The following is a 60,948-nucleotide window of genomic DNA, read 5'->3' on the forward strand; positions in this document are numbered from 1 at the left end:
AAATATATCAGTAGATTTTTTAAGGTATTTTTAGTCTTAAAATACCTTAAATAATGCTATTCAAAAAAATAAAAAAAGATTATTTGCTGCATTTTTTTGTTATTTGAGGCATTTTTGGTTATTTAGGATATTTTTTGATAAAAACACCTTAAATAATGCTTTTCAATTTTGAAAGAGCTTATTTAAGGTGTTTTTGAACAAAAAAAATCTTAAATAATTTTTTTTATTACTTATAAAATTTAAGAGATAAAATAAAAAAAATTAAAGTAGCTTAATCGGTTAGAACATATAATTATTAATCAAAAGGTTATATATTTAGTCCCTTTTTTTAGCGTTTTAAGCTTTTTTCAATGGATATTTAAATGAAAGGATTATTTAATGGTTAACAACTATAAGTTTTAACAAACTGAACTATTCCAATATTTTTATATTTTATCTCTTAAATCTTATAAGTAATAAAATGAATCATTTAAGATATTTTTGATAAAAAATGCTTTAAAAAATTCATTGATACATTTTAAAAGGAATTATTTAAGGCGTTTTTGTCCAAAAACACCTTAAATAAGTCAAATAAAAAAATTAAAGTGTATTATTTATGGTGTTTTTAAACATTATTTACAGCATTTTTTGTTTAAAAATACCATAAAAAATTTACTGATATATTTTTTAAAAAATTGTTTAAGATATTTTTTAACCAAAAATACTTTAAATATGGGATTAAATAATCTTATTAAAAAAATCAAAATGTATTGTTTAAAGTATTTTTTATCGAAAAACGTTTTAAATAATTTTTTTAAAAAAATCAAAACGATAACAACTATTTCACAATTTTTATTCAGATCAAATTTGAAAATAACACTACTTTCTCTTTCGAAATTCTAGAATATCATAAAAAAATATGAGTTTTTTATTCTAAAACTTTAGATACTATTAAAAATCTATCAATTTTTTTAAAAAAATTAAATTACCTTAAACCAAACATTAGAATCAAATGCCTAACAGTAAAATTATGAAACAAAAAAAAAAAATGTATAGATTTTCCAAACCAAATGCTCTCTAACTCTCTCATTCTTAAACAAGCAAGCTTTACCTTCTTTTGATGCATTGACATCAAAACAAGAGATTATTATAAACATGATAAAATTATGGAGTAAATTATTATTTGGATTTCATAATTTTTATTATCAAATAAAAAATTTTTAACCTTACAATTGATATTAAGAGGATGATGTCAAATATCTTAATTTTGTAATTATTTTATTTATTTTTTATTATATTTTAAATATATATATATCATTCTATTAATTTTGTTTATAAAATCTAAAAATTTTACTATCATTTTTTATGATAATTTATGTTTTATTATATATAATTTTTTTTTATTTAGATTGTTAAAATTGAAGTATCTATTCGTAATTACAATATCTTATTGTGACACATGATAATAAATGAAACATAGAGTTATGATCCCATATGAACTTGATTCTATCGGAATTATGACAAAATTTTGATTATAATTGCAAAAATTAAATTGAAATCAAATTTATTATAAGGGAATATTTGGGATTAATTACAAGAAAGAGACATTGTGGGAGATAAATTTATGTAAGAACTTAATTAGCGTGGTAAATAAAGACTAGTAGCACAAATTACAAGCACTTTGATTTTGTTTGTTTTTGTCCTTAATAAAGAAGTAAAATAGTAAAAAATGGGTAGGATGAAAGAGATGGTCTTCGGATTTGAGTTAGAAAATTTTGGCATACTTATTAAAGAGACCACTTACTTAAGGTTGAGATTTGACAAAAATTTACGAAAGCAATTGGCAGACTAATCATCCCTTTACTAATCATCCCTTTACTGAGTCTTACCCAAAAGTATTATTAGCAGTGAATTTTCTTAGGATGTGATAATTCCAGCATTCGAATTTTGGGTATTAAATTTAAAAAAAAAAAATGAAGAACATCTTACATAATTTGTAGTTCCACAATATCTATAGCTCTATAAAATTGCTATAATTTTCTTGAAAAATAATTACATTAAAAATATTTAAAGAATAAATAATTAGTGAGCAAAAGGATAAAGAAAATTTAAGAGCAATCAAAGAGTAGTAGAGATTACAAATTTACAATCTAATGGAAAAGCAAACTTAGGTTGGGCAAGAATTTGATGTTCTGGGCCCATAACTTGGAGAGTGTGGTCAAGACGATGTAGGAGTAGGACACCGGCGGCTTGACTTGAAACATAGCTAACCGTGCAGGAAAATCTATATGGCAATACATGTTGCAGGTTTCACTAGATAATTTTTTTAAGCGTAATTTTCATAGATGTTATAACGATTAAACACAAATCTTTATTTGAAAAAAAATTATGATATTACAAAATAAACCTATTATTTCTACCAGAACAGTAGAAATATTTCTTTCAGGCTGCCTGCCTAGAACAGCAGTGAAGAGATATTCTTCCTATATCTACTGGTCCACATAATATAAACTGCAGTAAAAGCTGTCAGATATACAAGGAAAGCAAAATGAGCAATGGAAATGGAGTATGAAAACACAAGGAACAACAAGAACGCTCCATATTTAAGACTTCCTATTGTTTTTCCTTTGGGTGCCTAATTCTCCGTATTGGAACTGTTAGAACTAATTCAAGCTCACGAAGTCACTGATTTACGCTTAAAACTAAAATTAAATGCTAAACTCTAAATGGATTAAAGCTGAAACCCATTGAACCCAAATTGTTGGAGTTATTACCGATAATGGAGCCTCGCCAAAGCTGTCATTGGTGGTGGTTGAAGCTGGTCCGGTTCTGCTGGCCATGCGTGGAGAGGAGGCTGCACTATTTGAGAGAGAAACTACACTCTTCCCTCACAAACTAAAGTTGTAATGCTCAATGTAGTAGTATTACATACTTGGAGAGGAAGAGTGTAGAGACCCTATCATTTACTTGCAATGTCCCATCCCATTATGGGATCTATACAAGAATAACAACATATCACATTTAATTAATATAACACCACTATAATTATTTATAATTTAACGTTAATTAACTTCTTAATTAATTGACTTTATTTCTCTATGATATATGATAAATGCAACAATCTCTCAGAATACAAGCCAAATTTGAATAGTTTGAAAATATAGCATAACTTATATATACAAAGTTGTACATTTAAAATCCAAATTTGGATTAACAAAATGATTGTGACTAGAATTGTCAAATACCAATAAATACTTGAATCATCATATAACAAAATGAACATTTATAAATACCATAATACATTATACCAATATGATTCAAATGTATGAACTTATATGCTCACTACAGTCAGCAAGTATTTATAAGTCTTAAAATGTGCTATATTAATAGGATACATGTATATAGATTTGTCAATACTTTTGCATCAGAAGTAAGTATTTATAAGCCCTTAAAATACCAGGGATTCAACTATGGTTACTAGTTGAACTTTCATCTTGAGTGTTAGGATAATAAACATATCATGAACTTATTTAATAAAAACAATAATAAAGAGAACAAAAGATGTACATGCCAGAGACTTATGATGATTTATTATTAATTTATTGATGATTTAATAAAAATTATCAATGATTAACTAATTCATTACTAAATTATCACTTATTTACAACTAATGTATTAATAATTATTATTATGTTATTACTAATTTATCTATTATTTAGTATTAAGTTATCACCGATTAACATCAAGTTGTCGATAATTACTAATAAGTTATACTGATTACTTTTAAGTTTTTAATCATTAATTACTAAGTTATTCGCTATCTACTACTATGTTATCATTGATTTGCATATATCAAGAAAGAAAATAATCACAATGTGTGTTAGATGATATAATTTGTAAGATACAAAGAGAAATAAAGAAAATGTTTTAAGTATAGATGCCTTAAAAAGTAATGAGTAAATGTTCTTAATTTGTTATTTATAGTTTAACATATAATAATAAGTTAAAATTATAACTTTTTATACTAATGAAAATATCAAAACTTAAATTAATTAAATATATACAATATATATTAAATCAATATTTTAAATATATTTTTAAAATTGTTTAGTTCATGATAAAATAGTGTATATTAAAATAAGCTTTAATGAATATTTGATTGAATCATTAATGTATGTATTTTCATAACTATTAGCGAAGTATAATTACATATAAAATATTAAAAAATTTGAAGTGTTATGCAACAGAAAAAAAAAAGTAATAAACTTTATCATATATTTTTATATTTAAGTGTATAATTTTGGATACAAATTTTATTATATATATAAGAGAAAAGTAATGAGAAAAAATTACTAAATAAAATTTATAAAAAAATAGACAATAAATTTTTAAAAATTAAATTCATAATAATTACTTTTGTATTTTCCTTCACAAGTTTCTTCTACTAAATGAAAAAAAATGATATATTTCTAATTGTTATGTCATTTTTTAAGCCATCATTTAGAATGATTTTTTTGATATTTTGATACCAACAAACTTTTTAATTTGAAAATGTAAAAAATATTGTAAGGGATCAGAATAATCAAAAAAGTATTTAACTATATATTGTATTCTTAAATAAGTATGAACAATGATATCTATTTTAAATGAAATATTTGAGTTGTTTTCTTTAACTCATCTAGTAATAACTTAATCAACAAATAAACGATTATAAATTTACTGATTTAAATTAAAATTTATGCAATATGAATTTCAAAATCTTTAAAAAAGGTATATCTTTTAATCTTTACAAGACTTGAGTATAAAGATTTTCTTTTAAAATTATCATAATTACCACTATAACTTTTGTGCTTAAATTTTCATTATGTTACGTTCTTATTTTACTTTAAAATTTATTATCAATGTCAGAAAGCATACATCAAAATAACATGATTAATAAACTCAAACTTAAACAGTTCAAAACTCAAATTGAGTATATAATTTTTTTACATATTTTAAATTTTAATATAATTAAACATTAATATAATACACATAATTATAAAAATAAACTAACTTAATTCTATTTCAATTAATTTTAAAAAGTCAACAATTTAAAAGTTATTTAAAACCCAAAATGATTTAATATAATTAGAAAATGAATCGAATAATAAGTCATTCAGGGTTCAATATTTCTAATTAATTTTTTGTAATAATTTAAAAGTTTTATATTTAAGTTTATTTTTTTCTTTCATTTGCAATGTTTTATTTTAATTATTTTTGTGGTTGAATTAGTTAATTAATTTTTAAGAATATTTCTAAACTGAAATTGCAATTATAGGTAACTAATTATATTTTTTATTTAGATTTAATATGATTTTGAATCCAATTTTTAAAACAAAAGAAAATATGCACCGATTATTTAGTTAAATTTGTTGATATGCATATGTAAATAATTGAGTATACAATAATATAAGTAGATGATAAAATTTAATTCAACCTAATTTATCGTTGATCTTAAGTTTAAAATTCTACTCAAGATTATGAAAAGTCAAAATTTAAAATAATTTAAATACTAGATACACAATTAAATAACAATTTATCAAATGAATTTCTTTAATGAAAACTTTTAACTTTTAAGTTTAGTTAAATTATAATTTATAATAATAATTTTATATTAAATGCAATAGTGATAATTAATTTAATGAATTTTAATTCTTTTAAACAAATATCATCTAATATGGTAACCTTAATTTTTCAACTGATATAATGAAGAAAATAAATGAGTATACAATATCTTTTTCAATAAAAAAGTTTCAAATTAATCCTAAAAAAAAATTTGAAATCAATATATTTGTATATTCTTAATTGAAATATCATATAACACTAACTTTGCTTGTCATGTGGAGAAAATAGAACTATTCATAGTCAATTAATTTTTTGTCTCATTTTTTTTCCTTAAGATAAATTTCCGTTGGTAGTTATATCCATTGAATGTAATTGTACATTCTACCACTTTAAAATTTAAAATACATAATTTTAAAAAATAGAATGAAATAAATTCCTAACCTTGATACTTGTTATGTTTTTTTCTTAAGAAATTTTTAATTCTTATAATAACAAACTTGTTATGTAGCATCTATACAATTTATAATGATTCTATTTTTAGCATTGACAACATAAATTTTCATAAATAAATGTAACTTTGGCATGAATACATTTAAAAATGGTTCTAATGAATTTTGTCACACTTTGAAAGAATTTTACAAAAAATAATTAAACTTACTTCACTTGATAATTTTTTACAAAATAATTCATATTAGGTCATTCAATACCAAAAAAGCAAATAGTTAAATACAATTGACAAAGATTAAATCATCTTGAAATAGAAATTAATGAAAGTGAATAATTTTTATGGCGGTTTTGTCTTGAGCAAGTAATAGCTCCACCACTTCCTTAATCATTTAATTTTACATGTGAGATGTCCGGTTGAAGTGTTTCAAAAATCACATAGTGCTAATTGTTGGTAAAGAGTGTGCAATTAATTTATATTTGATTTGATATTTGTTTTTGTTCATAATAATAAGAATTATAAATTCTAGAGAAAAAAATACAAAAGAGAATTTAATTATAAAGGTTAGACTAAATTATAAGAATGATATAATTAAAAAATTATTTTAAATGAACAAAAAGGATTTAATTATATTATGGTGATCAACTCATACAACATACAAATAATAAAATCATTAATATGCATATATGATTCAATGAATTATGATTATTTTTAATAATGATTATTAAGGGTATTTTAGTTAAGTACTTTTAGCACTTTTTGAGTTTAATTATAAAAAAAGAGTTTAATAATAAAAAAGAAAATTCATTTAATGTAAAATTTATAAAAATTTACTAAAGGCGTTTAAAATTTAAATAAAAATTTTATGTAATTTAATATCACATAAACTCTATTTTAAATTTTAATTAATTAAATTAAACTTAAATAAATTAATAAAAACTGTATGTTTAAAGATAAATTTGTTAATTTAAAAATTCAAAAAATACTTAGATCAATGACTTTTAACAGTTTTAAAATTTACATTTTTACATACAAAAAGATAGATAAATCATCATCTTGATATATAATTATTATCTAAAAATAATAAATTTTATATCAATCTAATATATTTTTCACTGAAACAAAGTTTAAATGTTATAAAGTTTAAATATTTTTTTGGCCACTCAGTTAATTTTAAAAATTTGTACAACATACAAATACATATTCAATATAATTATTTTCTATAAATAAATGTTCAAGTGCGACTTATGTGACTACAACAATCCCCGCTTACAGATTAAAAAAAAAAAATGAAGAGGCTTTTTTCCCTCACCACGGGCCTTTTCGTAAAGGTTGACTCTTGTTCTTTTTGAAAGTAAGCTGTAAGTCAGGAAATGGTCGAAAATAGTTTACTGTAGTATATAAATTACAAAAACAGGATAAATGGGGCCAAAAAAGAAACCAAAATGAAAAACTACATGCGCAAATGTGAACAATGCGAATCTAAAATACAAAACCAACCCTGCCTGAAGACCTATTTGCAGAAGTGGTCATCTAGGAGGGATGTGAGATGTTGAGTCTGAAATTATCCAATTAGTATTCAGGCGGTTGGGTACTCATGGCTGAACATTTCTTCCTCCTCCCACTCTTCCCATCTTTCAGCCAAGCCGTTATGGTTAAGCTCTTGGCCAAACATTTCTTCTTTCTGCCACTCTTCCCATCTTTCAACCAAGCCATCAACCTCCAGCATCATGATGACTTCAGACATCTTAGGTCGTTTCATTGGGGAGCCCTGAGTGCACAAAAGAGCCACCTGGATTAGCTGTTCCACTTCTTCGACTATGTAATTACCCTCAAGATCCAAATCAACCAGCCTTTCCAACCTCCTGTCTTTCACATGCCCTTTTACCTGATATTTCAGCATCGCTGTCAAGTTGAAGGGGAAAAAAAAGAAACAGAAACCATTTGTACCATTGATAAGCTTCACTTGAATTTGACATAATTGCGGTTGACAAAGATGTGAATCTTAATGGCATAAAAAAAAAAATGCAGCAAAGATCAATGTCAAGATTGTAGTAGTTAATTACATAGGCATCCAAAAACCATTTGTTTTAAACCAACTTCATTTAAAAACAAGCATACCCAAAATTAGTGAACAGAAAGGATCTTAGGAACCCCCACGTATCTTGACTGCTAGCAACTTCAAGAAGAGAAAAGATAGCATCACCCAACAACTATTTTATATTTTCTTTTTCCCTCTTCACCTTGTAGAGAAAACAATTTCAAGTTTCAACTATTTCTACTTTTCTGCTTTTGCATTTTCACCTTGCAAGGAAAATAAAATAGAGCTTCACTGTGTTATAAGGGTAGTTCTGCTATACTGTACTTTTATCTGTTGCTTTTGGCCAACCAAGTGAAACAAGAATTGAATAATTCCAACACTAGACAAGAATGACAAAAGTCAAACTGTGAAATGCACCACGATTGAGACACATGTAATAGGAAAAACAGTATATACCCAGTCAAGCAACATGACATCTTCATCATTTGCAAGCCGAGCAAGATTGAAAGCCTTCTGTCCTGTAAGGAGTTCAAGAAGCATAACACCATACCCAAAAACATCAGTTTTCTCTGATGACTTTCCAGTTGATAGGTATTCAGGAGCTATATGACCAATTGTGCCACGAACAGCAGTTGTCACATGAGTATCTTTATAGTCCATCAGTTTGGCCAGCCCAAAGTCTCGAACTACTGCTTCAAATTCCTCATCCAACAATATTTTTGCAGCCTTCACATCACAGTGTATAATCTTAGGATCACAATGATCATGCAAATATGCAAGCCCCCTTGCAGCTCCCACTGCAATCCGTTTCCTTATAGCCCAATCAAGTGGTGATTGAGACTCCGGACGCCCTAGAGAATGTAAAAATCAGATGAGCAGATGGTCCATTGTAACAAGAAGAGATCACAAAGTATTTGGATTCCATGAATTTCTCAAAATTCCACTTGAATTCAAAGACAATCCACATTTACCAAATGTATGAAATTATCAGAAGAAAGTCAAAATGTTTTAGAACGAGACTATGATATGTGATCGGTGGTTCAAAATTTCTTATCAAACTACAGAAACAATAGAGCAGATATTGATATATGAAGCTCACACAAGAATAAATAGTTTACATCTGAAATGAATTGGTAACCAGAAGAAAACATATAAAATAAATAACACATAATATAAATGCAATGCATAAACAGGAAACATGACAAATGAAATAAATAAGGAAACAAGAGCCGCTACCTCTTAAACAGGTTTCAACACTACCATTAACCATAAAGGGATAGACTAGCAGCCATTCTGTAGGGGTCATGCAAAAGCCACGGAGACGTAGCAAATTCCGATGCACAGCCATACTTATCATTTCTACCTCTTTTTGGAACAGCAACTCTCCACCTGGAGTACGGTCATCTTTAAATCTTTTTACTGCCACTACAGAACCATCAGCTAAGCGACCTTTGTAAACTTCACCAAAACCACCTCTACCCAGAATGTTTTTGTTGCTAAAGTTATCTGTTGCCACTTGTAGTTCACGCAAAGAAAACCTTTGAAGTTTTCCCAAATGAACTTCTAGGACCTCCTCAGCTATAAAGAAAATTAGAAAAATGAAGACATGCATACAACGGCATAGTATCAATTAAAACTATCTTTTGAAAAATCACTAACCAGGTACATTAAAGAAATGATCCTGTGGTTTCCTTCTATGCCTCCAAGCAAGTAAAATTGCAGAAGCAGAAAAAAGCAGGCTAGCTCCAGCAGCAACTCCACCAATAGCACCATTGGCACTATTACCTGCCAGTATAAGTTAGATAAATATAGATACTGCCAAGACACCTGTAACACCAATGCTCATAACTATTACTAACATTTTCAGCTGGTAATAACACCAATGCAGGAGGCAACATTTCAACTGAGAGAACTTCTGGACTGGGGGTATTAGAGGTGGAGCTCATGTTCTAGCCCACTAAGGAACCTAAAGCCGTTCCTAGGAACATCATCAGATTTTAGATCTGAACTCAAAGGTAAATTCTTAAAAAACAGACCCAGATATAAGGAAGTTCAGGATGTAATATACTCAACCTACAGCAATTCTTAGTATGTTACAGAAACATGGTAATACCAAAACAGTTGTTAATGCAAAGGAGAATTCCATGGAATACCTCAAGAAAAAGAAGAAATACTAATAAAAGAGAAGCAGGCCCCAAAGTTAGGCACAGTTTAGAGTTATTAGCAGTGATAATAATAATAAAATCAATAAAAAACCTGATGGAGTTGGAGCTGTAGGTGAGATAGGAGGTGGTGGAGCAGGTAGAAGATTATTCAGTCGATTATTAACAAAACTGAGAAAAAAAGATGCAGCAATTTAAGACACAGGCCTGAGAGTATTAAAGATAAAAAAATGGGAAAAAGCAGTGGTGGTGAGCGTCAGGAGTCGGGTGATAGGGTGAGAGCAAAATGAGATAGAATAGGCAAAAAACCTGATAGGTGTAAGTACTGAAAAGGAACCATTAACTGGAATATCACCTACTAGCTGATTGTCTGAAAGATCCCTGTGTCACATAATATAACATCTCACACAATTAATATGTTGTTCTAGAAGTTAAGGTTGAACTGGCTAATGCAAAAAAAAATCTGACAGCACCACTCACAGCACTTGCAGTGACTTAAGAGTAGTTAAGGACCTAGGAATTTGTCCAGACAATTTGTTGTTGTTGAGACGCCTATTCCACAGAAAGAAAGCATTAATTATATTGCATATTGATGAGATGATCAGATACGTAACAGATAAAAACTCATGCTTAGTGAATAATATTAGCACAGATATAATTAAAAGAAAAAGTCTATGGCACTTAAGAAACCATTTCTATATCTATATAGCCCATATCACCTAAGAATAACTGGCCCAACAACCTTTTAACCTAAACCATGTGGCCCCCCAAAGCTTAAGCTCCAGTAGCTAATAATAATTGACTTGGATCCCTATATGGGTTTTAATAATGACACTCACATCAGATGTAGTAAGGGTATCACAGCCCAACCACTAAAATTCTTGATGTCCACGTCAAGGCAACACATCATGATCACAATTAACACCCACTCCACAATACCAAGATCTCACTAGTGCAAAATGAGAGCCCACAACGGGCTAGTTTTTGTGAGTTATGATCCACTGTGAGCCAGAATGCCAAAAAGCATCTTACAAGCGTAGGTATAAACATATACCCAACGAGGTATTTGGGGGATTACAATGTCATCACCTAGAATTCACTCAGTTTAATGTTTTCCTCCTGTTGGTTGTTACACTTGATGTCCAAACAAGATCGTGAATAAAGAAGAGAAGAAAAGAATACAGTACAGAACTTCGGAGTTAACACCAACAACCACAGTGGAAGGGATTTGGTATTTTGGACCTTAGCTAGTCTTTGGTACCATGATGGTCCATTTGTAAGTTCGTTAGATAAAAGTTATCCTTTCTGGAAGCTCACAACTAAACAATGGGTTTTTCAGCAATCAAAATGTCCTCTCAGTTCAGTGTCATTGGTAGTTTTAGGTTTTTATTCCTAATCTAATAATTTTAGCTGTCCTAATCCAATTATGATTAGCTAAGTCCATGCAAATACATATTTTTATCCCCTTTTTTTTAGATTTAGTAGACTTCTATAATGATGCATACTGATAAATTCTTGGAGGGCTCTAAAGTTGTGAAATTAAGATTCCATTTGATTGATATTTTTGCTATTCGCTTTTTATTTTTTAAAAATTTCTAACCAAATGCAAACGATAAAACGCAATATTATAATAGATTTTAAATGGACAAAATAGCTTAAAATGTGAAACCAATTATAATATTATCGGTCTATATAGAAGTAGGATCATGCATTTTGTCATCTACAAGATCTATATACTTTGTCTACAATCCTTCAAATTTTTAATCGCTTTTGCATCTAAATGAGCTTTTGGATTTTTTAAAGCAAATAGCAAAAAAGCTAACTGAACGAAGCCTAAATAATTCCTTGTTCTTCTCTGTATTGCTAAAATGTTCTGAGTTGGGGGAAGGGTTGAAAGACATGCACTAAATTACAGTATCCCAATAGGTTTACCTCTTATCCACTCTGTCCTATAAAAACCTACTAAAAGAACATTCTGCATGTGTAGGAAGAGAAGAGGAAATACATAACATATTATAAAGCACATACATTTCTACTAATAAAACCATTTACCAATCCAATTCAGCAAGCAATATATCAACATGTAAAAGCTGTCTAGATATACTAAAACAGATATAACTAGAAAGCAAGAGAACAAAGAAATTAGATAAATTAACCACATAAAAATGTAAAATGTGTTCGTACAGGGTATGTAGTTTTGGAAGCTTGCCCAGAGTAGTTGGAATGTTCCCGGTTAAAGCATTCCAGGAAAGATCCAAGCTCACCAAGTTTATCAAATTTCCAAGCTCCTCTGGGGTTATTCCAGATATGTTATTGTTATAAAGCCTCCTGTCATGAAAAATTGACTTAATAATTCTTGGACAAAGTCACAAAGCTAGTTCAATAGAAGCACATAATTCAAGTATCTTTGTATGAAATGTGCAACCAAATCAAATGGAATGCAACCATCTTCATGATTAAGCATAAGCAATAAAAACCAGTGCATAGCAAAAAAAGCACACAAAATCTGTGCTCTCAAATATTTTTACTTTTTCTAAGGTTGAGTGCCAGAATTTCACCATGAGTTTAAACTCAGGTATTTTTCTAGCAAGTTATGATTATTCGATATTACACAGTTACAAATTTAAGAAAAATGATTCCCAATGAAACTTATCTACTACAACCAAGTATTGGGAAAGAATCTAAAGGAATCCCTAAACAATAAAAAAAGTCAATTAATTATTTGGCAAAGCATCATTTTGTCATCTAAAAGAACTATATATTTTGTCTACAATCCTTCAAATTTTTATTTGCTTTTGCATCTAAATGCTCTTTTTGCTTTTTTAAAGCAAATAGCCAAAAAGACAACTAAACGGAGCCTAAATAATTCCTTCTTCTTCTCTGTATTGCTAAAATGTTCTGAGTTGGGGGAAGGGTTGTAAGACATGAACTAAATTTCAGTATCCCAATAGATTTACCTACCATCCATTCTTGTCCTGTAAAAACCTACTAAAAGAACATTCTGCATGCGTAGGAAGAGAAGAGGAAATACATAACATAACATATTATAAAGCACATACATTTCTAATAATAAAACCATTTACCAATCCAATTCAGCAAGCAATATATCAACACGTAAAAGCTGTCTAGATATACTAAAACACATACGACTAGAAAGCAAGAGAACAAAGAAATTAGATAAATTAACCACATAAAAATGTAAAATGTGTTCATACAGGATACGTAGTTTTGGAAGCTTGCCCAGAGTAGTTGGAATGTTCCCGGTTAAAGCATTCAAGGAAAGATCCAAGCTCACCAAGTTTATCAAATTTCCAAGCTCCTCTGGGATTATTCCAGATATGTTATTGCCATAAAGCCCCCTGTCATAAAAAATTGACTTAGTAATTCTTGGACAAAGTCACAAAGGTAGTTCAATAGAAGCACATAATTCAAGTATTTGTATGAAATGTGCAACCAAATCCAATGGAATGCAACCATCTTCATGATTAAGCATAACCAATAAAAACCAGTGCATAGCGAAAAAAGCACACAAAATTTGTGCTCTAAAATATTTTTATTTTTTCTAAGGTTGAGTGCTGGAGTTTCACCCGGAGTTTAAACTCAGGTATTTTTCTAACAAGATATGATTATTCGATTTTATACAGTTACAAATTTAAGAAAAATGATTTCCAATGAAACTTATCTACTACAACCAAATCTTGGAAAAGAATCTAAAGGAAGCCCTAAATAATAAAAAAAGTCATTAATTATTTGGCAAAGCATGCTGCTGTTCTGTTTTTCCTTTATTTATTTATTTATCTTTTGCTGCTTAAAAGAATTCTAACAATGTGGAGCAGCATGTAATCACCAGGGCAAAAGCTATCCACTTACAGATACTGCAAATTCATAAGCTGCCCGATCTGTGGAACCAATTGACCAGATAGACCCGCATTCCCAAGATCACTAAATTGACAAAGGAAAAGCATTTATTAAGCCAAACTAGAAACTCGAAAGTAACATCAACTGCAGTAGCAAAAAGGTATATTATAAGAAAACTTACACTCTTGTTACACTTTTTTCACTATTACACGTGACATGAAACCATGTGCAAGGATTAACAAGGGTTGAGTCCCAACTTTGCAACACATTATTTGGGTCAATCAAATTGGCCTTCAAAGCATTCAAAGCATCACCTGTTTCATTACATAAACCGAAAACTCCAATGGAGATCAAATCATATTATGAAACTATTTAAACAGTTGGGATGGGCCAAAACTCAACCATAAGTTGGAAGGTTCATCACAATAAACATAATACTATCCAGACGTCAGACATTGATGAAGAAAAAGCATTGGTTAATTTCACCTAACTGAATATGGAGAATTAGAACGTAAATCATATCCAAAATTTTTGCAGAAATTAATCATTACGAAGCGTGCAACTATCCCTTCAGTCATGTCACTTAGTGCACTGAGGCTAATTGAAATTTAAAACAAGCAGTCAAGCCTCATGCCACTTCTAAACCAATCCAAAATTGCTACTAATTTCTTCTAATTTGAATCTCATAAAAAAATCAGAATACAAAAATAAAAAAATAAAAAATGAAAAAATTGTATAAAATAATTTCATCATTCCAAGATATATAATTTTTATTTAAATTATATCACATAATCATATTATTAAAAAAATTATAATAAATTATAATTTTTTTAATAATATGATTATATAAACTCAATTGTTTCATTCAATCTTTTACCCAAAAAAAAAAAATATAACGAACCTTCCGCATTTCCCGCAACTCTGAAAACCAAATACAACACCAAAATCAACCATGAACAAACGGAGATGAATCGCTCCATCAATTTTTTTCCACTTTTGATTTGAAGAGTTAAATCCCCAAAATCGTCATCAATCTTCCACTTTGACGAATCGTTGACCCATCAATTCGGTCTAAAACGGGCATCCGAAATCACACACATATTGGTCGTTGACCGAGTCAAGGAGCAAAAAAACAAAACGAAAACAAACAATAAACTTCGAAAAGACTCTTCTCTGAACAAAAAAGCCAAGTGTAAAAGGAAAAAAAAGATCGTTCCATCAAAGATTCCAGAAAATTCTTGGCTGTCTTTTTTTCTCTCTCTTTGTCTGACATAACAAAATTATCTTCTTCTTTTTTTTATTTTCTCTCTGAATTTTGGAGGAAATTGGAGAGAGAGATTGTGTTTGGTAAGGGGCAAAGAAGGAAAAAGAAGGGAAGGGAGGAATGTGAGGGGTTTTCTGTTTTTGGGGTAGAGTTTTTTCAACTACGAAAATGCTAGATTAGAACAGAGTTTTTTTTTTTTTTTTTTTTTTTTTCTCTTTCTTTCTGGAATTTTATTTTTATTTATCAATTTTATTGTTAAATTTACATAATTAAAAAAATAACAAATGAGAGATAAAAAAAATAAATGAAGGTAATACGTGAATATTTTAATTGATTTTATTTTTTTATAAAATTTATTTAATTAAAAAAAAGTACAAAAACAAAAAAAAATAAAAAATAATAAAAGTTTATAAATGGTGCCAGAACATTCTAATTTAAAATATATATAATAATAATATACATATATATATATATATACACATAAAAATAATTGAGAAAAAGTATCCTAACACGTTTCCATGATCTCGTTTTTTTTCAAAAAAAGAAAAACCTAAATTTCGTCTCAACTCGGTTTTTGATTAAAAAGATTATTCTTTTATCGGGTTAAAATAAATCAAAATTTATTGAATTAGAATTATTTTAGTGTATTCTTCGAAGAACATATTTTTTTAAAAATTTATTTAATTAAAAATTGAATGTCCCACATAACCATTTCTATTGCCCTCTTTTTTTTTTCATAAAATTAATTTAACTTAAAAAATCATAAAAACAAAAGAAAAACGTAAAAGAAAAAATAAAAATAAAGTAAAAAATAAAAATAAAAAATGAAAATAAAATAAAACTCACTGGGTTAGAACATGACATTTTATTTAAGTTTAAAATGTTAATATATTAAATTAAGATATTAAAAATTAATCCAATTAATTAAAAATAAAAAAATTTAGGAAAAAAGAAACAAACAAATAAAAGAGAAAAAATCAAAAGAAATAAAAAAAATAGAGATTATCATACTGTTGTATAAACATCCAAATCGAGCTAAAAATATTAATATCTTAAAGTAAGATATAAAATAATAACTTAATTAATAAAATACATACATATAAATATAAAATTAAATAGATAATGAAATATAGATAAAAAATATTTTTTTAATCAATAATATCAAATGAAAATCACTAAAAAATTTCATAATATTAAAAAATATTTATCAAATATTAAAAAAATAAATAAATGACTTAACACATGATATATTTTAAGAATCAAGTGAGTCATACAAAAAATTTTAAAATCATTAAAATATTTATTAAATATATAAAAATAATAAAAAAATGTAAAAAAGTAAAAAAAAAAAAACAAATACATGATATAACTTTCATATCATGTGAGTTCATAAAAAAATTTAAAATCTAAAAAAATATTTATAAAAATGTAAAAAAAAAAAAAAAAACAAAAGAAAAAAAGGTAAAAAAGAAAAATTAGGATAAAGCAAGTCCCACTTTTAAAACTTTAAACGTAATTTTCATAGATGTTATAACGATTAAACACAAGTCTTTAATTGAAAAAAAAAAAATAAAGATATTACAAAATAAACCTATCATTTATACTGTTCTATTATTTCTACCAGAACAGTAGAAACATTTCTTCCTGGCAGCCTGACTAGAACAGTAGTGAAGAGATATTCTTCCCATATCTACTGATCCATATAATATAAACTGCAGTAAAAGGTGTTAGATATACAAGGAAAGCAAAATGAGCAATGGAAATGCAGTATAAAAACACAATGAACAACAAGAACGCTCCATATTTAAGACTTCTTATTGTTTTTCCTTTGGGTGCCTAATTCTCTGTATCGGAACTGTTAGAACTAATTCAAGCTCACGAAGTCACTGATTACTTTTAAAACTAAAATTAAAGCTGAAACCCATTGAACCCAAATTGTCGGGGTTATTACCGATAATAGAGCCTCGTCAGAGTTGACTTTGGTGGTCGCCGAAGCTGGTCTGGTTCTGGTTGGCCATGCGTGGAGAGGAGGCTGCACTGTTTGAGAGAGGAACTACACTCTTCCCTCACAAACTGAAGTTGTAATGTTCAATGTACTAGCATTACATACATGGAGAGGATGAGTGTAGGGACCCTCTCATTTACTTGCAATGTCCCATCCCATTATGGGATCTATACAAGAACAACAACATATCACATTTAATTAATATAACACCACTATAATTATTCATAATTTAACGTTAATTAACCTCTGAATTAATTGACTTTATTTGTCTATAATATAAAATAAAATAAATGCAACAATCTCTCACAACACAAGCCAAATTTGAATATTTTGAAAATATAGCATAACTTATATATACAAAGTTGTACATTTAAAATCCAAATTCGGATACACAAAATGATTGTAATCAAAATTGTCAAATACCAATAAATAGTTGAATCATCATATAACAAAATGAACATTTATAAATATCAAAATACATTATACCAATATAGTTCAAATGTATGGACTTATATGCTCATTACAATCACAAGTATTTATAAGTCTCAAAATGTATTATGTTAATAGGAAACATATATAGATTTGTCTATACTTTACCAACAGTAGTAAGTATTTATGAGCCCTTAAAATACTGAGGATTCAACTATGATTACTGGTAGAAACAAACCTTGAATTTTCATCTTGAGTGTTAGGATAATAAAAATACCATGAACTTAATAAAACCAATGATAGGGAGATCAAAAGTTGTACATACCACACTTATGATGATTTATTATTAATTTATTGATGATTTAATAAAAAATTATCAATGATTAATTAATTTATTATTAAATTATCACTTATTTACAATTAACTTATTAGTAATTATTACTATGTTATTAGTGAGTTATTATTAAGTTATCAATTTATTATTAAATTATTAATAATTTACTATTATATTATTATGTATTTACTACTATATTATCATTGATTTACTGCTTGCTTTTCTATTATTTATCACAAAATTATTATAGATTTTATTACTAAATTATTTATGATTCACTATCAAGTTATTACTGAATTATATTAAATTATCTATGATTTAATATTAAGTTATAACTGATTAACTATTAAGTTATCGATAATTTACTATTAAGTTATATTAATTTACTTTTATATTTTTAATAATTAAGTATTAAATTATCAATTATTTATTACTATGTTATCATTGATTTACCCATAAATTATTTATGTTTTACTATGTACTATCAATTAATTAGTATTAAACATAAACATATTTACTATTAAATTATCAGTAATTTATTATTAAATTATCATTAATTTATCACTAAGTTATCAATAATAAACTACCAAGTTATCATATATTTTATAATAGGTTATCATTGATTTATTGCTATATTGTTTTACAGTTACAACTATATTATAATTGATTTGCTACTAAATTATTATTCATTTATTATTACGTTATTACCGATTTACTACTAAATTATCAATTATTAACTTCTAAATTATCATGTATTTACTATTAAGCTATCACTAATCTACTATTTAGTTATTTTTTATTTAGTATTAAATTATTACCTATTAACATTAAGTTATTGATAATTATTACTAAGTTATATTTGTTACTTTTAAATTTTTAATGATTAATTACTAAATTATCAATTATTTACTACTATATTATCATTGATTTGCGTATATCAAGAAAGAAAATAATCATAATATATGTTAGATGATATAATTTATAAGATACAGAAAAAAATAAAGAAAAAGTTTTAAGTATGGATGCCTCGAAAAGTAACGAGTAAATGCTCTTAATTTGTTATCCGTAGTTTAACACGTAATAATAAGTTAAAATCATAACTTTTTATGCTAATAAAAATATCAAAACTTAAATTAATTAAATATATACAATATATATTAAATCAATATTTTAAAGATATATTAAAAAATTTTTAGTTCATGATAAAATAGTATATATTAAAATAAGCTTTAATGAATATTTAATTGAATTATTAATGTATGTATTTTCATAACTGTTAGTGAAGTATAATTGCATATAAAATATTAAAAAAATTGAAGTGTTATACAACAAAAAAAGTAATAAACTTTATTTTATATTCCTATATTTAAGTATATAATATTGAATAAAAATATAATTATTTATAAGATCAAAGTAATGGAAAATTTTACTAAATAAAATTTATTAAAAATAGACAATGAAATTTAAAAAATTAAATTCACAATAATTACTTTTGTATTTTCCTTCACAAGTTTCTTCTACTAAATGAAAAAAATGATATATTTCTAATTGAATGATATATTTCTTCTACCAAATGAAAAAAATGATATATTTCTTCACAAGTTTGTTTATTATTCATGAATGTATTCATTTATATATATTCATAAATATATTTATTTAATATTTATGAATGAGTTCGTTTAACTTAATTAAACGAGTACGAATAATCTATTATTTAAATGAATGAATATAAACAAACAGAATAATTTTTTTTAACAAACACGAATCGAATATAAATATCTTTAAAAATAAACGAATAAATATAAATATATGTTTATTTATTAATGTCCAGTTCGTTTACAACCTTAGAAGTGTCAAGTGAATATTTTTATCAGTCTCATTTTTTCACAAAATTAATTTAATTGAAAAAATCATTGAGCACTATTATGTAACATTCGAGTTAAATTTCATGCTGATGTAAAATTGATCTAACGATGAATTTTAAAAAAAGAAAAAAAATTATAAAAAGAAAAAAATTGGTAAAATGGGTCCCGTCTAAAAATTTGAAAATTTGAAAAATATATTTATAAAATTTAAAAAAAATCTGAATAAATAAATAGAAAAAGGAAAAAACGGCAAGAAGATAAGTTGTGCCACGTGGGAAGAAAAGGGAAACATTTGAAAATTTGAAAAATATATTTATAAAATTTTTAAAAAATCTGAATAAAAAAATAGAAAAAGGAAAAAACGGCAAGAAGATAAGTTGTGCCACGTGGGAAGAAAAGGGAAACAATGTGGCTGGTAAATTGGCAAATTAAGTGATCCAAGAAAATGAATGACTATTATGATCCAGTTCTAACTAAAAGGGCTTTACAGGTGAGATGGTTTCATCTAACCGCAGTTAGGCTTTTCTTCATCACTTAAAAGAAATTCGGACCGTTCCAGCTCCAAGCCTAAGACTTTTAGGAGCCTTTGCTTACTTAGACCATATAAAAAAAAGACTATCAGCTGGGGAATTTAGAGCTGCAGAGGCCCATTGGGCAGTGGTCAGCCTTGGGTCCTTAGAACTTTCTCAACTCTCTTTCGTTCACGGGGAATCAGGGGAATGTACCTGCAGTGGTCTCTGATAAATGTAGTTTTATCTGTTCACACTTCATATACGGGAAGATTCTCTTTTCTTGATTAGGGTTAGACCTCACTCCTATATCTACTCCACCATCCCCCAAAAGATAATGGGAAGGGTCTTGAAGGGCTATACCACCAATGAATCCACCATAATCCCACCGGATTTTATAATTTGTACTACTACTAGAATATAAATGTTTCTCCAGGGTTTTGTCATGATGTTTACATCATAAATAGAGCAGATAAACTCCCATGATGTATCAGTCACAGGTTCATTAGAAGCAACTAGGAATGATAGGAAAAATCCCAAAGTCCCACAATATCAACTAAGTGGGAGCCCCCACAAGGCGGAAAGAAAAAAACTGGTGGGGGCTATGAGACAGCTGATCAAGTAGCAGTGTAGCTTCATTGCCAAGTCAGTAATTATGTATTGGACTATAGCCAACAGCCAGGCACACACTCGGGGGACACAGACAAAATAGTCCTACCCTTGTGAATTAATCTGAGTCATGAATTCAGGCTCTCGTGATCTCTCTTTTTCTACATATTTTTCAAATCCTTTAGCGTTATTATTCTTCAATGCATCCACATAAAGCTTAGGATAGGGTCAAGAAAAAGAAAAAGAAAAAGAAAAAGAAAAAAGAAAAGAAAAAGAAAAAGAAAAGGAAAATAGAGACTGACCAACCACCACCACAAATGCCCAACGTACAATGATTTTGCCATTGGTTAGATGATTACTTCGTGAATGGGAATCAATCAATGTTGCCCATGTGAGTTTTAGTTGCCTTTTGGGCTTAGGAGAGAAATGGAAACATCCTAATTACCTTTCCATGCTTAACAAGTTTCCAAAATCAGCTTCATCATTAGTGGCCGGAATCTCTAGATCTTGACTTATAAACACCAAAATTTTGTCCCATCATCAAATTTATTCCAAGGCCCCATTTTCTTTTCTATTAATTACTAGTTTTTTCAAACCTAAGCATGATAGTCGTTTTTGTTTTTCTCTCTTCTAATTTCATTAAATTTTTTTTGCATACACATTGCATCAGTATCTGCATTTATAATTAATATTAGTAATACATAATAACATGGAAAGCTTTGTATGTGTTTCAACTATCAAATTGTGAGAAATGCAGGGTTTGGGTAAATATCATTTGTAAATAAAAAAAATTGCATTAAAAAAATTATTAGGCTAGATTTTAGGAGCAAACTGATGATTCGGTATAATTAAAGAGAAATCTTTGTTGAATAAATTATACACATGGCCTTCATATATGTAAACCCTCTCTCATCCTCCAATAAGTTCACTACATTTAATAAAAAAAAAGTGGCTTAAATCATGAAATCGAAATAGTCTTCTTGTTGTCAATAGGGTTGGCTCAATCAAATTCATTCGTCTTGACATAAACGGTTTTAATTTGGATTATTATTGACGTTAATCTGAAAAGTACGATTTTAATAAGATGCTAAAATCTTGACCTAATTAATCAGAGAATTGAGCAACCTAATTGCCCTGAGATTTTTTCACCAAAAAAAAAAAAAACGATGGCTTTTGGTGTGAGGTGATATTTACGTAACACCTTACCTGCTGCTTATAAGCTGTGGCTCAATGATGGTGGTGGGGGTGGGGAGCTGTGGGGTCGTCTTAAATTCAAAATTACCACTAGTAGCATATGATGTATTCTTTTCGGCCCTTATCCAAAAACTTTTCGAAAACCAGAAAAAAAAAAGGCCTCCTACCTGCTTACCCTCCATTATTAAATGGTATCTTTAGATAGCTAAGATGGAGCTGAAAATAGCATAATTATTATAGTTTTTCTATACTCTTTGCTATCGAATTGGTTTGCAAAGGAATCATGAAATGTCAGGCATTTACTTATTCTTGCAGCACAATAAGATATTTTATTATCCCCTTCTTCGTTTTAGTTCCTTTCTGAGGTGGAAAGGGAGAGAGGTTCACACTTCACACATCCATTAATATTTCTAGTAAAAATTACAGTTATGGCTAACCTTTACAATAAATACTTCAACTTGAATAGCAATGGTGAACCATACTCTTTCTTTATCAAGCTTTAATTCGAGCACCAAACAAAATGGCAACTCAATTTCACATGTTTGCACCACTGTTTCTTTTATACATATGTATAAAGAAAATCGAAATCTAAGGACATATTAAAAAAAAGTTGTAAATGTTAAAATTTTTATAACGAAAGTCAAAATATTAAGGGCGATTGTGTGAACAAATTACTACCGTTTCTCATCTGTATTTATCTTTCCCTAAGTTATAAAATTTCTTGCAAATTTTTCCATAAACTATTAGATTTTCACAACTAGCAGAAAATGGCTTTAAATGATTCCAATTAATTAATTAAATAAAGCCATCCAACTGGTTTAATTAATGAAAGTTTTGTCATATATATTCAATGTCACATTCAATTCCAAGTTGTTTCACTTGTTTTTTATATAACAAAAGTGCGCATCACTTTTAGACTTGCTGATCAATTCTTCTTTCCCTTGCAACTTTTTTCTCCTATCATTTACGAATGGTTATATTGTTGTGTTGACAAAGACCATTGTTTGTTTTCTCAAGTCCTCCATGGATGGAATTTCGACCCAAAATCATGTGATAATTGAACAACCACTTCTCCTAATCAATGAGTAGGTTTAACGGAGCAAAGAATCAATGAGAGAGGGTTAAATAAAGTCTAAATAGGGTTAGGAAACTTATCAATAAAATAGTCATTAAAGACAACAGCAACCACATGGGGTTTAAGTCCACATCCTTTCTAGCTAGCTAGCTTGCCGTCTAATCTCAACTTTAAGATGGTGACTTCCATGGCTACAAATCAATGATCATTCTGTTGAGATTTAGCCATCGAATGAATGTTGCCTTGTCATGATATAAAGTCCTCCAGCCGATCAAATCAAGCTGTATGATCATCTTGCATAGAATCAAATTAATGAGCCATATTCTATATATGATCCTAATTATTTTAATTGAAAAGAGATCAAAACTTTCTTGAACTTGATTCCCAAATATTCATAATTAAGTTGGCCATGCATGCAGTTCCGACAGTCTATATAATACTTAATATTTCTTTTCTTTATTTTTCATGAGATTAAATATTGAGGAATCAAAACAGAAGAGAGAAAGGAATAAAAACATAGGAGGAAAAAAACATAACCAATTATAAGGCATCAAATTTAAGATGATCTCCCATCCAAAGCATTAAGCTATACCAAGAAAACTAACCATTACATATGGCAAAAAAAATTTTATCTTTAGAAAACAACCATGCTATAGTGAAAAAATTAGTAAAATAAAAAAAATATATTCACTTGTCAATTCAATTAAACCTGGAAGACGTTATATATATATATATATGAAATCACTATAAACCAAAGTAACACAACTGTCAAAAATGTTTGAATCAAAATAAATACAACAGGATTGGACCAAATCATCATTCAACTCCCAATAATCTGGCAGCAGATTATGCCTTGTGTGATCCATATGCCTATGTACCAAAATATTTAATAAATTAAAGTGTATATATATATATATATATATATATATCATTGTCTGTTTTCATACTTGTAATTAGCCGGAAAAATTATATATATGTTTGATAGATATGCCAATAAAACAAGATATGGCTGCTTTACCTATACTATAATATGGTTGATGAATGTTATAATGAAATCGTTTGTCCTCGAGTAGAGAATGGTTCCCAATACCATTCATTTTTCCTAATACATTTGATTAAGACCCACTATCCATATGGAATATTTCGTCACACTACAATCCTAAGTGAATACTAATTAATTAAACTCAATCAGCTCTATGCATTTTTTAACACTTTACTATATTAAACAAGGCTAAAGTCATATTAAATTTTTTTTATAAAAGAAGCTATAACTTGGAAATATAAAAAAAATGTTAAAATTTAAATTTAGACGTATGCTAAGTGTTATCTGTAAGAATGATTAAATAAATCAATCAGACTAAATTTTAGGTTTTACTATACCAGACTACATTATTTTCCATTTAGACAGCAAATTGAGATATAGAGATCGATAAACAAATGTTAGCATTAATATTAATTAATTTTATGGTTTACCCTTTTAGTAAGTAATTGACTCAAATGACGCTGCATGCTCAATTCATTTATATATGAAAGGAAGAAAAAAACACCAAGGACAAAGTTTGTGAAATATGTCTAAAATGAAAAAACGTAAAGTTTGGAGGAATTGGATATGTACGCCTTTATTTCTCCACCAATCAGGCATTAACCCATTGAAACGATTGGTTGTGTTGATGTAGGCTTAATGTGAACCAGGTTTGCATGACAAGTACGTAATAAAAAGTGCCCAAGCTTTAAGGCCAAAAGATAAATATAATTAAGTGCATGGTGCTAATTGATTTCCAAAGCAAAATAGGACTTGTTGCTACAATTGATCCGGCTTACTTTTACTTTAATATAAGTTGAAACATGCATGATTTAATATTCATGTACGTGCTAGCTAATTTTTGTCTAATGCAAAAAAAACAAAAAAAAATGGGGTCCTTTTAAAGCATATTGTTTGTAGAAAATGGTTATACAGATCTAGTCATCTTGACCCATGCTTGTAGGTATAAATTGATACCTTGATTGGAAAGTTCTTTGCATGCATTTGCAGGACAGTCTGTACATACCTAACAATGGTCCCTTTTTTCAGATGGGAACATACCAACATCTAAAACCCCCTTTTCTTCTTCTTATTATTATTATTCCCTGCTTAACAATATCAGTCCATATATGTCCATATCCAGCAGCAACCTTGTCATTCTTAAAATATTTTTCCTATATTAATTTTTGCGAAATTAAAGAAAAAGTTAACTTTAATTTATTTAATATTAAATTTTATTTTTTTATAAAATTAAAGGTTCATAATTTTTAATATTAAAAAGTAAAAAAAATTATAAAAAAAATAATTTTATAATATAAAAATAAAAATTTTAGATATTAAAAAAATAAAATATAATTTTGAGGCATTTAAAAAAAAGAACAACGAAAATATAACAGGGAAAGTATAATTTATTACTACTTTCCTCCAAATCCAATGAAGTTATACCCTAAATCATAGACCTTAATTAAATCATAACCTTTTCATATAATAATTAACTTTTTTTCAATTAGCTGGAGAGATAATTTGTTTAAAACGTAAGATAGCATATATATATATATATAAATTCATTATGATTCATAATTGGGATTTACTACATTTTTTTTTTTCGTAAGAGCTGCTTGGCGGGAAATCTGGGAGGAATGAATAGAGATAAAAAGTGCCGGCCAAGTTGGAAAATAATATTGAAAAGTTCTACGCTGCATCTGCTCCACAGCTTTGCTCATATGGAATAATCCAGGGAAAATACAATCCCCCCACTGTTAATCTCAATCATCTCTGTAGCCCCCATACATGCATGATGCCTGCTTTCGCATTTTTCCTTTTTTGCTATTGATATTTATTTATTTCCACGAACGAAGGGTCAAAGGCCATTCCACAAGAAATTTTTTAAAAATAATTATAAGTAGTAGCTGCGGTTAATCAAATTGTTGAGCATAAAAAATAATATAAATTATTAATGGTATGATTTATTAATAAAATATTAAATTTAATAATAAAGTTCAAAATTTAACATTTTAAACATAATATATATATATATATATAAATGCTCACTTCAGATTACAATATAGTTAAAAATGAAATTAAATATGAAATCAAAATTAATTGTTTTTTATATGTAAAATTTAAAATATATATATTTAAAATAATCTTTTAAGTAAGGTAAAACATATCATATATTCTAAAAATTACGTACAAAAATTAACATTAATGAAAGACAGTATATAAGATTCGAATCCAAAATTGCATTACCGTTAAGTTAAATGAAGTTTAGGGGTTAACGTCATCGTTGTTTAATTTGAAGCATCCATTAGATTTACGATGCAAACAATTCAAAATACATCCATGAACAATAATATACGTACGCCGGTACGTAGACGTAGCCTTTTGTACCCATCACATGATACTCTCAAAACAAGTTGCAACTTGCAACTTGCAACTTGCAAGGCTCTCCCTTTTAGAACATCCCCACGCGCCCATATCAACACGCGTTTCACGTGCCGTAAACCTTAGTGCCATACACTTATGATCTACCTGTTTCTGCCATACAGCTGGACCCACGTGCCTCCTCTGTTACAAGGCGGGTCCCGCAGTTATTTTTTTTTTAAGTTCGGAGTTTTTTTAAAATATTAAATAATATTTAATAAGAATGAATAAAACGATATTTAAATAAAAATGTGTATTTAAGATATTGTTTTTATTAAATTTGGTAAAAATAGTGTAATAAATTCAAAATATTTAAATAATAATTAAATAATTCTTAACCAGCATGTGTAAACGATTCCTTCCCATTTTCATATAAAATAGAGATATCAAATGGATCGTATTGAATTGATACAATTTAATTAAATGTTAGCAAATATATTAATGAGTCATAATATTATGTTTTTAAATTTTTGATTTAGTAATTAAAAACGTTTGGAAGACATCAAAAATTTAATTTTGAATTAATTTTTTTTATTTGTACTAAAATTTTATCTTCCTAATATCAAAAAAATTGTACCACTATAATATTATTTTTAACAGGTAGCATTGGCTTGATTTAAGTGTCTTAGCTATATATATTACTAATAGATCAAGTGGTAATTTTTTTTTTACTTTTAATAGTTTATTTTTTGATGAGTTTAAATTTATTAGTAATATAGTTTTCAAGAAAAATGAGATATCATATCTCATTTTAAAATTTTAAAATGATACATATATTATTTAAACTTACATATGTATCATATTAAAAAATTTTAAAATTTATTTATTATATGAAAATTTTTTAAATGAGATATCATATCTCATTTTTCTTGAAAACTATAATTTATTTTAATTTATTTATGAAATATTTTAAAAATTATTTTTTATATTAAATAATTTAATATAATATATAAATTTTAAAAATTTTTAATATGAAACATAAATTATGAATTTATTAATTCACTTAATATTTTGAAAATTATTTATCCAATATATGTCATAATTTGTAATTATTTACGTTCATAATAAATATTATATTAATTAGTAAATTAAGAATTCAAATTTTACATTAAAATTTTTAAAAATTTATGTATTATATTAAATATTTTGTAATGATTCAAAGTTACTTTGTGAACATTATACCTTTTGATTTGAGGATCTTTGTAATAAGTAGTTTGTGTTACGTTGACGGATTTGGAGTAAAAAATTAGGAAAATTGTTTTTTCAGCCTTGGCTCACAGACGGACCAATCAAAAACACAGCTACTGATATTCAGCCAGGTTACAAAAAATGGGGGCAAATTGAAAGTCATGCTTCGGTTCTTTCACATTTTATCTGGGGATTGTCTTCTTCCCCCCAAATCCCCCACTTGGCTCGGCTCCAATGGCCTCCGAAGAATCTCTTTTCTAATAAAGGAAACTTCTTTTTAAACGCCAGTGTAGTAAATTTTAACCTTAATATAAATCTGATAAGGAATAATTGAAGGTTTTAATCCAAATTTTCTATTTCATTGATGTTTATCAAATATAATCGCTCAAGTCTAGGGGTTCTCTAAGAGAAGGGTTCAAAAGCAAGTAAGCAAATCAACCAAGGCATGACTTGGTTGTCAACTTTTGGCTGAAACTAAAGTTAAAACGGAGCCGAGATATGATCCCAAAATCCCTCACGTGATTTACAGAGAAGCGAGAAAAACAGGCCTAAAGTCTCGACTTTCGATGCTCTAACCTTACTCGATACACTCTTTGAAATCCTTTATAAAAGTTTTTTAACACTGACAAATCAAACAACCATGCATTTGAGTTTTCCCAAATAAAACAGCCTCGAGTCGAGTTAGAAAAAGGATGAATCCATCATGGACCCGAATAGCCTCTTTCTAAATGTTAGTCAAAAAAAATTTTTCTTAGATTCTCTCAAAATTTTGCGTTGGTTTCCCTCTGCCAAAAAACACGCTCCCAAAGAAAATTTAATGCGTCCCCACCAATTTTCCATCACGGGCTACTACAAAACAACGTTTGTTTTTAACTACTCTGCCCTCTATAAAAGTACCAAAGCTTAACCAACTTTTCATGCTGAAGTTTCCTCTAGTTTTTAGTCCCTTTATTATTATTATTTTTATTTTTGGGTTAGTAGTAACGGAGGATCAAAAGGGGTGGTCAAAATGACCTCCTTCTCCTCTGTTTTTGAAAACAGAGCACCTCAGGTCTCTGTTTTCCTCCGCTTCTTGATTTCTTTGCATTGTTTTTCATTGATCTCGGTTCGGGTTTTTGCGCAAACATCACCTGTTTTTGCCTGTGATACTACTAAAAATCCAAAGGTTGCAAGTTATGGTTTTTGTAACGCATCGTTGGGGACAGATATGAGGGTCGCTGACTTGGTGCAAAGGCTTACATTGCAGGAGAAAATTCTGTTCATAGTGAATAGTGCTGGGAGTGTTAGTCGGCTTGGAATACCAAAATATGAATGGTGGTCCGAGGCTCTACATGGAGTCTCCAACGTCGGTCCCGGTACCAAGTTTAGCAGCTTGGTTCCAGGAGCTACAAGCTTTCCTCAGGTCATCTTGACGGCAGCATCCTTCAACACTTCTCTCTTCGAAGCCATTGGCAGGGTAAAGTTGTTTTTTTTCTTATTTTGGATTTGTTCTTCTCCCAGGTTTATGTCGTTTTGCTTTTTGTTTTTATATCTCTTTCTGTCATTTCGCTTTTTCTTGTTGTTTTTCTTTTGCGTGTATGTTTTAGAAGATGATTCTAACTTAACGTGCATTGGATTTCTTTCAACGAGGATGGACTTTTCATTTTCCGATCGGTTGATTGAATTAAATTTGTTAGGTATGAAAACTAGAAAACCATGCAGAATTTGATGAGGCTAGCTGAAAGCTGCGTGGTTGAATTTCTTTTCACAGTTTTTGAAATTAGATGTTGAATGCATTATTTGTGTCACCGTGGTTGACATTATCATTTTCGCAATCAATAGCCTTGAGGGAATTATTCATTGGTTGTATAGTTCAAAAGAAGGCACATTGCTTACTGTGGTGCGTTTTTTGCAGCCAATCCGTGAGTAATGTTCAGTTTCTGTTATCCCCTTATTTATACCCATTTTTCACATTTTCAGGTGGTTTCGACTGAAGCTAGAGCAATGTACAATGTTGGATTGGCAGGACTAACATATTGGTCTCCAAACATTAACATATTCCGAGATCCTAGATGGGGAAGGGGGCAAGAAACACCAGGGGAGGACCCATTGCTCAGCAGCAAATATGGATCAAGTTATGTCAAAGGTTTACAACAAACTGATGATGGTGACCCTTCACTGCTTAAGGTTGCTGCGTGTTGTAAACATTATACAGCATATGATTTGGACAACTGGAAAGGAGTTGATCGCTACCATTTCAATGCTGTGGTACTTTAAGTTCAATCGAGTTTAATTTCTTTAGTCAAAGTTACCTTTGTCATGATTCGTTTGTGGATGGTTAGGTAACCCAACAAGATATGGATGATACATTTCAACCGCCATTCAAAAGCTGTGTTATTGATGGGAATGTAGCCAGTGTTATGTGTTCTTACAACCAGGTAAACGGTAAGCCAACTTGCGCAGACCCTGATCTTCTGGCAGGGGTTATTCGAGGGCAATGGAAATTAAATGGGTATATTCATTTCTCCTAACATTTTCAGGACAAAATTTTCCAAGGACGTATTTAGCAAGCAGTGTTTTGTTTACATGGCTTTTGGGTTGCTGCAGGTACATAGTTTCAGATTGTGACTCAGTAGACGTGTTCTACAATAGCCAGCACTATACCAAGACACCAGAGGAAGCTGCAGCCCTAGCAATTTCGGCAGGTGGCTCTGTTTCCTTTACTAAAAATGGAATGCAAGTGATGTCTGTTTGGTCCAATTTCTAAGTTGAAACAACTATTTTGTTCTGAGATGCTGAAGTTAGGCTAATTAATGGAATAACAAAACAGTATTTAAATAATTTCAGCATGACTATTTTTGAGAAGCTTTAATTCAACTATGGCTTTTATCAAAACTTCAGTTGAACCAAACTTGGAGTTTATGTCAGTTGGTTCATATAGCCACTCTTAAGAGGTGGCATCCTAGCACCTGTAATCCCTTCCTTCATCTCAAGGCTGTGGCATCTTATGTACCATTAAAAAAAAAAAAAAAAGAAAAAAACCTTCAGTTGAACCAAGCAAGCTTCTCCTGCTGGTAACTAAGAATGTTCTTAGTCTTAGATATAGGCAATAAAAGGAACATATGAATCAAAACATACTTAGAGAGATTGTACACTTGCTAGAATAAATATATTTGTTTCCACATTTAAGCAAAGTAAAATCTTAGTTAGTAAACCAGAATGCTCTGGTAATTGCTAAATGTTTTTATGTTCCAGGGTTGGATCTCAACTGTGGATCATTCCTTGGCAAACACACCGAGGCTGCGGTGAAAGCAGGACTTTTAAATGAGTCAGCCATTGATAACGCTGTCACCAACAATTTCGCTACTTTAATGCGACTTGGCTTCTTCGATGGTGATCCTAGAAAGCAACTTTATGGAAAGCTTGGCCCAAAGGACGTGTGTACTCCAGAGAATCAAGAGTTGGCCCGTGAAGCTGCAAGACAAGGGATTGTGTTGCTCAAGAACAGTGCAGGATCGTTGCCTCTATCTCCTACTGCTATCAAAACCTTAGCAGTAATTGGACCTAATGCCAATGTCACAAAAACTATGATTGGAAACTATGAAGGTAGTCAAACAAATTACTTGTGATTACGAACTTGGCTATTTGATACTTAAAAAGTATTTAACTATTATCATTTGGAAAAGTCTATTGCTACATGGTTTTCTTCTTGACAAGTTTACAATTAGACAAGCTTCAAACAAATATTAGTAATTCATGTAACATGATCAACTTACATCATTGGAAACACTTGCAGGCATTCCATGCAAATATACAACACCTTTGCAGGGTCTAACTGCTTCAGTGGCAACTACTTATGTTTCTGGCTGCTCCAATGTGGCTTGTGGCACTGCCCAAGTAGATGCTGCTAAGAAAATAGCTGCCTCAGCAGATGCCACTGTACTTGTGATGGGCATAGATCAATCACTTGAAAGAGAGAGCTTTGACCGAGTTGACCTTCTTTTGCCAGGACAGCAGCCACTTCTAATAACAGAAGTTGCGAAGGCGGCCAGGGGACCTGTGATTCTTGTCATCATGTCTGGAGGAGGCTTTGATATATCATTTGCCAAAAGCAATGACAACATTACAAGCATTCTTTGGGTTGGTTACCCCGGAGAAGCTGGCGGAGCTGCCATAGCCGACGTGATTTTTGGGTATTATAATCCAAGTAAGTCTTTCTACATTTCTCCTGACTTTCAATATAAATGTAGTTGCTTTCCTGATAAGTATGCATTTTTCCTGGGATCACTGCAAATGAATTTCGCTTCTTTTTGTTTAGATAAAAAAGTTAGCACTTCTATTAAATCCTAAATGCCATTGTTCCAGGTGGAAGGCTGCCAATGACATGGTATCCTCAATCATATGTTGACAAGGTGCCAATGACAAACATGAACATGAGACCGGATCCTTCCAATGGGTATCCAGGCAGAACCTACAGATTCTACACTGGGGAAACTATTTATACATTTGGAGATGGACTAAGCTACTCCAACGTCAGCCATCAATTAGTTAAAGCACCCAAACTAGTATCCATCCCCTTGGAGGAAGACCACGTTTGTCGCTTATCTGAATGCAAGTCAGTTGAGGCTGTTGAACAAAGTTGTAAAGATTTAGCATTCGACATACATTTGAGAGTTCAAAACAAGGGTAGATATAGCGGAAGCCACACAGTTTTCTTGTTTTCCTCTCCCCCATCAGTGCACAACTCGCCTCAGAAGCATTTGTTAGGATTTGAGAAAGTTGTCTTGACAGAAAAGTCAGAGTCATTGGTGAGATTCATGGTGGATGTTTGCAAGGATTTGAGTGTAGTTGATGAGCTTGGAAGCCGAAAGATTGCATTGGGACAACATTTGCTGCATGTGGGGAGCTTGAAACATTCATTGAATTTGAGGGTTTGAAAAGAAGTTTTTCTAAATCCTCATGCATTTTTTTTTTCTCTTTTTATATCTGACCTTTTCTTTCTTTTCCTTCTCTTTGCCTAAGGCAAGCTAGGGTGGCAAATAGAGCCTGAAATAAGTTGAGAGAGTTATTAGCAATTTTCTCAATTTTTTATCGTATAGCCAATTGTTCAAAATTCAAGAATTTGAAATCCAAAATTGAAAAGAAAAAAAAAAAGTGTTCATTTTCATGTTCTTGTTCTTATAGACTACTAGTTCTGTGACTTTTGTCAGTGTATATGATAGGTATAAGAATCAAATTATTCAAATCAATTAACATAGAAGCAAAGCAATTGCTTAAAGAAATGGGGAAAAAGAAGACAATCAGACCAGTTTTTTATCCTTTTCTTGCTCATTCATTACTTTAGAAATACATTGAAATCCTTGAAGCCTTGCAAATGAGGGTGAACATTTTGTTCTCATTGAAAAAGGAATATTTATCTGATGCTAATCAAACTTCCGAGTGTTAATTGAAGGCCAAGTTCATGATAAAAATAGTCCATTGAAATGTGTATATATATATATATATATATATAAGTAGAGAAAAATCACTTTAAAAATAGTCCATGATAATATATATATATATATATACACTAATTCAAGAATTTAATTAGATTAATTCATGTAATTATCTTTAAAATATGAGATTTAATAAATTTAAAATTTAAATCCTAACACCTACGATCCCTTTCCTTATCTTCATATTGCAGTCTCTTTGTATAAAAAATATATGCAGCTTGTTACTGTTTGATTTGCTTATATCATGATAAGGAGAGATGAAGTCGTTAGGAAGCAGAAGTTATTTCCGAGTCAAAGAATAAATTAAGGCCCATTTAAATATCAAGCTAGGCCTAACCAAATCTGGGTCGAACCTGGGTTGGGCAATTAGTAGACTGCTTATTAGATAAATTTACATGCAATCTATGAATATGATAATCAACAATTATTACCAAATCAAGTCCGAATAAAATGCTGCCCAAAAAAAAAAAAAAAAAAGGAAAATAAGCATCGAGATAATTTTTTGATTTAACACTTTTATCATGCAAATGTGAATAAAACACAAATATATATTTTTAAATTCAAAGTTTTATTTTAAATATATTGTAATTTGCTTGCACTCACATTAAAAGAAAAATAAGATGGTTTCTTTTCTAACGGAGGGGATCGGAGCATATAGAATATGTGAGAGTTTCACACATGCCCTCTCACTTTCATTCTTCATTTTTTTAAATAAAATTGTATCGTGAGTATCCACCATGCACAAGCTCTCATTATCATTGGCTATTACAAATCAAATCCCCGTATTACTCCCAACACTCTTTGATGAATGATTGCAATATAAAACATGAAAAACATTAATAATTGGTTGAGATTCTAGTTCTTACATTACTTTATCAGACATGATTTGTCCGTACTTAATTAACAAAGAAAAGAAGAAAGAGAATGCTCTACTCCTTATGTTTTCTATCAACCCTTTTCGATCATGTGCCATACACTTTTAGTTTTAAATTATAATAATTGTATGAATTAAAAGTGATCAAAGACAAAGCGAATCCAAATTCAATAGACATGTCTAAATATTAAGCTTAAACCCAAGCTCCATTTGTTTAAGTTCATTTAAGTTCTTCTATATTAAAAATTTATTTCATATTAATAATTTTAAATAAATAAAAATATTATTTTTGAAAAAAAAATAACATCTCAAATTAATTTGAACTTCAAAATTTTTGTTCAAAATTGATTTAAATTGAGTCATGCAAGCTACTTATCCATCTAAAGTGTTCTTAATTGAACTAGACGGTTGCCACGCAAATAAGTTTAACGGAAACAAATTTAAAGGCTTTAATTAGTTGGAAGAATATAATAAGGTAAAAATTAAAAATTTATTAATTTAATGATTAAATTATAAAATAAAAAAGTTTTTATGAATTTTATATATCAAATTAACAAATTTTTTATTCTCAATCTTTTTCATCTTTCTTATCAAATAAAATCAAAGTAAAATTGTTATGTAATGATAAAATATTGAAATTTTAATTTTAATTTTTTAATTAAAATTAAAATTTTAATAATTCAAATAAAAAAATTTAAAACTGTTATAAATTTATAACAATTTAAAAATTATGTGATGTCATATTCAAAACTGTGCATCTTTAAAAAAATAATGAGTGTTTGGCGAAAAGGAAAACAAAAAGATGATTAGGGAGTAGTCAAGATGGTTAGTTGGAGAAGACAATGACAAGAAGAGACCATCGAGTAGGGTTGCTTAAAAATGATGAAAACAAATGGCTTAATGACGTTGTTAAAAGACCAAATAATAATAATAATAGTTATTATTATTATAATCAACATGTCCCTTCCACGTCACCAGCCCTCCGTTTTTGAATATTCTACAACTTGGAATCGGCCAATGAAAGGAATCGTGACCTAATCATTGGAATCGGCCAATGAAAGGAATCATGACGAACCAATTTTTTAATGACTAAATTACCCCCATAGGATTTTCTAAAATTTTTATTTGGGGTTTTTGGGTCCAAAGATCCTCCAAGAGGCCCTGGGATTATTGGGCGATAATATTGATTGTAAAATATAATTCATATTTATTAAATTTTATAACTTATTTGATTAGTCTCAAATGTCTATGCCAGCAAAATTTTTTTCGTGAAAGATGATGTCCATTTAAGGTAAATTTAATTAAAAAAAGCTATACATGTAATTTTACATTTTGATATAAATAATTAAGATATAACAATATTAGATAAACATTTTTTGAACAGATTTTATCGTTCTATTTATATTTATTTATTAAATTTAATAAATAATTATAAACAATATTTTAAATTTATTAATTTAATAAATAAATTATTAATATAATAAAATTTATTTGTACTCAATTTATTTACATTTGAGAGTGTGAATGAATAAAAATTTTCATGAATAGTTTTTAAACAACTTCAATTTTTATTTATTTATATTCAATTATTAAATTTAATAAACAATATTAGATAATATTTTAAAATTAATTAATTAAATAAATAATTTTTAAACATAATAAAATTATTTTATATTCAGTTTGTTTACATTTTTAATCAGTTAAAAATGTGAATATAATTTTTAATACTCATAGAAAATAAAAATATCTCACCAATGAAATTAAAAAAAAAAAAAACAAAAAAAAAAGCTTAAATTGTTTTTTCTTTAAAAAAGGAAAAAGAAACCTCTTTTTGTCTTTATGAAATAAAAGGGTAGTTTTGTCATTAGGTCATCAGTTTGCATCAAGACCGAGTTGGCCTAAAACACCCTAAACATATGGTGTTTTGTCTCCTACCATGAGTTAACAAAGCGCCGACATCCGGCACGTTAATCGCACTTACACGCGTCATTCTCCGGTTCGTCTGACATTTCACAAGGCAAATTACTTTGACAAATAGAAGCCAATAAAAATCCAGCAAGGATTTCGTCCTCAATATGCGTGACCGTATGAGATCAGGACCTCGTAAGGTTTGAAAGCAATGGAGATTCCTTGGCATTGTGGGCTCCGCGGCGTTATTGGGGCGTTACACATTCATTTGCGAAATCTTCCAACCACTGACAGTTGCGTCTCCTACACAGCTTCTGACACGTGGCAAACAGTGATTTTGGTTGCCATTTCGTTTTTCCCCATTGTGTCCACAGCTTTTTATTATATTTATATTAGTAAGATTTGAATTTTATTATTGAAAATAAATTTAACATTCAGACTCTTCAAAGAAATCCTAATTTTTTTTTTATAATACTTATGTCAAGTTTACATCATTATCGTTGAGTTTAGTTCATCAAACCTTACGTGGGCCATCTTTATCCTAACCAATTCAAAATGCCTGGATCCCGAAGATATTGCATTAGAAAAATTTTTATGATGTTTCAACATCTTGAATAGTTAGTTTGACTTCACCACAAACTTTTCACATAATTATCATATCATTTGTATGTTTCATAGGCTCTGTAAAATTCATCAAGATGGCTCAATTAGTTTTTAAAAATATTTAGATTTTTACTTATACAATCCGTATTTTTTGTATAAATCTTTATTCTTATATTATGATGAATATAGATTTCTCCTCAAAAGATTCTACAAAATAAATCATATCTAAATTCCTAAAGAACTCTCTCCTTTAAAAAAAAATCATGACGGTGATATCCCAAAATACATTCAACAATTACACTCTTGTCTTAAATAAATGAACTCCTCAAAATCCCTTAAATAATTGATATAGTGATTTATCCGGAAACTTATAAATTTTGATATCCTTAACCTTCAAAGCTCCATTTAAAGGTCAATTACTGTAGTATGCACTCTATTATTATTTTTTTCAAGTATATCTAAGAAAAAATGAGGGATAATTCTCCGATAGGAAAATTATTTGACCAATGCAATTTAAATTATGGATTGAATTTTTTTTTAAAGTTTTGTTAACGAGTATTTTGAAAATATTTTTTAAAATTATTATATAAATATATATATATGATTTCAATTCATTAAAAATCAACATATTAATTATTGACTATTATATTTAATGACAGATATTATTATAAATAAAATATTAACTTTAAAAAAGTTTGAATAATACTTGTCAACAATTATTATTAATGTTTTAAATTCTAAGCTTAATTATAATAAATTATATAAAACATTTAAGATTTCAAGTTGAAAGAAAACTTTAAGATTCAAATATTCAATTTTTTTTTAAAAAAAAAACAAGTTTGATATGATATATAATAAACAATTTAACTTGAATAATATTGTATATTAATTATAAATGTTTGTATAAGAATCCCTAGATACCCTCCAAGAGTTAATAATCTGAAAAAGAAAATAATTTTTAAGAGAGTTTTTAAAAAGGATCGGATGGTGGCCAACGCATCTCCAAAAGTTGCCAACGCGTGAGAGGCACAAGAAAGCATAAATTTAAAAAACTTCTATAATAACAAATTATGTTTATCTCAAGTGTTAATTAAGGAGGCCAAGCGTGCAGTTTGAGATTCTCGTCAATTATACACACTTTGAGTTGGATGCAGCGAACTGGCAGTGAAGGAAGAAGCTATCGAGCTTGCCCTCGTCACAAATAATACCCTGTTTCCTTTTTTTGCTGTCTGGCTTCGAGCGCAGCCGGCTACTTGACCTGACTTGGCTTGCATTTGTGAAATGTGGGGTTGGCACCCCATGTGTTCCTCGCAATTTTTGTCGGTTTATATATTACTTTATCAAATAAAATTATGCTTTTGATTTTATTAAATTGTTTAGTGTAGATTTAAGATATATGACTTTTAAATTGTTTTATTATTTTTTAAAAATTATAATAAAGTATTTGAAAAAAATTTTAATTATTTATTATTCATTGAAATTGATTATATAAAAATATAATTTAATAAATATAAATACAAAAATAAATATAAATATCATAATTTGATACGCACACGAAAAATATCATACTCACCCGATAATAACCCATTGTCATCCCTCTCCACCCGATTAGTCACAGTAACTTATGTTGGGGGAGAGGAAATATTGGTTTGAACTTTGGACAATCCTTTAATGCCTAAGCGCCCTCCTGTCGTTGGGCCAAATATTCGTTGGCTTTTATTCTTTATTATAATATATTTATTTCATCACGCACAATTAATATATTAGATTATAAATACAAGTTACAAACTAAGATCCATTGGCTATAAATTTTCAGCCCCTTTTGGATTAATTTTTGATTTTTTAAAAATTGAAGTATATAAAAGAAATGAATCAATATAATCAACGAAGTTATTTCATTTACGATTAATAAAATTTTAGATTTTATAAACAAAATTAATATGATTATACATATCTCTCAAAATATATTTAAAAAATTAAATAAAAATAAGACAATGATAATTTTTAACCTTATATAAAATTATAAAAAAATTATATTATCGATATATAAAAAATAAATTCAAATGAATATATATTTATTATATAATAACAAAATTCAAGTTGGAGATCAATATGCTTCGTTTATTATAGAAAATTTTATTTTTTTAGATGAGTCGGTAACAATTGCTTTAAAACTACTTTTAAAAAATTTTGCTGAAAAATTCTTTTAAGACATTTTTTAATATTATTTTATATTAATAATATTTCATTGAATACAATAATTGATAATTTTTTTGAAATAATAATTGACAATTAATTTCTTGATTTCAAATATATTGAGTGAAGAAAAGGGTTTTGTAATTAATATATTTTCTCTTTTTTTTTTTTTATAAAATGTTCTTTTCTTTTTATAAAGAGATAGAAGAGAAAAGGTCCATTTCCAATTTAATATAAATATAAATGGTCGGTCTAAAATAATTGTCCTTATCTTAAAAAAAAGTATATCAACCAATAATATACTAATATATTTTTTATGATTTGAATAACTTTTTTATTGTAAAAAAATAAGGTTTTTTTTTTCTTCAGAAGGATGGCAATAATAGAGTAATATCTCTGGAGGTTTATATATAAAAGGAATATTGCGTTAAAAAATCAGCGCAGCTCTGAGCCCCTTTGCAAAGCAAAGTGAAGTAAGCCGATCTAACGTCAACTCCAGCCAAGCGGGCCAGCTGCTGAATGAGTAGAAAAGCGGGGCACATTCTTGGCAAACATTTTGGCGGTTTGCGAAGCTTCGATGAGTGACGCCACGCCAGGACACTCTTTTCACCTTAGCCACTCGTTCCTCTTCTAATTCGCCGTCGAGGCCCAGGGGAGACGATTCCCAGGAAAAAATCCCAAAAATCATAAGAAAAACTTTTTGAACTTGACATTTTTACCCTCCACAATCTTCCAAAGTGTGTCCACGAATAAGAGTAATTTAGACTTTTAGCATAACGTCCCTTTCAACGAAAAGCATGCATTATCCAAATCGGGAGGGTGTAAGGCTGTACGCCTGTACCAGTGGCTTCATTTCTGACAATCGAGGCTATTTTTGGCATTTAATGTTTTTCCAACAATTTTCTTTTTTTAAAAAAATAATTTTCACAAAAAGAAAAAATAAAATAATGAAAAAATAGGTGGTACTTTTCATTTTTCCATTTTATTTTATTTTGGTTTCTCCTTTTCCTCTTCCCACGCTTTGTTGAAATTCTCTTCTTTCTTTAATTCGTAAATAGTACCAAAAATTTATTTTCTCTGTTTTAAAGATTCTCCACCTTTCTTAACATGTCTTTAGTCGCTTCTCAGATCCCTCAGTTTTCTCCAAATTTTCTCTGAATTTGAATTTCTTCACGGTATATCTACAAATTCTTTTTCATTGCCTTCAAGCTTAATCATTTTATTGGTTATTGCTTCACAGTTTCTTATCTTATTTCATCAATCATGCCATCAATTTTGAGTTTCTAGCTTTTTTTTTTTTGTGTGTAACTTTGCTTCTTATGTGTTTCATGTAACTTTTTGTTTCCACGGTTTCAGGGAATCAATTGAGGGTTAGGTTATCGGGCTATGTTTGCATGGTTTTGAACTGTCATATTTTCATAGTTGTATTATTTGGATGGTGTATTAATTAATTTAAAGAAGGAAATTTGGTGAATTTTCCTTGTTGAGGTCTTTATATATAATTTTAATCTGGACAGAAAGTTATGTGGCTGAAACTAATCTGGGTTTGTTTTTCTTTTTATAAACGAATTAGTTCTCTGTTCTGATCTGGTTTTTGAGTTTCAAGGGTTTAAGTTAACTTATTTGTTCAAATAGTAGCATGCTCTGCTGGCAACTGCTGTTGATTTTATTGTTTTTTGCTTGGATCCCAGAGGTTCTACTTGTTTCTGTGTTGTGTAATTGTATTTGAGTGATTCTACTTAGTTTGTAAAGCTCAAGTCTTGAGTTGTTTGTGAGAGTTGTAGTTTTAGATCTACTGTTTAAGATGAAAGTGTTTTTGTTTTGGCTGTAGTTTTTGTAATATAAAAGGTTTTGAATGATTTTTTATGTTAACTGTACTCCTTGCTTCCTTGTTCTGTATTTATCAGTGTATATGACCGTCTTTTTTTGTCTAGATCCATGTACTTAGTAGAGATTGTGGATTTTAGATTAACTGTCATAGATTCTAGGACATGGTGTTGATTTCTAATTCAAGGGATCGGGTGACAAATGATAAACATGTTACTGGTCACAACATTTTAACATCTAATAAAGAATCTAACATGTTGGATCTTAAGTCTCAACCATAGACTATAAGGCTAGGATAGACAATTGTCTGTTAATAATCATCATCATCACCTTTCCATATTAAGATTAATGAGTGGAAAAAATCCCTGAGCTCTAGTATTTTAGTTAATTTTGTGAAATTTAAGTTTAGAGAAAATTTTATGGCTTTATTATCTTCAAAAACTTTGAAGAAATTGTTTTCTTATCTATGACTTTAAATTTTCTTTTATTTTACTGCTCAAGTAATAAATAAAGTGGCGTAACCATTGACCATTCACGCAATTAGAAGTGCTTTGACTTCATAGTTAAGGCTATTTGATGAAAGTAGACAGTTCTTTAGGTTTTCAGTGCTTTGTTCTATCCAAAGGTGTACAATATTTTTAGGTAATGAACTTTTTTAAATTTATTTATGAGATTTGTTTTCTATTATGATCTGCTTTTTCAGTATGCTGGGGATAAATGCATCTGGTAGAAAAGGATTTTGAAAAAAAAAAAAAAAGAATTCTAAAAGAAATAGTAAACTTGAATATAATCCTAGAAGAATCTGCATGGAACTTTGTTACTTAAATTGATATTTCCAGATATATTTCGCATAACACAGGCCCCTAGCTTAAATGGGGAATTATTTATAGTTTGTTCGTTAATACCTTTTTGGAACTTTGGAATTCGATTTTCGTTTTTAACATAACTGAATTAATCCCATTTTCTTTTTAGAGAGTAATAAATTTATCTGTTTCAGGGTGAAAGGTGTAATTTATGCATTATTATTAATAATTTGATTCTCATTTATTTTTATTCATCAACCACCTTAGAACAACTTTATCTTCATTCCAGAATAAACAGAAAAAAAACATAAAACCCTAGACTTGATGAGGGCCTCACCTGCCCATGATTTCGATCTGTCATTTTAAACAGTATTGATGGTTACATCTGTACTGAAATTGTTGCTAGTGCCTCTTAAGACGATGGTTATGAGTATTTTTCATCCTTTTGCGTTGTACTGCAGGTTGTGTTGCGTTGATTCGATTTCCAAGAATATTCTGGAACTAGAATGTGCAGCTAACTTTTCCTTATATATCTTCTTGTGGTTTAAGTTTTAATGTTAAAATATCTAATTAATGCTGTGGAAATTGGTATTACTTATAATATATTTGAATGGCTTTTATTATTGCCTTATTGTGTTGCTTCATTTGTTTTTTCTTGTTAGGGTTAATGACACCAAGCTATCTGTCAATAAGGAGCACAAGACGCTCCAGATATCTCTTTGCATCCACTTTGAATGTTCTTATAAAAGGATTTTATCCTAGAAATGTTGTCAGATACATCGGCAATTAAGCTTTTACATAATTGAAGTCTGTGCTGTTGTTGTAGACACTTGATAAGATGGACCGAGCAGATACATCAGGGTTTGTAAGTGGAGGAGGAATGCTATTGGAATTTCTTGTATTTCTTAATTTGTTTCTGATATATTTACCAGTTAGTGGCATGTATTAAAGATTTTTCTGTAAGGTAGGTGTCCTTTTCCTTAGTGCTATAGTTTACATCATCTAGAAAGGATATGGATTTGAACAAGAATGTACAATTTTCTCTTGTGTCCGAACTCTCTAGAAATGAAACTTTTGGTGATACCACCTTACGCCTGAACGTTCTTGGCTGTGGAGGAAGCAACAATGCCAGATTTGGAAGTACTCAAAGCAATCTTCATGCTGATCTTTCTAGTGCACCTGATGATGGCTGCAGGTTGGTTCTGGGGTTGGGTCCAACACCAAGTGTATACTGTGATAATTATTACAATGTTGGTCACAACAGGAACATATCACCAACTGCTTTATTCAGTCAGGGCTTGTCAGCTGAGGATAACTCAATCCTAAAACTTGGCCCTTCTGCAGGGACTAAGGAAGGTATGAGTCTGTTAGAATATTCTCTGTCAACAGAAATTGATGTTAGTATGCCTCTTCAAAACCAGGTTTCTGCTGAAGATAGTAGACTTTCAATACATGTCGTGGATGAGGGTTCTACTTCAGCCAAGAAATCTGGTGGCTATATGCCATCACTCCTCCTGGCTCCAAGAATGGATAGTGGAAAACCTTTGGTGCAGACACGAGAACTTTTTCAGTTTGGAGCCAAATCTCATTGTCATCAATTTCACCAAAGTTGTGATCCCACTGCTCAGACAGATTTCTCTGTAGACACTCTTTCTGAGCAAACCACCACTATGACATATTCAGATAACCGAACTAGCATGAAAAAATGCAAATTTACTGGTTGCTCAAAAGGAGCAAGAGGGGCATCTGGTCTTTGTATTGGTCATGGGGGCGGACAGAGATGCCAAAAACCAGGGTGTAACAAAGGTGCTGAGAGCCGAACTGCCTACTGTAAGTTTCATGGTGGAGGGAGGAGGTGCCAGCACTTAGGTTGCACTAAAAGTGCCGAGGGGAAGACCGATTTTTGCATAGCACATGGAGGAGGCAGACGATGTGGGTTTCCTGGAGGGTGCACAAAGGCTGCACGAGGTAAATCGGGGCTTTGCATTAGACATGGTGGGGGTAAAAGGTGTAAGGTGGAAGGTTGCACACGCAGTGCTGAAGGACAGGTTGGTTTGTGCATCTCTCATGGCGGTGGACGTCGTTGCCAGTTCCAGGGATGTGCTAAGGGTGCTCAGGGAAGTACTATGCAGGGATGCACTAAGGGTGCTCAGGGAAGTACTATGTTTTGCAAGGCTCATGGTGGTGGAAAACGTTGTATATTTGCAGGGTGTACCAAAGGTGCTGAAGGGAGCACACCATTGTGCAAAGGACACGGTGGGGGAAAGCGTTGCCTCTTCAATGGTGGTGGCATTTGTCCCAAGAGTGTGCATGGGGGCACCAACTTTTGTGTTGCGCATGGTGGTGGGAAGAGGTGTGTAGTGCCAGGCTGTACAAAGAGTGCACGTGGTCGCACTGATTGTTGTGTCAGGCATGGTGGTGGAAAGCGGTGCAAGTTGGAGAATTGTGGCAAGAGTGCCCAAGGAAGCACAGACTTCTGCAAGGCCCACGGTGGAGGAAAAAGATGCTCCTGGGGGGAGGGCAAATGTGAGAAATTTGCAAGGGGCAGGAATGGTCTGTGCGCTGCACACAGCAGTATGGTGCAAGAGCGGGTGGCAAGTAAGGGAGGGCGTATTGCTCCTGGAGTTTTCATTGGGCTTGTATCGGCATCAACCACAGGAAGCAGCTTTGACAACAATCATTCATCCTCTGGAACTAGTGTTATTTCTGATTGTATTGATTCCCCGGACAAGCCTGCAGAAAGGCAACAACTCATACCGTCTCAGGTATTGGTTCCTCTATCAATGAAATCCTCATCCTCTTACTCAAGTTTCTTTAGTGCTGAGAAGCCAGATGAAGGAAGGAATGGTTATGGCATGGGCATTGGTGGCCTTGCTGGTAACAAGAGCTTTGACTTCGTGGTTCCGGAGGGGAGGGTCCATGGTGGGGGTATCTTGTCCTTGCTTGGTGGAATTTGAAGAATCCCATTGATGGAATTTGAAGTCAAAATTACTACATTTTTTTTTGGTTAAGGGGGAGAGGGGGGGGGGGGGGGGGGGGCGCAAAGCCCTATCACAAGGCAGAGTGGGGAGGCTTGATTTGAAACCATGCCTTTATATCTTCTTAAAGGCTTTTATGGCCACTAGGCCACGAAACAGAAGACAAAATTACTACATGTAGAAATCTAGTCTGGATTTTTAGGTTATTTTACAACCATGGGAGTTGTTTATAAGATTTGGTTGCTGTCGAGAGACGCAGTAAATATAGTTTGTGTTGATTAATGGTGGTATAATTGTCGCAATAATGTTTTTTCCGAGAAATATATCTCTATCATCTGGTTTTGCTTTCCAGAGTAGCCTCGAAAACTATCCCTAGAAACACAGTATTGGACCATTGATGCATGGCTGCTGTAATCTTCAAAGGTTAAAACTGATATGATAGACAGCGGCTATGTTTCTGCCATTAGCTTCTTTTTAAATTATTTTTTTTAAACTTTAAATTTTAATTTACTCATGTCACTTGAAGAAGATAATTTTATATATTTAACGATACAATCCAAAATTACCACAAAAATTTCCTTAGGGAAATACGGAACTTCCTTAAGGGAAATGTTTTGATCATAATTTAATGAATGACTTCGTTAAAAAAAAAACAGTGGAGAAAGTAAAAAGCAATAGGATGTTACGTGCGCCCCGCATAGCAAGGGCACTTACATTCAATCAATCCAACTTAGATCCCTTTTGTACTTTGCTAGCTCAGTTGAGTCCTAACGGTACATAAAGAGAAACAGAGCTCTCACTAACCGCGCAAACTATCTTGTTCTTCGCTGCAATTTAAAAAATGAGAGTCAGAAAAAACTTCATAGAGCTGGTGGTTCATCCTTCGCCTTTCACCTTCGAAATTCTCTTTTAGGTATTTACTTCCAAATTTCTTCGAATTTTCTTTCTCCAATTTCATTTTCGATTTCTCGTGCTTTTTATTAGGTTATAATGACTTTGGCCTTTTAGTTTTGAATTGAATGCGAAATTCTTTTCTTTGATATATTCGTTTGCTGTTTTTAATTCGGAATTGAATCGGTTGAATTACATTGGTTTTTCTGTTTTGAATCTTGATCATCACCTTCACTTTGATTTTCTGGTAGCGTTCTTGATCTCTTTTTTTTTTTTTTTGTTTTAGAAAAAAAATTTTGTTGCTCATTTTCTTTTCTCTGCTTTGAGATTTTACCACTCAACATTCGTCGAATTTTTCTCCTTTGTTATTATTTTCCTTCAACATATTTTATTTTTCTTTCGTGAAAATGGAATTTTCAGCAATTCAACCAATCGATTCCACTTATCTATTGCGTCAAAAAACAGATCACAAACTTTGTTTTGGCGGGAATTAGAACTTTTAAAAAGGATAAAAAAGAAACTAGAAATTATTAATCGCCAGAAAATAAATGAATCAATTCTGTTGCTTAATTAAATTTTCATAATAATCCAAAATTTCTTTTGATGATAATTGATGATCAATACAAAATACAGAAATACAAACTCAATGGACTCTTACAACGAAAGCAACAAACTCAACGTCCTAAACAGCAACATTTCAAAGCTGATGATTCCAGCAAGAAGCCGTGCTAACTACTATTCATCACCAGAGAACCTCATAAAGTACCTGCGCTCCAATTCTCTGTCCACTAATGGCAACAGTGGCTCCTCCGGGAAAAGCAGCTTCAGATCATCAGTTTCGCCACAGTCGGAGAAGACACCAGTGAAGGTGGTGGAGGAGGATGTACTCATCATGGATGGAGTTCTTGTTGCTTCTGATACTAACATTGTAGGATCTGGTTCTTCTTCTTCTTCAGGCAGTGTCGACTTCTACAAAGTAGATATTTGCAGGGCTTGGGAGGAGTTTGGTCATTGCCGATATGGATCCAAGTGTCAGGTATATTTCTTTGCTGCATTATCTAATATGCTAGGATTTCTTGATTATGTAAATGTTGTTTGGAATAAGGTATTGTTTAATAACTCTGTATTTGTTTTGAAACATAAGGTCTCTAACCTCGTGAATTTTTTGATACTCAAGTGTCAATATTTTGCATTCACTCTGAAATGGATTTTATCGTTTTGTTCAGTTTATGAACCTTTTTGCAAAATGAAGGAGGTTAGAGGACTGACACTTGAGCCTAATTCTCAGGAAAAGGACGAGTGGGGAAAACATATAAATGCACTTGCTTGGACTTAGTCGTTCTCTTTTATTTTGGTGTTATTGTCAATGTAATTGATGATTTAGTGTATTTGAGCTGTAAAAATCTGTCTGTGGCACCTGTTTCGGGGAGACTGAAGGACATTTGTGAATGGTGATCAATTGGTCTATTTGCATTTGTTGACTACGTTTAATGGTCGCTTTCTCCAGTGTTCTTTTGTGAGGAAATAGATTGAGAAAGCTATAAAGCCAAGATTTGACTCATTAAAAGACGATTCAGTGTTTCAGAAAGTGAATGTGCATGTGGGTATGAACTAGGATGGCTTAAAGTCATTAGATGCCAACTTAATAGGAGGCGCATTTTCTAGTACTGGCTGCAGCAAAGGAGCCTGACTTTCAAACCTTGAAATTTCAGTTGCCATGTCCTTGCTGAGAAATTGGAAGTTGCTGAGCTGTATAAATCGCATTGCTACAATGACCTCTTCCAGTCAAGCTGTTGTAGTCCCAGATTTTTTATCAAAACTACCTTTACATAAGCTGATCCAACTTTATTTACTGCAACGACCCAATTTTCTTTTTGATTGAATCCTTCTGAAAGGTGTTCATTTTTCACTAATTTATGAGGAAGCTTTAAATTTTTTGCAGTTTGCACATGGAAAGGAAGAGTTACGCCCCAGTTGTTTTCAATTCAGGAGCAAATCCGAGGTTAGCATCTAATTATTATTATCTGAAATATTCATATACCAAATCATTGATGCACTTAACTACTAGGTCATTGTGGGTTTCTGTCTGAGTTTTTTAGGCACAGATGTACAAGTCATATGCAAGCACTGTGTCATGCACATATGGCTCAAAATCCCGTCCTTTACAACCAGTCACAGAAACAGTAGCCATCATAGCCCCAAAGGACTCTTCTACCAGACCTGATTACATAATCCAAAGGTTCAACGTCCCCATCAAACCTGATGAGATAATCATCAATTCCCTCTCTACTGTCCAACCTGAAAGCACCCGCTTGACTACCAACTTCACAATGAAACCCAAAATCAATAAAACCTGCTCAACCTCCATGATGAGACCTGACACAAGTGCCACCACTTTCACCAATGGAAACTACTGGTCACCTCAAGATGATGGAATTGATGTTACCCTGCCATCCTTCCCTGGTGAAACCCCATCAAGGGGGGACATTGATGCATATATTGACAGTGTTCTCTACGGTCCTGCTACAAGGAGGAGGTTGCCAGTGTTTTCTGCCTTTTGTCCAGAGTAGTGATCTCATATATGCTCGAAAAACTCCTTTGATTCTCAACTTTGGAGCAAGGTGTAATCAATATTTTCTTGCTGTTTGGAGCAAGGTATAATCAATAATCAATATTTTCACTCTTCTCAGTTCTCATCCTCAGTCATGTTACCGCTCAATATTGAGGAGCAACCATAAACAATTTTCAAAATAAATGTATGATGCTCTGCATATATAACGGTTACGCTAGAATTTACAAACCAAATCCACATATAGATTCAGATGGTTTGCAGGGTGTAGATTTTAAATTTGTTGCGCTAATTTTTGATCGTTAGCTTCATGGAATTCTGTTTGTTGTACTCCCTCTCCCTTCTTTCCAGGTTCTAGTGTGTGTTTGTTCAGGTGCCTGTTTTTTCTCGCTCCTGCTTATGTTTTGCTGTTCTATTTAGTTATTGCAGTTGGTACTTTCAGTTCTGTGGTCACCTGAGGGCTAGTAATCCTAATTATCTTATAACAATATTGTTTGGAATTTCTTTTCTGTTATGAACTATAGGTGTTAACAGTTACCCATAACAAATTTTTCACAACAAATTCATCAATTTCATGTCCTTCCTTTATTGTGTTCTCTTTTATTTTACAGCCTGTGAGAGAAAGTATGCATATAATCTTTGTAGAGAACGCAAGGTAATTATTATTATACCTGTTATTTTAACTATCCAAAACCAAAAATATCTTTACTTTAATCTGTTCAAATTTCAGTACGTAATTTCTACAAAATCTTCATCATGGTTTTCGTCATTCATTCCCTCCGTCCCTCCCCCCAAAAAGAACCCGTCGTTTTTTCAGGTTCAGTAATCCCCCATGCCTCCACCCAACTCACCCCCAAACTTCTACCTGTCCCTAAGACGGCTCCAGTCATTGTCATGGGCGCCGGCGTCGCTTGCCTTGACGCCGCTACCGTCTCAACTTCGAAAACATCCCCTTCCTCCTCCTCGAGGCTTTGATGGCGTTAGTGGCCGCGTTCGGACCCACGTAGGATTTATTTAGAAGAGTGAGGAGATTAGTTTTAATAAGATTAAAAATAATAGTTGAATTGAAATTAATTTTTAAAGTAATAAAATTAAATATTGTAGCAATAAGTTTAAAATTAATGGTAAAAATATATGTTAGATGCAAACATAGTGATGGTATTGAAATGAATTGCAATAAGAATATAAATAATTATTAAAGATATTAAATTAAAATTTATATGTAATAAAAAATTTAAATTATAAAATAATAATATGTTTAACTATTAATATAATAATAATTTTTATTTTATTAATATAATAAAATTCATTTTTATATTAAATTTAAAAAATTTATTTTATAATTTTTTAAATTTAAAAAATAAAAAATAAAAAAAAATGAATCTATATGTGAGGACAACTGGTAATAAAAAAAGGAAAAAAACACCTCCAGTTGCCAACTGAAGATGCAAGTCAATAAAATACACAACCATACCGTATTGAAGGAGAGCCAAACGAAATGCCAGTGTGATTGAGGCTAAAAGGTGGCCTTAACCATGACGTTTCGGTAGCTCCAAAATGAAGCCTAACTTGCAAAAAAAAAAGTTGTAGCATTTTACGTAAACGGTGAGTTAGAAAATTTCCACCACAAACTTTAACAAATCAAAATCCAAATTTGATTTTAATAAATGTTAAAAATTTGCAATAAAATAAGAGAATTCATGATAACCTTAATTAAAAGTCATGATAATCTTAATTAAAACAATCTTTTTTGGGGAAATAATCTTAAAACAATCTTAATTACATTATAATCTAAATAATGGATGCAAATAAGAATGAAGAAAATGAGAAATTTACCTTGATTTGATCACAAGCAAAATCTCGTTTTGAAACTTCAATTGTATTGTAAAATTTAACCATTTTTTACATTCTATTTTCATGATAGAGTTGGTGAATCAATATTTATAAGTAGAAAAATATTGATATCTTTTTATATAGATTCAAAAGTTAAAATATGATCTGTTGAATTAATCTGTACTTTTTGAACAATTTACTTTAAATTGATTTAAATATAATTTTATTTATTCAATTGCCTTAGTATAAATTTAAAAATTAAATAAATATAAATAGGTGAAAGTATAATATTACTTAATTCGTTATAAACAGAATGTATGATTTAGCACGTATCTATCTATTATCAAATAAGATTGAAGAAAATGATAAATTTACCTTGATTTGATTTTTTATAAACAAAATCTCGTTTCGAAACTTCGCATATTTTGTAAAGTTTAATCACTTTTTCCATTTTATCTTCATGATAGAGTTGGTGAATCAATATTTATAAGTAGAAAAAAATGATATATCTTTAAATAGATTCAAAAATTAAAATTTGATTTGTCAAATTAATCTGTACTGATTTGAATAATTAACCTTAAATTGATTTAAATATAATTTAATTTTCTCAATTACCTTAGTATAAAATTTAAAAATTAACAAAATATATGTAGATGAAAGTATGACGGCACTTAATACGTTATAAACAGAATGTATGTTAAATTTTTTGCCAAAACAATCTATGTACAAAGTAAAGATGTTAAGGTTTACGGATGAGAGGGGATTTACCTCTTATTATGGAATTCAAAATCCGATCATAGATTTTGACTTGTGTAAAGAGCTTAAAAAAGTTCCCTTACTTATATTGTAATTTGCTCAACTCCACTGACGATTGTGATGATTAATGTGAGTGTTTGCAATAAAACCCATTATAAATCTGATTGAAATAAACATAAAGTAATAGTTTAACTTGGTTAATAATGCAATCTAATGATTTTTAAAAGAGTTTATCTTTCTCGTAAAGAAGGAAAATAAATAATTTGTGTTTGATATGAATTGAGTTTGGGCTCTGAGCTGCTATTTTTCACAAAAAAGATACGTAATTAATAAATTTTGCATTATAAAATGGGATAATGTTTTATATGACTCTTAAACTATTGTAGTTTGTTGAATTTGATATCTAAATTAAAAAAAATATTAAATAGATACTTAAATTCTGAAATCTAATATCAATTTGATCCAACAATTAATTCATTAGTCTAGTTGTTGACTTGACTATTTAAGCCAATAAAAATCTGTCGTCTGGATATAAAATGACATGCAAGCATGATATAGATTTCTTTGTTCTTTTTCTTATTCTTTCTCAATTTTTCTATTCTTTTTCTTATTTGTTTGATGCTTTGAACCCTAGAAAAGGATTTCCACCCAAAATAGTTTTTGGGGTCTTTAGTTTTCTCCATGGCTACCCTTTTTATATTAGATTTATCCTTTGGTTTATCAGCTAACCAACTGTCATTGATTTAGCTTTCCGTTTTATTTTTCAAATAAAAAAGGAAATTTCATCTAGTGGGTTCCTACCATCCACTCTTTTCCTTTTTCGTTTGATTTTTGAGCTGAGGCTTTGAGATTTTGTAAGAACGAAAAAGGGGTTGCTTTATCATTTTTAGGAAAATAAAGATAGGAAAAAACTTTATTTTTGAATTACAAAACTTTTGTCTTTTTATTTTACATTTGTCATGTTTTTCTGTTTCAAAATGAAAGGATTTAATTCAAATTATGACGCTTGTAATTTGAATTATAGAGATATTAGTATATATGTTTCCATAATTATAACCCATAAATTTTTGACATTTTCGAAATGTAGCTAGATGAGAAACCTTCATTAAATTTCCAAGTTCAAAACCTCAAGCATTGGGCTCACGTTTAAAACAAACATTCTTTGCCATAAAATTTGGGTAATGTTTTTCTTTTAGGTTCTTCATTAGGTTGATTTGACAATTTTCTTTCAGTTTTAGTGCTAATCCATGAAGAATTTTTACTGGTTTAAGCAAATCTCAAACAATGTTAGGTTGGAGAGAAGGCTTTCACTAGGAGATATATAGAATGTTAATGATGAATTTTTATTCGCAAACAATATTGTTTGTATACATGTTATGCTTACATGTTATTTTATGTTCGGATGATAGATTTTTATTGGCAAAAATAACCAAATTAGCAACCGGTTAACAGAGTTAATCTTAGATCAAATTGATACACGATTTCAAAGTTTATATATTTATTTAGTAAAGTTTTTAGTTTACATACCAAATTTGACAAATTACAATAGTTTAGAAGCTATATAAGAGATTATCCCTTTTAAAATAGATTAAAGAATGAGGTTTTTTATGTAGTTTTCTTTGCAAAAATCATTTTTTTTTAGGAGAATTCATGAATAAGCAACTAGATTTGAATAAGTTGCAATTTCAGACTACAACACAAATGGCATATAAAGGCATATATATTAGTCTCAAAACCTCAATTATTTGTCTCTAAATTATATAAAGGCAGCCAATTTATCTGTCATAGATGCTCTAGTCACTAAATATATTTAGCAACTTATTAAAGACAAATAAAAAATGCCTCTAATTGGACAAATAAAGAGAGATATATGTCTTTAAAAATTGTTTATAGTGTTTATCTATTTGTTTCTAATACAATTATTTAGAAGCAAATTTATTGGTCTATTATTATTACCTTTATGGACACATGCTAATGCCTCTGGTTTTAGATTTAGAAGCAATTAAAATTGAAACTAAATTAGAATGTTTAGGTGAAAAAATTTGTCAATAATTATAAATAAGAACAATTGTAAAATTATTATACAAATAATTTTAACTTTTATATTTGTCTTTAAATATGTTATTTTTTGAATTGTTATTAACTATATAAGAAGTATTACATGATTTGTATTGTGGAGACCTACACACAACTTATGAGATATTATTCATTTTGACATGAAAATCTCACGATTTTGTTTTACAAAAGACGTCTCATAGATTTGAGTTTATATTTATACATATATATCATATCCACACATTTTTTAAATGTGTGATTGGGGGCATTACAATCTTTTCACTTTTAAAACTTGATGTCTCTGTCAAATTAAGTCCAACCACAAGACCAAAATCACACAAGAAGTTAGAATTCTAGATGTAGCTCCATACCGTGTAGTACTTAGAGACTCCTATGGTCCCACCATGTAGTACTTAATTTTCGTCGATTGATAACCTAGCTCTGATACTATTTGTAGAGACATGTACCCTACCTACGATGTATTATCTGTTTTGACCTAAAAGTCTAACGGTTTTATCTCACAAAAATCACCTCACTAGTTTGTGTTTAGATCTTTACATATATATATATCATATAATATCCACACATTCTTTCAATATGAGATTGGGAGTGTTACAATGTTCCTGTCGACTAGTGACTCGTATGGCTCCACTATGTAGCACTTAGTGACTTTTACGATGTAACACTTAGTTCGCGTCGACTAGTAACAGCTTTAATATCATTTGTGGAGACTCGCACCTAACTTACGAGGTATTATCCTTTTTGATCCAAAGATCTCACTGTTTTGTCCCACAAAAAGTGCTTCACAAGTTTGAGATTAAGTCTTAACTTATATATCATATTATATACATACATTCTTTTAATATGGTTAAAGAAATATAAAGTACAAGTATATAAAAAAAAAATCTTTAAGCAGCACAAACCAAGAAACGGTGTAAAGTAAAAAATTAGAAAGAAAATTGAAATAAAGTTGAGTAGTGATAAAAAAATATAAAATTATTAAAAAGTAATTAAAGATGTATTATGCTTAACCTAAAGTTACTTATACAAAATGTGTGTTGTAAGTTAATAAGATAATAAGATAATTTTAAATTATGAAAGTTAATATTGAAATAATAAAAATTATGAGTGAATAATGGTCTAACAATGATAAGTTAATTGATATTGAAGTATTTTATTTTGCCATTAACATTTACAGATTCTTTAATTTAGAACAATAAAACAAATTATATTTATTATATTTAATAATGGCAATAAAACAAATTAAATTTTAATTAAATCAACATACATTAATAACTAGATTTTAAAATTATAAAACGTTATAAATGAAATTAAATGAAATCTACGTACATTAATATTTTATTAAATGAAATCAAACGTGTATTATTATTTCACCAAATGAAATCAAATGAAATCATATTTAATGAAATATAAATATATCAACTAAATATAAGATAATAAAATATTTTATTCTATTAATTTAATTATGAAGAATTAATTTGATATATTTGCTTTCTATATTTACACAAGAAATATATCAATTACTTAAATAGATACTATATTTAATCAAATATAAATGTATTAAATAATTAAATAGAGAATCAACTATTTTGTAACTGTAATTGTTGTATTTATTAAATTATTAATTATATATTGATTGATTTAATTTGTCAAATTAAGAAAATTTTAATAATTTTAATATGAATTAAATTGAGAATAATTTAAAGTCAATAGCAAAAACATAAATATAGTCAATTAACAAGATAATTTTAAATTGTGAAAATTAATATTAAAATAATACAAATTATGAGTAAATAATGGTATAACAATAACAAGTTGATTGATATTGAAATATTTTATTTTGTTATTAACATTTAGAGATCCTCTAATTTGGAACAATAAATAAAATAAAATAATTATATTTAATAATGGTAATAAAATAACTTAAATTTAAATTAAATCAACGTGCATTAATATCAAATAATAAAATTATAAAACGTTACAAACGAAAATAAATGAAATTAACATGCATTAATATTTTATCAAATGAAATCATATTCAATAAAATATAAATGTATCAATCAAATATAAATTAATAAAATATTTTATTCCATTAATTTAATTATGGAGAATTAATTTGATATATTTGCTTTATATATTTACACATGAAATACATCATGAAATACATCAATTACTCAAATGGATACTACATTTAATCAAATGTAATTGTATCAAATAATTAATTAAAGAATCAACTATTTTATAATTGTAATTATAGTATTTATTAATTTATTAATTATATATTGATTGATTTAATTTGTCAAAATAAGAAAATTTTAAAATTTTAATACTTTTAATATGAATTAAATTGAAAGTGACTTAAAATCAATAATAAAAAATAAATATAATTAATTTAATTTTTTGAATTATATTTGTTTTATATATTTACATATGAAACACATCAATTACTGGATACTGTATTTAATTAAATATAAATGTATCAAATAATTAATTCAAGAATAAACTATTTTATAATTATAATTATAGTATTTATTAATTTATTAATTCTATATTGATTGATTTAATTTGTCAAATTAAAAAAATTTTAAAATTTTAATATTTTTAATATCAATTGAATTAAGAGTGATTTAATGTTAATAATAAAAATATAAATATAATCAATTTAGCTTTTTGAATTATTTTTAAATTAAAAATGTATTAAATGAAATAAAAGGCATTTATTAGATGTCATGTGATGATTTTTAAAATCATCCGCATGTCAACATTTTAAGATGTTCACGTAAGATTTCTTTTTATTTTTATAAAAATTTTGGCTTTTATATATTTATATAAGATTGAGTTTTTCAGATTGTGATGTTGGATCATTAACAGTTTTGCTATGACTCATTGTAGGTGAAACACTAGTAGATGACGGAATCAATGGAGGAGCTTTTGTGGCTGCTGACGGTCTTCAATTGCCACACAAGCTATTACCTGTAAGCTAATTAGATGATTAACTCTAAATATTCTTGCATACTGGAATTTTTAATGTATTTCTTATTTTAGTTATACTAATGCCCCAGACATAATTATTCAAGTGCTTTTCACTTTAATCTTTAATTTCTGTAAATATTTCCAATTGACTTGATCAGATGTCCTAGTTTAAAAAAGATAGTTTCCTTTTTTCCTCACTCTCATATATAGAGTTAATGGTAATCTGAGCAAGATATTTTTCCCAGACTCAGTTAAACTGGGTTTCATTGATATTTAAAATTCTGGAATGCATCTTTATGGAGGTGCACAATATCATCCTGCCATGGCTGAATTCCTATTTTTAGTGGGAGGGATGAAATGCCCTCCAATTACAAGGGAAGAAATTGTCAATGCTTGTGGAGTCGAAGATATTCATGATGGAACAAACTACTCAGGGTACGGTCCATTTATGGCTTATCATCTTTCTGTTGCTAATTGTTGATTTTCATCTCATGTGCAATAAACAGTCTCAATTTATTTCCTTTCCATCTTTTTATTTGGGAAATCTGGACAGCTTGCGTTATAGCTGTTTCAAAAGCTCGGTACACTTTTGAACCTTTCCTTCATCAGGTGACAGGTTATATTAACTATTCTAGTTACTCGATTTCTTTTCATGTTCCTATGTTGCTTTCTTGTTACTTAACTAATGCCGTGCAATATTTTAAACTCTGAAATTTAAGTTTTTGAAATGATGGCAAACCTGTTTGTTAGATCCTAGATCCATTTAGTCCTTGCACCAAAAATTACTAGGTAACAACATTTTTGGGAGGAATATGGGGTAAGCTTTTCAACCTGGAGCCATGGGCCTCGTAGTAAGGTATCCCTCTTAGTTGTTGTGGAGTTGCAGGTCCGATTTTAAGACCCCACTAATCTCTCAGGATTCTGTCCGTAGAAAAAATACCAAAAAAAATAAAAATGGTAAGGCATTATGTGGTTGTCCCTGACATGAGATCTAGGTTCTTACTTCATAGGCATCATGAGCAGGGAGGACGTATAATGGTTCCAAGAAGCAAAGCATCCTATTAAACAACCAAACTTGACAAATTAAAGGTTAGATTTTGACTGCTTGATATTTGTTGCTAATGCCCAAACTGAGATATTTCTTTTCCTTGTATAGTTGGGATGTAGGCTCTTGCATATTCTGAAGAGATTACTTCCCATCTCTATCTATCTTCTCCAGGTTTGTGCTCCTTTTGTTTTATTTTATTTTATTTTATTATGCTTACAGCATCTAGGACTATCATATAATCAAGTGTTGCACTTTTTTCTATTATAATTTGTACTTTCTAATATTTCCTGATTTCTAACAGAAAGATGGTGAATATTTAATTGGCCAAGAGGTGTTTCTCAGACGTGTTGCTTCTGTTTTCAACAATTTTGCTGAATCTAGTGAAAGAGCTTGCTGTGAAGAGTAGGTCAATTTCCTCTATTGTCATCCAATTATTTTCGTTAACAATAATTTGCGATTTGCATAGTTCAGTAATTTGTTTCAGTTTCCATTCCTTCTGTAAGTTGTTTAATGGTGAAAGATACTAAAAAAAGCGTAATTTTGCTTGGAGGTTTTTTCTGGTTGATTCATACTCGTTAATTTAAGTTGCTTAATGAATCATAAAGGATGTGGTTTGAAGTAGAGGTGTCCATGGGCTGGGGTAGGTTTGGACTGGAGGTGTCCACGGGCTGGGGTGGCATTGTATCAACACTATAATTATTGCACAAGTCCAGTTAGGCCCAATAATTAGGGCCTCAAATTCTGCACAGGCCCATCCAAATTTGTAAATGGTACAGTCCGGGCCAGCTCATATTACTTTTTTTTTTCAAAAGAAAATTAAAAAATAAAACTTTTTTTTATTTAATCTTTAGTAATTTTACTTTTCTTTTTGTTAAGTTATGAAACATGGATAACTTAACATAATTTCCAATGTTTACGAGGCAATATTATATATATTTATCTTTATATGATATAAATTACATAATATATATTATATAATTGAAAAAAGCTTGGGTCTTAAATGTTGGAGTCAAAGCCCAACCTGTTTTTGAATGGGTCTCATTTTTTTGTTCAAGCCTATTTTTCGAGTTTAATATTTTTGTCCAAATTCTCTCATAACCGGCCTTTGGGCTTTGATGGATAGCTCGACTTTTAGATAAATTTAGTTTGAAGTTTCTGGAAAAATACATTCTAATAATTACTAAAACAAAGATAATTCAGTTTAATAGTCTCCAAATATTACCCAGCATTTAATATTTGCTGCAGATGCATGGAGGATTTGGTGAACGCAACCCGTTATGTATCATGGTCCCTCCACAACAAGGTCAGTTACTTGCGAGGCACATAGTACTTCATGCAAGTGAAACCACTCAAATTGGTTTTAAAATTTACTATAAATAAAAGGTCTTATATTTCTATTCTAATGTGGTGGAATGGGCCATGTTCAATGCACATGTCCAATCTTAAGACTTATGTGTCTTCAACTGTTACTTTTTACCATGGAAAAATTTCGTGCAGTTCCTCCACTTTTTTTTTTTTTTTAAATTTTCTCGCTGCATTTTTTTGGTTGTTCCATATTGATATTGCGTTCGAACTCGTGATTAACTCTTAATTTTAAAACCAGACACATAGATATTATTCTGCTCTTTTGTTCTGACCTGTTTCTGTGTTCATCTTGCTTTGTATGTTGAATTTGCAGAATCGGGCTGGACTACGTAATTTTTTTGACTCATTTGGTGGAGCTGAGCCATCCAGTGTGTTAGTCAATTCTATATCTCCTGGTTTTTCCCAAGAGTCAGGGCTAGCTGTTGTAGAGAAGCATGACACCAAGCCTGGAGCAGATATAAAGCTCAGTCATCTATCCTCTAGCATTGATCCGTGCTCTTCTGCACAGACAGCAGAAACAAAGCTTGCTGACCTTCTAGATAGCACACTTTGGAACCAGAGACTTGGTCCTTCGTCAGAAAGGATTGTTATGCATTGGTACAACAGATATTTCATGGCCTCTGCTGAATTAAAGGTTTGCTTATTTTTATTCGTTGCCATTTTATTCGTCACAAGTCAATAGTACTGGTGAATTTGTCATGGAAATTTCTAATGATGCAGTAACTGGATATTATATGGTAGACATTGACATCATAAAGAATTTGTGCAGAGCACTTCTTTGAAGCTTTTTTAACAATAAAATGTTTGAAAGCAAAAAAGAATATTAAACGCTGGGGAATCTGTGGAACTGGATCGACGTAATCTTTTCCACTTTCCTTTTTTTCATCAATGATTGGAAGTTATTCATGCCCTGTTTTTGCAGTTATGGTCTCTTGTCATGATGATGGCCAGAAGGTAACTAAAGCAACAATGAAATTGTATGAAAAGGCTCACTTATATTGATAGAGGTATATAAATTTATACAAGAGCAGAACCTTCTAACAAAGGAAATAAAATATAAAGGAAATAAAGTCAACTCATAAAATAAATTTGTACAAGCGTGATTTAAGGATGAGATTGATAGCATGATTAATGGATGAGATTGAATATGTGATGATTGCACAAGTATGATTTATGAATGAGATGAACTCCTTGATTTTTGCCCATTATATCTCCGCAAGATTGTGTTTCTATCAAAAACACAAATCTTAGATCAAAGAAAGGAAAATCTGGACTTGGGTAAAGGCTTGGTAAGTAAATCAGCAAGTTGATTGTGGTAGAGATATGAGCAACATGAAGCAAACTAGTAGTAACCTTTTCTTGGACAAAATGATAATCAAGTGTAAAATGCTTCATACAAGAGTGAAAAACAAGATTTGCACAAAGATAAGTGGCACCAATATTATCACAAAGGAGTTGAGGTTGTTTCAAAAAAGGTACATGTAATTCGTTAAGAAGATTGGTGAGCCATGCAATTTCAACAGCGGCTGAAGCTACACATTGATATTCCACTTCTATATAGGAACGAGTTGCAGTACATTGTTTATTGTCACACCAAGAGATTGGATTGTAGCCAAGAAAGATAATGTATGCCGATATGGAAGTACAATCATCTTGATTACCAGCACAATCAGAATCGAGTATGCTATGAGAGGCAAGGAAGGTGAATGCTGTAGAGAAAGACCATAGTTGATCATGTCTTCAAGTAGTGAAGAAAGCATTTGGCTGCTATCCAATGATTTTAAGTTGAAAAATGCATAAATTGAGCCAATTTGTTAACAGTATGGCAACATTAGGGCGTGAAAGAGACAAGTATTGCATGCTACCAATGAGACTTTCATATTGAGTGGCATCAGCTTTTGATGAATCATCATTAATAGAAAGTCAAGATGAAGAACTAAGAGGTGTAATAGTTTCCCTTAAATCCTTCTATGTGAAAATGCTCAAGAAAATCCCGAACGTATTTGTATTGAGATAGAAAAAGTCCATAAGGTGTTGGAATAACCTTAATGCTAAGAAAATAATTAATATGACAAAGGTCCTTGATGGAAAATTGGTTGGAAAGAGCAATAACAACTTGGTGAATGAACTTTGAGGAATTTTCTGTAATTAACAAGTCATCCATATAGATTAGAAAATAAACAAGGATGGATTTGTTAGTGTAGATAAAAACAAAAGAGTTTGAGTGAGAAAGCACAAAGCCAAGAGAGGAATAAAATTCTTGAGAGCAATAAACCAAGCAAAGGGAGTTTGCTTCAAGTCATAAAAAAACTTTTGTAGACGATACACATGATTCGGTCTAGTTGGATCTATAAAGCCAAGGGGCTGCATCATAAAGATCCTTTCATCAAGATGCCCATGAAAAAATGCATTGTTGACATCAAGTTGGTAGACAACTCAACCATGAGAGATGGTAATGGAGAGAACCACTCGGATAGTTGTTGCCTTTATAACAGGATTGAATGTTTCAATATAATCTAGTCCAGGGTGTTGATGAAAACCTTTGGCAACCAAACAAGCTTTATATCTTGTAATGCTACCATCAAGATTTCGTTTGATCCGAAAAATCCATTTACAACCAATAACATTTTGATGATGCTCACCAGAGACCAATTCCCATGTTTTATTTTGAATGATAGCACAAAGTTCATCGCACGTGGCTTTTTTCCACTTTTATTCTTTAAGTGCTTGTTTGGTGGTGGTGGGTTCAAGGCTTGGAGATATAGGAT

The 60,948-nt window shown here is 29.9% G+C and overlaps 4 protein-coding genes and 1 pseudogene across 11 annotated transcripts; 4 read left to right on the forward strand and 1 right to left on the reverse strand.

The window, feature by feature from the left end:
- Nucleotides 1–7,225: 7,225 nt before the first annotated feature.
- On the reverse strand, nucleotides 7,226–15,507 carry LOC111309127 (BRASSINOSTEROID INSENSITIVE 1-associated receptor kinase 1-like). Of its 6 annotated transcripts, none has more exons than XM_022908021.2 (12): nucleotides 14,991–15,506; nucleotides 14,271–14,403; nucleotides 14,102–14,173; nucleotides 13,447–13,590; nucleotides 12,416–12,559; nucleotides 10,712–10,783; nucleotides 10,541–10,612; nucleotides 10,326–10,402; nucleotides 9,729–9,854; nucleotides 9,306–9,647; nucleotides 8,620–8,920; nucleotides 7,226–7,916 (listed from the first exon to the last, which is right to left on the reverse strand). In XM_022908021.2, the coding sequence occupies exons 1-12, from the start codon at nucleotides 15,067–15,069 to the stop codon at nucleotides 7,913–7,915; spliced, it is 1,566 nt and encodes a 521-aa protein (XP_022763756.1). In that variant the 5' UTR covers nucleotides 15,070–15,506; the 3' UTR covers nucleotides 7,226–7,912. The 6 variants fall into 6 exon arrangements, with proteins under 6 accessions (XP_022763756.1, XP_022763753.1, XP_022763751.2 ...); XM_022908018.2 differs by having other exon boundaries at nucleotides 7,226–7,933; nucleotides 8,526–8,920; nucleotides 14,991–15,503; XM_022908016.2 differs by having other exon boundaries at nucleotides 8,526–8,920; nucleotides 14,991–15,501.
- Nucleotides 15,508–28,923: 13,416 nt separating this feature from the next.
- LOC111308371 (beta-xylosidase/alpha-L-arabinofuranosidase 2-like) lies at nucleotides 28,924–33,152 on the forward strand. The gene is made up of 7 exons (XM_022906694.2): nucleotides 28,924–29,462; nucleotides 29,966–30,253; nucleotides 30,328–30,497; nucleotides 30,593–30,690; nucleotides 31,241–31,591; nucleotides 31,782–32,192; nucleotides 32,351–33,152. The coding sequence occupies exons 1-7, from the start codon at nucleotides 29,016–29,018 to the stop codon at nucleotides 32,920–32,922; spliced, it is 2,337 nt and encodes a 778-aa protein (XP_022762429.1). The 5' UTR covers nucleotides 28,924–29,015; the 3' UTR covers nucleotides 32,923–33,152.
- Nucleotides 33,153–40,044: 6,892 nt separating this feature from the next.
- Nucleotides 40,045–45,020, forward strand: LOC111295062 (uncharacterized; annotated as a pseudogene). Its single transcript, XR_016330431.1, has 3 exons — nucleotides 40,045–40,236; nucleotides 42,153–42,199; nucleotides 42,354–45,020. The product of XR_016330431.1 is annotated as an uncharacterized LOC111295062 (transcript).
- Nucleotides 45,021–45,315: 295 nt separating this feature from the next.
- Nucleotides 45,316–48,814, forward strand: LOC149519946 (uncharacterized). 2 transcript variants are annotated; one of them, XM_089748656.1, is made up of 4 exons: nucleotides 45,316–45,582; nucleotides 46,194–46,596; nucleotides 47,503–47,562; nucleotides 47,660–48,814. In XM_089748656.1, exons 2-4 carry the CDS (start codon nucleotides 46,207–46,209, stop codon nucleotides 48,128–48,130), a joined length of 921 nt encoding a protein of 306 aa, XP_089604782.1. In that variant the 5' UTR covers nucleotides 45,316–45,582; nucleotides 46,194–46,206; the 3' UTR covers nucleotides 48,131–48,814. The 2 variants fall into 2 exon arrangements, with proteins under 2 accessions (XP_089604782.1, XP_089604779.1); XM_089748653.1 differs by having other exon boundaries at nucleotides 45,316–46,596.
- A 6,872-nt stretch (nucleotides 48,815–55,686) lies between these two features.
- Nucleotides 55,687–58,937, forward strand: LOC111308077 (dynamin-like protein ARC5). Its single transcript, XM_089742633.1, has 5 exons — nucleotides 55,687–56,202; nucleotides 56,321–56,986; nucleotides 57,117–57,217; nucleotides 58,061–58,118; nucleotides 58,494–58,937. Exons 4-5 carry the CDS (start codon nucleotides 58,065–58,067, stop codon nucleotides 58,860–58,862), a joined length of 423 nt encoding a protein of 140 aa, XP_089598759.1. The 5' UTR covers nucleotides 55,687–56,202; nucleotides 56,321–56,986; nucleotides 57,117–57,217; nucleotides 58,061–58,064; the 3' UTR covers nucleotides 58,863–58,937.
- Nucleotides 58,938–60,948: the final 2,011 nt, after the last annotated feature.

The sequence above is a fragment of the Durio zibethinus genome, chromosome 2 (genome assembly GCF_047325235.1).
Source record: "Durio zibethinus cultivar Kanyao isolate XHJ-2024 chromosome 2, ASM4732523v1, whole genome shotgun sequence".
Taxonomy (NCBI): domain Eukaryota; kingdom Viridiplantae; phylum Streptophyta; class Magnoliopsida; order Malvales; family Malvaceae; genus Durio; species Durio zibethinus.

What these genes read in the sequence shown, in the direction of transcription:
- LOC111308077 (XM_089742633.1), top strand. Translation starts at nt 58,065, where the DNA reads ATGGAGGATTTGGTGAACGCAACCCGTTATGTATCATGGTCCCTCCAC. An exon ending in CATGGTCCCTCCACAACAAG is followed by an intron (nt 58,119 to 58,493) that starts GTCAGTTACTTG and finishes TTGAATTTGCAG; the next exon opens with AATCGGGCTGGACTACGTAA.
- LOC111309127 (XM_022908016.2), bottom strand. Translation starts at nt 15,069, where the DNA reads ATGGAGCGATTCATCTCCGTTTGTTCATGGTTGATTTTGGTGTTGTAT. An exon ending in AGTTGCGGGAAATGCGGAAG is followed by an intron (nt 14,404 to 14,990) that starts GTTCGTTATATT and finishes GTAATGAAACAG; the next exon opens with GTGATGCTTTGAATGCTTTG. An exon ending in TGTTGAAACCTGTTTAAGAG is followed by an intron (nt 8,921 to 9,305) that starts GTAGCGGCTCTT and finishes TACATTCTCTAG; the next exon opens with GGCGTCCGGAGTCTCAATCA.
- LOC111308371 (XM_022906694.2), top strand. Translation starts at nt 29,016, where the DNA reads ATGACCTCCTTCTCCTCTGTTTTTGAAAACAGAGCACCTCAGGTCTCT. An exon ending in GCTACCATTTCAATGCTGTG is followed by an intron (nt 30,254 to 30,327) that starts GTACTTTAAGTT and finishes GTGGATGGTTAG; the next exon opens with GTAACCCAACAAGATATGGA. An exon ending in TATGATTGGAAACTATGAAG is followed by an intron (nt 31,592 to 31,781) that starts GTAGTCAAACAA and finishes AAACACTTGCAG; the next exon opens with GCATTCCATGCAAATATACA.
- LOC149519946 (XM_089748653.1), top strand. Translation starts at nt 46,174, where the DNA reads ATGATCAATACAAAATACAGAAATACAAACTCAATGGACTCTTACAAC. An exon ending in GATATGGATCCAAGTGTCAG is followed by an intron (nt 46,597 to 47,502) that starts GTATATTTCTTT and finishes AATTTTTTGCAG; the next exon opens with TTTGCACATGGAAAGGAAGA. An exon ending in AATTCAGGAGCAAATCCGAG is followed by an intron (nt 47,563 to 47,659) that starts GTTAGCATCTAA and finishes TGAGTTTTTTAG; the next exon opens with GCACAGATGTACAAGTCATA.